The 72,089-nt window shown below is 43.2% G+C and overlaps 1 protein-coding gene and 1 pseudogene across 1 annotated transcript; one reads left to right on the top strand and one right to left on the bottom strand.

Moving 5' to 3' along the window:
- Nucleotides 1-15,675: 15,675 nt before the first annotated feature.
- On the bottom strand, nt 15,676-31,726 carry LOC119511502 (annotated as a pseudogene).
- Nucleotides 31,727-40,516: 8,790 nt separating this feature from the next.
- ATF3 (activating transcription factor 3) lies at nt 40,517-55,441 on the top strand. The gene is made up of 4 exons (XM_037824293.1): nt 40,517-40,771; nt 48,771-49,014; nt 52,674-52,781; nt 54,002-55,441. The coding sequence occupies exons 1-4, from the start codon at nt 40,572-40,574 to the stop codon at nt 54,197-54,199; spliced, it is 750 nt and encodes a 249-aa protein (XP_037680221.1). The 5' UTR covers nt 40,517-40,571; the 3' UTR covers nt 54,200-55,441.
- Nucleotides 55,442-72,089: the final 16,648 nt, after the last annotated feature.

Raw genomic sequence — 72,089 nt, 5'->3', positions numbered from 1 at the left:
CACCTGTGTAACCTAAACCCCTATCAAGATATAGAACTTAACCATCACTCCAGAACATGCCCTACTGTCCCTTCCCAGTCAATCCCCACTCCCACTCTGCCCCCAGAGGCAATCACTGTTTTGTGTTTTCTCATCATAGATCAATTGTGCCTGTTTTATGCAGCCTGAATTCTTGTGTAAGGATTCTTTAACTCAGCATAATGTTTTTTGAGATTCATCTGTGTATGGTGTGTTTCTAGAGTTTCTTTCTTTTTGTTGCTACCAGTATTGTTCCACTGTGTGTCCATTCCTCTGCTGATAAACACCTAGGCTGTTTCCAGTTTGGAGCTATTGTGAATGAAGCTGCTATAAATATTCTTGTTCATGTCTTTTCTGTGGACATATTGTTTTCATTTCTCTTGGGTAAATGCCTAGGAGTAGAATTGCTTGGACATAGGGTAGGTGCATGCTTATTTTATAAGAAACTGCCAAACTTTGTCCAAAATGGTTGTAACTCTTTTATGCTCACATCAACACTGCGTAAGAGTTCCTGTTGCTCTATATCCTCGTAAGCGTTTGGTGTTGTCAGACTTTTTTATTTTAGCCATTTTGTTGGGTGTGCAGTGGTAGCTTCTTGTGGTTTAAATTTGCATTTCTTTGATGACAAAAGTTATTGAACATTTTTTCATGTTTTTCTAGCTTTATTATGTTTTTTAGTTTTATTCTGATCATTTTGTATTTCACATCTGTTTATCCATCTAAGAGCTGTTTTGATGTATGCTTTGAGGGAAAGCTCTAAGATTATTTTTTCCCAAATAATCAATTATCCCAGCACAATTTTTTTAAATAATAATTTTATTCCCTGCTGATTTGTGATGATTTCTTTATCATTGATTAAATTCTTATGGTTAATGTGGTCTCAGAATATGTATTCTCTGCTACTGATTTGTACCTTTGTTCATTTGTGATTTCTCGGTGTTTTATTGATATTTGATTTTAAAAAATTGCTTTTATACCTGTCAGGACCACTGTCCCATTATTTCTTTTCATATTCAATATTTTCTTTACTGTTCAAACCTAATTATTCTTTCAGTGAACACTAGAATTGTTCTGTCAAATTCTGAAAAGAATCCTGTTGAGATTTTTATTGAAATTATATTGAGCTTACAAATTAATTTTAAAAGTCCTGATACGGTTTTGATAGAATTTAATATTCAAGTCTTCTTTAACATTTTTCAGGAACATTTTGTAGTCTTTGTTTATAGGTCCTTCACACCCTTATTAAAGTTATTCCCAGACATTTATTAGAGGTTTTCAGTGTTCTAAACAGTCTAAATTATGTTTGAGTTTTGCTATTATAATCTGATTTCTTTTTTCCAACAGTAACTAGATAATATTGGTATATGGGAAAACCAATACCTTTTGTGACTCTTGTATATTTAGCACTTTTATTAAATTTCATCTTAATTCTAATCATTTTTACTTGACTTGTTCTTTTGAATTTCCATGTATGTAATTATATCATCTACAAAAATTATAAAACTGTTCTCTCTCTTCCAATATTTATGAATTCTGTTTTTATCTGTGTCCTATTTCATTGGTCAGAACCTGCAGATCAAAATTAAATAAGAATGGCAATAAACATTATCCCTGTTTTGTTCCTGATTTTAACAGTATTGCCTTATATTTCATTCTTAGGGGTGATTTTGACTGTTTGAAATAAGTATTTTTATTATGTTAAGAAGGAATTCTTAAATTTGTAAGCATTTTAAAAATAAGGACTAGCTGTTGAATTTTAATATCTTCTCTGCATCTATCGAGACTATCATTTGGGTTTTCTTTTTTAAAATGTGGATTGGATATATTATATTATTGGATTTTTCTACTATTAAAATAGAAAACCTTTCCCTTCTAGGTTAAACTCTATTTGGAATATTCTTTTGATACTCAAGTTTTCTGTGTGTAGATTTTCTTCTCTGTGTTCAAAACGTAGGTTTACATCCCTTCCTTCTTCCTGTCCTTTTCAGGTTTTGACGGCAAGATTAGCTTGGTAAAGAAAATGAGATAAACTTTCCATACTTCTCAATCTTTTGAAATAATTATTGAAGCATGGTAATTACCTCTTCCTTAAGGGTTGAAAGATTTTCCCTATAAAATTTTCAGGCGTAGAAACTTTTTGGGGGGGGGGAATTCTTTTCCTCTTCTTTTCCAACCATGATTGGTATATTTAGGTTTTATGCTTTTCATTTTGGTGATGTCTATATTTCCAGGAAGTAGTCCATTTTATCTAGGTTTTCAAATTTACAAGATAAAATTTTGCAAAGTATTGTCTTATACTTAAAATATCTGTTCCTTATCTGGTGTTGAATCCCTCCCCCCTGTTAATTTTAGTGTTATCATAAGGTTCTTTTTTGTTATTTTTTATATTCTCTGAAGGTTTGTCTATTTTATTTTTTTAAGTAGCTCTTGAATTAATTTATTCTATAATTTTCCTATATTCTAATTCACTGTTTTCCTTTTGCCTTTATACTTTTCTTTCTCCGATTTTTTAAAAGGAATTTTGTTTTTCTTTTTTAAAGTCCTTGGGTTTTATACAGTTTTTCTTTCCTTAAAAAAAGTGAAATCATCAAGCTTGTAACTTTTGCTTTCAGTTTAACTTTGATAACATTTCATAACTTTTGAAATGGAGTGTTTTTATTTTAATTATTTTCTAACTGCTCTATTCTTATCCTTTAATGTTTGTTTTGTTTAATTTTTGTTCTGTCCTTATAATTTAATTGTTTTGTTTTAATTTCTGTTATTAATAGCTGGTTTTATTGCTCTGTGATCAAAGAATGAAGCTTGTGCCATTTCTGCTTTTAAAAATTTCTCCCGTTTTTGGTTATATGCATTGCAAATACCTTCTCCTATTCTATAATTTGTATTTTCACTTTGTTTATAGTTACAGTCTTTTTTTGGTGCACAAGTTTTTGGTTGTAATATAATCAAATTATCTTTTATTGTTTGTTATCTTGTATAAGAAATCTTTCCCTACTTGATGATAGTAAATATATGTATTTCTTATATTTTCTTCTAAAAGTTGCATAGTTTGGCCTTTTCACATTTAGGTCTTTAATCTTTATACTAGTTGCTAGTAGGAACGTAATTTCACTTTTTTTCCGTATAGATAACCAGTTGTCACAGTCTGACCATTCTTTCCCAGTTGCTTTTTGATGTTACTACAGTCATGTATAGGTTATTTCTGGGCTTTTGTTCTGTTCCATTCATCTTGATCTCTGTCCCCTATGCCAGTACCACCACGGTCTTGTAAAATAAGTCTAAATATCTAATAAGACAAGTCCTACTACCCTCTTCTTCAAAATTGTCTTGACTTTTCCTGGCCCTTTCACATGAATTTTAGAATTAGTTTGTTAAGAATCACACACATGCATTTGGGGGATTTTTTAAAAATTAAAATTGTATCAAGTCTGTAGATCAATAGGAGGTAATTGACACTTTTATGTTATTAAGTACTTTGAATCAGTAAACATGGTTTATCTTTCTGTTTATTTAGGCCTTCCTTTAAATTGTTCAATAATACTTTCACAGTTTTCTTCATAGAGGTTTTGCATATCTTTTAACAAATTAATTCCTAGGTACTACTTAATTTCTGTCTCTATTGTCAAAAGAATTCTTTTTTTCTATTATATTTTTAAATTAGTTATTACTGCTAGGGATGCTATTGATTTTTGTATATTTTTGTATACAGCACCTTTTTCAACTCTTCTTAGTTCTAAAGGTTTCTCTGTGAATTTTCTTGAGTTCTTTATGTAGACAATCAAATTTTCTGCAAACAAGAACAGTTTTTTCTCACTTTCTTCTCAATTTCTCTCTCTCCTTTCTTTTATATTACATTGGTTAAAACCTCCAGTACAATGTTGAATAGAAGCTTATAACTGGCATCCTTATATTATTCCTAACTTTAATGGCAATGTTCTAAGATATCACCAGTAAGTATAATTTTTCCTTGTAGAGTTTTGATCTATGGCCTTTGTCAGGTAAAGAAAATTTCTTTCTATACCTAGTTTGCTAATTAAAAAAAAAAAAAACATGAATGAATGCTGTGTTCTGTCAAATGTCTTCTGCATTTATCATGATGATGGTATGGCTTTTCTCCTTTAATATGTTAACATCAGTAGGTTCTCTGATCTGTAATTGTCCTTTCATTTCTGAGGTTAAATCTGCTTGGTCATGATGTACACTTTAAGATTTTTCATCCACACTGAAAGTGAGATTAACTTATAATTTCCTTTATGTGTACTGCCCTTGTCTGGCTTTAGTGTCTCAAAAAATAAGTTGGGTATTCCTCTTTTTCCATCCATTTTCTGAAACAACTAAAAAACAAAACAAGATTTATCTGTTTTTTTGAAAATCTTGTAAAATCATTTGGGCATGCTGTTTTTGGAGGTGGGAGACCATTTGACTAACAATTTAATTTGTTTAATGGCTAAAAGCTTTATTCTGGTTTTATTTGTATAAATTACCCAAAATTTATGTTTTTCTTGAAAAGTATTCCTTTCTTCTAAGTGTCCATATATATTGGCATAAAATTGTAAATATTCTAGTATTCTTTTATGAATTTTAAAATTTCCACTGTATCTATTTCTATCTCTTTTTATTACTATTTTCTGTTTTTCTCCTTTTTCTTCATCAATTTGACTTGGAACCTGTCTGTTTGTATCAGTTATTTTGAAAACACAACTTTAGGTCTTATTTGTCTTCCCTAAGTACTATTTCTTTTTTTTTCCCCTATTTTTCTATTCATTATTTTTTATTTCTAGCTTAGATTTTTCTGTTGCTCTGTCCTAGTTTCTTAAGTCAGTTTATTTACTTAGTGTCTTGTTTTTGCTTGGTTTTTCATTTTGTTATCACTGAATATATATTTTAGAGTTTTAAGTACTTTCATTGTCCTCTTGCTCACAAGGACCCCAGCACTTTTTAGTTACCCATTGAACTCTGCTCCCCATCTTATTTTTGATCTAGAGTTGTAGTTTTACCCTTTTTAAATATTAAAAAGTAGTAATTGTTAAATCAATAATTCCATTTACCAAAATATACTATCCTTTAGAGTTTTTTTAGTGACAGTCTATAGTCGGTAAACTCTCTTGGTCTTTGTATCCCTGAACTGTCTTTATTTAGCAGGGCGTAGATTTCTAGATTGACAGTTATTTTCCCTCTGCACTTTGGATATATTGCCCTTATTGTATTCTAGAATCTGTTGTTATCTATGAGAAGGCTACTGTCAGACTAGTTCTCCTTTCTCCACAGGTAACCAGTCTTTTATCTGCTAACTTTCTGAATGTATCTTTATCCTTACTGTTCTACAGTTACACCACATTATGTCTAAGTATGGATTTATTCTTATTTCTATGCTTGGTACTCAAATGTACTTTTGATTTGAAATCTTCAATTCTGGAAAATTCTCAGAAATTGTATCTTTAAATATTGCTTTGCTGTCATTTACTCCATTTACTCTTCTTTTTGAACTCCTTTTAGATGATGGATCCTCCAGTGTCCCTTAGCACTTTGTCTCCTTTGCCTGTATCCTGGGTGTGTTCCTCAGCACCCTCTCCCACTTCACTGAAACTCTCTTAAACTTGATCCAGTCCAGGAATTTTTTCATCTCCTGCATTTCTAATTTACTGATTAGATTATTCACTTCTGCGAATTCTAGTTGGCTCTTTTTCATGCCACCTGGTATTGTTTCTACCAATTTTGCTTTATAATTCCTCACACATTTCTTTTTCCTTCTTTCATTAATCTCTTTAGACACCTCAACTATGCTTATTCTACATTCTTTGTTAGGTGGGGCTATGAAATAGATTTTAATCTGGAGTAAAATCCTGTTCTGTTTATTGATTTTATTGGTTGCCTTTCTCAGTATTAGATTTTTTTCCATGTATTTTGGAATTTTGGTTTGTGGGCTCGTTTAAGATGAAGTTGTTTTGTTTTGTTTATGTTTTTATTTTTGTTTTTTCTCTCTCTTCTTCTCTCCGAGCTCTCCCCTCCCTGTTCTCCCGCTATTTCAGTTGTTCCACCCAGCCCTCCAGCTCCCCAATTTAGAACCTGCGTTTCTGGTGACAGTTCAGGGTTACCTCTGCATGGAAATGATAGGGACATAGCACATCCAGTTACTGACTCATTCCCAATCACCAGACTACTTCTGTCCTCCTATGCCCCTATGCCTGCCACTTCTAGGAGTTAGAGCCCCAGGCGACTCTCTGGAGCAGTTTTTTAGTCTCCCTTCTCAAGCTTGGGAGACCCAGTTCCATGTTCCTTCCCCTCCGCAAGACCATAAGCTCCACAAGGAAAGGGACTGTATATATTTTGATCACCATCATATACCCAGTGCATACTCCACCTTTGGAGTTTAAGTTGGAGCTTTATTTACTCCCAGTCACCCTGCAGAGTGGGCAGCCTAATACATAGCATAGGTTATATCTATAGGAGAGAAGAAACACTGATCTAAGAGTTAAAAGGCCTTGGTTTCAGGCCTGACTCTGCCCCCTCACCTAATTAAGTCACCTAATCATCCTAACACCAGAATTCCTCTTCTGTAAAATGAACACCCTCTGGCGAGACGGCATGTTCTATCCAGATGGTGGCTGTGCCATCAGCCAGGGTTCCAGGATGAGAATAACAAAGCAGATCCCTAGCCGACCCACGATGGAGATGTAGTGTGGATGAGAAGTAAACTTCACCGTTTTAAGGCACCAGAGATTTTGTTACTACAGCATAGCCTAGGCTAGCTGACTGATATGCTTATTTACTTGTATCTCCTCCCCCCACTTTCCACTCCCCCTCCCCAGATTCTAATCTCAGTTTAGGGAGGGATTATCTCTTTTTCACTATTGTTTCCCAGTTTCTAATATTGTATGTTAGGATATGATCATTATTCTTCATTCTGCTTTTACTACCAAGAATGAATATATTAAAAGGAAATAACTACCCCACATTTCCATTATTTTTCTGAGAAAATTGTGCTATTGTTAGAATTTTTGAAACTATAATAGACAGGGTTGACCAAGATGGTGGCATCTCCACTGCAGAATCTTTGAATAACTAGCAAAAACTTGCAGAGCCCTCTTCCTCAGAACTCCAGAAAACAGTTAAAAGGTTATAGTAACTGGGCAAGTGCTGAATCAAGAAAACACAGCTTAAAAAATGGTTGGAGAAGCTAGTGATGCCCTTGCTAACCCTCTCTCACCCCCTACCCTGCTCGCTATGGAGCCAGCCTGCGCTTCCATTGTGGATACCTGGCCCTGGTCTAGAGGGAGCAGAGGAACCCCGTTGCATGTACTGGGATGCTTGTGTGTCAGTGCCAATCTATCAGGTGGCCATCTAAAGACTGAACCAGGAAACTTGTCTCTGGCTTGGCTCACCCTCCCAGAAATTGCCCTGCAGGCAGAAGCAGCTTGGGATAGCTAAAGCAGAGTAAGTCTAAGTGGTCTGGAGTAAAGGCTTACTTGCTTTAACTCATACAATAGAGCACCCAAGAGGGGGATAAAGCCTATTTCACAGGGAGTAGAGTAGACATTAGAATTCTGTGAGTGGGGGAGTTCCTAAGGCCATGAGCAGGCACAGCCCATGAAAAGACAAGGGCTCGGAAAAGGCACAGAGGACCTTGCACTTCACATATGCCTTAGGCTGATCTTCTTGATGGGGGGCTGAACTCTGAAGGAGCCCACCAGCCAAAGCAGAGCCAATTTGCAAACTGTGAAAAGTGCCTTTTGGGTTTGTTTTTGTTAGTTCCTGGCACTCAAGGAAATCTGTCTTAGCACAAACTTGAGGAACAGACAACTCAGGGACTAAATCTCAGAAAACACACTTTAAAATATTTAAATGTGCAATGTCCAACAAAAGATTTCAAGATAATTGAACATACAGGAAATGATTTTTATCTTAGTAACAAGATAAAAATTCAGAAACCATCAACAAGAAGACCAGACTTTGGACATACCAGACAAAGACTTAAAAAAATGATCCTCAGTATGTTCAAGGAGATGAAGAAAAACACACAGAGAGAACTAGAGGATATCAGGAAAACAATGAATGAATAACAGAAATACTAGAGTTGAAGACCACAATAACTGAAATGAAAAATTCCCTAGAGAGTTTCAACAGCAGATTGGAGCTGGCAGAAGAAAGAATCAGTGATTTTGAAGATAAGACAATTGCAATGATTCAGGCTGAGAAACAGAAAGAAAAAAAATAATAATAAAGTGAACAGGGCCTAAGAGAACTGTGGGACACCAATAATATATGCTTTGTGGGAGTCTGAGAAGAAGAAAGAGAGAAAGGGGCAGAGGAATTGTCAAAGAAATAATGGCAAAAAGCTTCCTAAATTTAACAAAATATATGAATATGCACATTCAAGAACTTTATCTAAACAGGATAAACTCGAAAAGGACCACGCCCAGACACATATTAGTCAAACTGTCAAATGCTGAGGACAAGGAGAGAGTTCTGAAAGCTGCAAGAGAAAAGCAACATGTTATGTACAATGGTGTTCTGGTAGAATTAAGTGTTGATTTCCCATTAGAAACCATGAAGACGAGAAGCCAGTTGGACAAAATATTTAAAGTACTGAAAGAAAACAATTACCATCCAAGAATTTTATATCTGGTGAGACTGACTTTCAAAAATGAGGGAGAGATTAAGATATTTCAAGATAAACAAAAGCTGTGGAAGTTTATCACCACTAGCAATGCTAAAAGGAGTTCTCCAGACTGAAAGGAAATGAGACTAGATATTGGATCAACATGGCCTACAGAAATAAAGATCTCTGGTAAAGGTAACCATATGGGTAATTATAAATGCCAGTACTACTGTATTGTATTTTTGGTATCTAACTCCACATTTTACTTCTTAAATGTACTAAAATGCAAATGCATAAAATTAATGATAAATTTATGATTTGGGAATACCATAAATGAAGATATAATTTGTGACAAGTAAAAGAAAAATGTGGGGGGACAGAGGAATATAGGAACAGTGTACATGTATGCTACTGAAGTGAAGTTGTATCAAATCAAACATGATTGTTAAGATGTTAAATTTAAGCCCCATGATTACCACAAAGAAAATAAATGAAAAATTTAAACAGAAAGAAATGAGAAGAGACTTCATAGGATACAATACTAAAAACCAAATAAATATGAAAGTAGGAAGAGTTGAGGGACAAAAAAGGTATAAGACTTACAAAGACCAAATAGCAAAATGGCAGATGAAAGTCCTACATTATCAGTAGTTACTTTAAATGTAAATGGAAAAAAAAACTCTCCAAATGGCAGAGCTTGGCAAAGTGGGTAAAACAGCATGATCCAATTTATAGTGCTTACAGGAGACTCTCCTTAAATTCAAAGACACAGGTAGGTTGAAAGTGAAAGGATGGATAAAATGTTCCATGCAAATAGTAAACAAAAGAAAGCTGAAGTAACTATACTAATATCAGGTAAAGACTTTAAATAAAAAACTGTTAAGAATGACTGAGAAGGTCACTATATACTGATAAAGCAGTCAATTCAACAAGAAGACATAACAATTATAAATATGTATACATCTAATGGCAGGGCACCAACATATATTAAATAATTATTGACAGATTTGAAGGGAGAAATAGATGGTCCTATTTTAATAGTCGGAGATTTCAGTACACCACTTTCAATAATGGATAGAACTTCTAGACAAGATCAATAAGAAAAAAGAAGACTCAAATGATACTATAAACCAACTAGACCTACAGATATATATAGAACACTTCACCCAACAGCAGCAGAATACACATTCTCCTCTAGTGCACATGGATCATTCTCCAGTGTAGACTATATATTAGATCACAAAGCAAGTCTCAATAAATTTAAAATATTGCTATCATACAATGTATCTTTTCCAACCACAATAGAATGAAGCTAGCAATAAATAGCAGAGGTTTTACAAATATGTGGAAATTAAACAAGGCATTCTTAAGCAAGCAGTGGTTCAAAGAAGAAATAAATAGGGAAATTAGTAAATATCTTGAGGCAAATTAAAATGAAAACACAACTTACCAAAACTTATGGGATGTAGCAAAGGTAGTGCTGAGAGGGAAATTTATAGTTCTAAATGCTTTCATTAACAAAGAAGAAAAATCTCGATTCAGAGACCTGACCTCACCACTGATAGTTGTAGAAAAATTAGAGCAGAGATAAATGACATAGTGAATAAGAAACAACAAAGGAAGACAATGAAGTCAAACACTGGTTCTTTGAAAAGATCAATAAAATCAACCAACCTTTAGCTAGACTGATAAAAATAGAGAGAGGAAGCAAATAACTGGAATCAGAAATGAAATGGGGGACATTACTCTTGACCCCACAGAAATACAAAGAATCTAAGAGGATACTATGAACAACTGTGTGCCAACAAATTAGATAACCTACATGAGATGAAAAAATTCCTAGAAACCTACACTGACTCAAGTGGGAAAAGAAGGTATCAACAGAACAATAACAAGAGATTGAATCAATAATCAAAACCCTCCCAACAGTGTAAAGCCCAGGAGCAGATGGCTTCACTGGAGAATTTTACCAAACATTTAAAAAAGAATAAACACCAATCCTGCCCAAATGCTTCCAAAAAATTGAATAGGTGACAACACTTCCTAACTCATGCTGTGAGGCCAGCATCACCATAAAACCAAAGCCTTATAAAGATATCAAATGAAAATAAAATTACAGACCAATGTCCCTTATGAATACAGATGCAATGAGGACTCTTGCTAGTTAACTGTGTCCAATAAAATATTAAAAGAATTATATACCATGATCAAGATGGGTTTAATCCCAGGAATGCAAGGGCAGTTCAACATTAAAAAATTGGTTAATGTTATATACTGCATTAATAGAATGAAGGAAAAAGACCACGTGATTATCTCAAGTAACACAGAAAAAGCATTTGATAAAATCTACAACACCTTCTTGATGAAAATACCCAGAAAACTAGGAATAGAAGTAAACTTCTTCAATATGATAAAGGACATAGATAAAAAAAAACCCACAGCTAACACCACACTCAACAGTTAAAGACTAAAAGCTTTCCCCTGTTCCAGTTTGCCAGTGCTGCCATTATGCAAAATACCAGAAATGGATTGTCTTTTATAAAGGGGACTTACTAGGTTACAAATTTATAGTTCTAAGGCCATAAAAGTGTCCAAACAAAGGCATTAACAAGAGAATACCTTCACTGAGGAATGGCTGATGGTGTCTGGAAAACCTCTGTTAGCTGGGAAGGCATGTGGCTGGTGTCTTTTGATCCTTTGATCCTGGGTTGCATTTCAAAATGGATTCCTCCAAAAATGTTTCTGGGCTTGTCTCTCTTAGCTTCTTCAGTTCCTGTGCATCTAAGCATTGGGGTTCTCTCTTAGCTTCTCCAGAGCAAACTCTGGGCTACCATCTCCAAACATCTCCAAGCATCTCAAAGCGTCAGCAAGCATCTCTCCAAAAGTCTCTCTCAGCTGCTCTAAGCTCCTTCTGTCTGTGAGCTCTCTTATATGACTCCCGTGATCCAATTTAGACCCACCTTGAATGGACAGGGTAACACCTCCATGGAAATACCTAATCAAAATGTTTCACCTACAGTTGGGTGAGTCACATCTCCATGGAAACAACCTAATCCAAATATCCCACAAGATTGGATTAAAACATGGCTTTTGGGGGAACTTAATATATCCAAACCGGCATACCCCCTAAGATCAGGAACAACACAAGGATGCCTGCTATCACCATTGCTATATAAAATTATACTGGAAATGCCAACTAGAGCAGTAAGGCAAGAAAAAGTAATAATAGTATCCAAACTGGGAAGAAAAAAGTAAAACTTCCCTACTTTCAGATTACATGGTCATACATATAAAAAGTTCTGAAAAATCCACAACAAAGCTACTAGAGCTAATAAAGGAATTCAGAAAGGGGCAGGGTACAAGATCAACACACAAAATCAGTTGTTTTTCTATACACTAGTAGTGATTGCCAAACTGAAGAGGAAACCAAGAAAAAATTTCCACTTACTATAGTAACTCAAAGAATCAAATATCTATGAATAAATTTGACCAAGGATGTAAGGGGCTTATACATGGAAAAACTATAAAACATTGCTAATAAAAATCAAAGAATTTCCATCCTAAATGAATGGAAGGATATCCATGGCTTGGAAGACTAAATATTGTTAAGATGTCCATTTTACCAAAAGCAATTTACAGATTGAACACAATCCCAATCAAAATTCCACCCACTTTCTTTGCAGAGATGGAAAAACCAGTCATCCAATTTATATGGTAGGGTGAGGGTCCTGAATGGCTAAAACCTTCTTGAAAAAGAACAAAGTTGGAGGACTCAACTTTCCCACTTTTAAAACTTACCACAAAACTACCATAATCAAAACAGCATGGTATTGGCAGAAGGACAGATGTATAGGCCAATGGAATCAAATTGAGAGTTCAGAAATAAACCCCCACATTTATGGCCAACTGATTTGTGACAGGGTACCAAGTTCACTCAACTGGGAAAGAATAGTCTCCAAAAAATGGTTCTGGGAAAACTGGATATCCACATGGAAAAGAATGAAGGTGGGCCCCTACCTCATACCATATACAAAAATTAACTCATAATGAATCAAAGGCCTAAATATAAGAACTGAAGCTATAAAACTCCTGGAAGAAAACATAGGGAAGCATCTTCAGGACCATATGTTAGGCAATGATTTCTTAGACTTCACACCAAAATCATGAGCAACAAAAGAAAAATTAGATAAGTGGGACTTCATCAAAATGAAAAACTTTTGTGTGCCAAAGGATTTCATCATGAAAGTAAAAATACAACCTACAGAATGGAAGAAAATATTTGGAAACCACTTATCTGATAAGGGTTTAATATACAGAAGATAAAAAGAAATCCTACAACTCAACACAAAAACAAACAACCCAAATTTTTAAAAATGGGCAAAATACCACAAAGAAGATATACAAATGGACAGAAGGCACATTAAAAGATGCTCAATATCATTGACAACTAAGGAAATGCAAATCAAAACCACAATGAGTACCACTGCATGCTCACTAGATTGGTTACTATTAAAAATGGAAAATTCTAAGAGTTGGAGAGGATGTGGAGAAATAGGAATGCACATTCCTTGCTGATGGGAATGTAAAATGGCACAACTGCTGTGGAAGACACTTTGGTAGTTCCTCAGAAAATTAAGTATAAAATTACCATGTGACCTGGCAATCACACTTCTAGGTATATACCCAAAAGAATTGAAAGCAGGGAATTAAACATATATTTGCACACTGATGTTCACAGCAGCATTATTCACAGTTGCCAAAAGATAGAAGCAATTTAAGTGTCCATCAACCAAGTCATTGCTTTTCTGTTACTCATTCTGCTTTCTGCTCTTAGTATGTTTGTCTCTAGTAGAACCCCAGCCACCTTCCTGGTTTGCTCTTCCCCTACTCCCTTGCGGTGGAAAGCCTGAAAATCAAAAGCCCAGTGGAGTTCTGACTAGAAAATCAGTTTTGAATAGCTATCTAAGAAAGGTTCAGCAGTGCACTGAGTTAAGTTCATGGACCCCAAGTAATCTTTTATGGGTTCATAGGAGGTGATTTTTTACTTTTTTTTTTTTTTTGCCAATGGGAGCATGTATTACTGAATTTACAATGCAATAATATTTGTGGTTCCTTAGACTTTTGCACTGCTATAAAAATTATACTTTATGGTATATTTACTTATAGTTTGACAAGAAATAAAGAGCATAAGCAAAATATGGCCTACACTATGAAAATGCAAACCTTAGAAATCAAGATCATAAATCAATTACTCAGTACTCAAAGGCATACTTAATATATACAAATCTTACTCTCATAAAATAAAAACTTTGCTGTGTTTTGATGTTTGAAGTTGCCAGATACATGGCCTCTTCATAAGGAATGTAGTTGAATATTCTTAAGAAAATACAGTTTTATTTTCTAGAACTTAGACATTAGAACTCAGCTAACAAAATGTTATTTAGAGCCTTCTTGTAATGAATATGAAAAGGCAGTTTATTAAAAGCACATTGGTTTCTGAATAACGGAGCTTCTAAAATGTGTAAGGGATGCCTGAAAAAAAAAGTTCTCTTAAGCCAGTGAAACATATTTCCTTTCCCCTGCCTATAGGGTTGCTAGATTTAGCAAATAAAAATGTGAATTTCAGATAAAAACAAGTAATTTTTAGTCCAAGTATATTCCGAATATTGCCTTGACATACTTATTCTAAAAAATCATCTGTGTTCTCTGAAATTCAAATCTACTTGGGCAGGGTTCTCTGAAACTCAAATTTACTTGGATTAGGTTCACCAACCAATGACTCTCAAATTCATTGCACCCTTATAATGCAGCCTTCAGAACTTCTCCAAACAGAGGGCTGTGTGGGCTGTCCCCCAGAAAGCCCTATTTTAGTCACAGTCATTAGCGCTGGATCAAAACCACGCTGGTCATGAGATTCACCTTTTGCCATGTCACAAGAGACTTGGTAAAACTGAATGCCCGAAAAAAGCTTGGGAGAAAAGATCCACCCTCTGAGCTGAGGACCTTGGACACCTTCTGAAACATGCTCACATTTTTTTTTAAAGCAATCAAAACCCCTGATATCTCCCACTGCACAGAGAGCAGCATTTTTTAAAGAATAGAGACAGTGATTTCAGGCAGGTGTTCAGGCATTCTTAGGAGAAAAGGGAGGGAACACCAACATCACTGAGCTCTTGCTGTAAATACAGTGGTTTATTTAACCCTCACTACCACGTGCTGTAGCATGAGCCCCATTTTCTAAACCAGGAAACTGAGGCCCAGAGAAATCAAGCCCCTTGCTCAGTCACACAGTTCGTGGCAGAGCTGGGATTTAAATCCAGGTCTCTTGGGCCACAGACAACTGAACCCTGTTTCTCTACTAGCACTCTTTGTCTCTGGGAGGTAGTGAATGTTCTAGAAGAGCTCACAGGATCTCATGGGGTAGGCTCACTTCTAATTAGTTTCTGAGAGAAGAGAAGAGGTCTTGAGGTGGAGCAAAATGAACATGGGCTTCAAAGCCAGACACACCTGAGTTTGAATCCTGCCTCCACCTCTTTTTGGCTGTGTGACTGTGTTAATTTATCAATCAAGGTCCCAGTGGGCACAAGGGTTTAACTGATGACAGTTTAATACAAGGGACTATTAACTGAGGATTGGGCAGGATTTAGAGAACCAACAAGGGTTGGTGAGGCACTAAAGGACAAGTAATAGTAGAAAGCCTTCACCACCTTAAGCATGAAATGCAAGAGGAGGGACGGGATCCTGTTGAAAGCTGGAGCATGGCAGTGGAGCCACCCGACAGGAGCTGTGGCCGTGGTAGAACACAGCACTGTCACAGCCATGCCCTGGCACAGGGTCCTCACCCTGACCTCTCACTTCTCTCTGCTCAGGAGCCCAGGCGATACGCTCGGCTGTGGTCAGCCTCACAGGGCAGAGCCCGGCCAAGATGGGTGGAAGTGGGGTGGGGCATGGTAAACAGAGAATACAACACTCAAGCTGCACCTCAGTTTTGATTTTTTTTTTTAAACCTAAATGGAGCCATTTATTACAGGCTAGAGATGTTTCAAATTGTGGCGCTTCTACTGGTCTTTCAATTCCTTCAGGCTCCTGATGCAGATGTTACTGTGACTGCAGAGGTGGCGTTGTAGGTCCAGGCACGACCAGCTGCTGTTTTCATGCAGGAACCACAGTGCCAGATCCCCACAGCTCTTCTCTTCATTTTGGTTTTGCCACAGAAGGAGCAAGTGTCCTTGGTGAGCTGGCCGATTTCAATTTTCTTCACCGTTTTCCTGAGGGAGGTGCCATAACGAGTCCCATACTTACCCACAGTTCCGGCCCTCTTGTTATGTTGTATTGCAGCGAACTAACTTTGAGCCCTCAGAGAGTTTTGGGAATTACAGTACTTATCATGTGGTGAAATTTTGGGAAGATTGGAAACAGACTGACTCACTCAACAAGTATTTATCAAGCACCTGCCTTGTGCCAGACTTGTATCAGCTACACATACAGAGGCCACCCAATCATACAGTGTTACATTTGCAAGAAAGCCAGATGTTACGTAAGTATTTATAAGGGAGATGAGAGAAAATATCATCTCTCACACAGATGGTATTCATAAATAGTAGCTATTATTTTTAAAAGTCTCCCCAAGAGTAGGAACATGTTGGAAGTTAAGCAGTTATCTTAGGTTAGTTGTCTTTTTCTTACTCCCTTGTTATGGTCTCTTTGAAATGTTCTTTTATTGTATGTTTGTTTTCTTTTTAACTTTTTTTTTCATACAGTTGATTTAAAAAAGAAGGGAAAGTTAAAAGAAAAAAGACAAACAAGGAAAAAAAAAAAAAGATGTAGTGCCCCCTTGAGGAGCCTGTGGAGAATGCAGGGGTATTCGCCTACCCCACCTCCATGGTTGCTAACATGACCACAGACATAGGGGACTGGTGGTTTGATGGGTTGAGCCCTCTACCATAAGTTTTACCCTTGGGAAGACGGTTGCTGCAAAGGAGAGGCTAGGCCTCCCTGTATTTGTGCCTAAGAGTCTCCTCCTGAATGCCTCTTTGTTGCTCAGATGTGGCCCTCTCTCTCTGGCTAAGCCAACTTGAAAGGTGAAATCACTGCCCTCCCCCCTACGTGGGATCAGACACCCAGGGAAGTGAATCTCCCTGGCAACGTGGAATATGACTCCCGGGGAGGAATGTAGACCCGGCATCGTGGGATGGAGAACATCTTCTTGACCAAAAGGGGGATGTGAAAGGAAATGAAATAAGCTTCAGTGGCAGAGAGATTCCAAAACGAGCCGAGAGATCACTCTGGTGGGCACTCTTACGCATACTTTAGACAACCTTTTTTAGGTTCTAAAGAATTGGGGTAGCTGGTGGTGGATACCTGAAACTATTAAACTACAACCCAGAACCCATGAATCTCGAAGACAGTTGTATAAAAATGTAGCTTATGAGGGGTGACAGTGGGATTGGGAATGCCATAAGGACCAAACTCCACTTTGTCTAGTTTATGGATGGATGTGTAGAAAAGTAGGGGAAGCAAACAAACAGACAAAGGTACCCAGTGTTCTTTTTTACTTCAATTGCTCTTTTTCACTCTAATTATTATTCTTGTTATTTTTGTGTGTGTGCTAATGAAGGTGTCAGGGATTGATTTAGGTGATGAATGTACAACTATGTAATGGTACTGTAAACAATCGAAAGTACAATTTGTTTTGTATGACTGCGTGGTATGTGAATATATCTCAATAAAATGATGATTAAAAAAAAAAAAAGTCTCCCCAAGAGACCCATGTCACATTCAACTTCTTGATTTCTTACATCAATATTTATTAGCAACCTTTAATATCAGGACAGTTTTCTCCCCTGTACTTCAAAGTTCTGAGCTCCCTAGAGAGAAAACAGCTATGACTATCCTAGAGTTAAAACTCTTCACTGCCCCTCTCTTTCCCCATCCCGTTTAAATATGACCTCTCCCTGTAATCTGTGTGGCTCCCAGACCATATGCATGGAAATCCTGCAGAAGCTTGTTCACCATGCAGCTTGCAGGGCCCCACCCAGGCCTGCTCATGAATGCTGGGGAGTGGGACCCAGGAACTGCAAGGTGAACATGGCCCCAGGGCTGTCCTTTTTCAAACGCTTTGAACATCTTATGGTTGCTGCCCCACCCTGCCCGTTATCAACAGGAGGAGGTAAAGAGAAACTGTACAAGAAGGATCTGGTCTGAGGTCCAGGGAGGCCTCCAAAGGCACAAGGGAGAAGGGCCTCCACAGTGAGCCAGAATCACAAGCACCATTTAGCAGACAGGAAGATTTATTAGAGCCAGGGGTAGAAGAAGCAGGAGTAGTCCTACTGGGGCAGGTTTGGGGCTATTGACCACTGAAGGACTCCAAAGGCCCTCCTGGATCTCCCTGCCCATCTACCTCTCCAAACTCACCTGTGCTCCCTCTCCATTCCTCACTGTGGCTGGTCACACTGAACCTTCCTCAGTTTCTCAACCAGCTGAGCTCTTTCCTGCCTCCGGCCTTGGCTCTTGCTGCTCCTGCTTCCTAGACTCTTCTTATGACTTTGGCTGGCTCCTGTCATCCTTCAGGCTTTAGTTTAGGAGGCCCCCCTCAAACCGTCCATCCAAAGTAGATCCTCCTTCTCATCCTCTATTTCACCACCTGTTTGTTTTCCCAGAAAATTTATGAGGATGTGTGCTGCTTTAAATTATTTTTTTTGTGAAGCAGGAGCAAACTTCATAGGATACATACTCGTATGTGCAAAATGTAGTAGATTACATTTTGTGATTCTTAATTTCTGAACCCTCCTTCTATCACAGGGATAAACACAGCCAAATTAATGATTACAGAGTTATTGCAGGTTTATCAACTCAGACCAACTCAGCATTCTGCCCTTGGGTCTCCTCCCTTTCTTCCTGGAGGGGCCCTCAGTCCTGGGAGTGCAATGGGAGGAAGTTACATTTTTCCTGGTGCCAAGATGGTTATTTGTCTGTGAGGGCTTTGCTGAGGTGTGGATATAGGATCCTGTTGACTTCTGTGCATTGGCATCCATTCCCCTGGCTTCTTTCTGGATGACCCCAGTCCTGCCATGGCCTCCAATACCCCCTGTATTCTCCTTCTCCCAATCCCATTGGGTCTTCCAGCCTCTCCTGGCTCTCCCGTGTCCTGCCTCTGGACAGGGCAGGTCTTGGCTGCTCTTTCTACACCACACTCTGAGGCTGCCCCAGACTCCTTCCCTTGAATGGCCCACTCAGCCATGCCTCTCTCCCCTCACACTTAGGCTTCTCTTGGAAGTCATCTGTGGAAGGGGGTGCAAGCTTCTTCTGATTTGGGGATCCCCAATTTTTCCTGGAGTTTCCATTGTTTTTTAGCCCCAGAGTTTGGCTAGTTGTAGAGGGAGGAACCCCACAGACATTTCCTCCTTTTACTCCTCCTCCCCATTCTCCCTTCTCTCACAAGGAGCTAGAGCTTTACTTGGTGGTGGTGGTGGGGTCCAGGGAAGGGACTTACTTTTCTAAAGCCATCATGATTCTCCTTCTCCACTGCACAAAGTGCAGAGTTGATGGTAATTCCGTGAGAGCATCCTTAGCACCACGCACAGTGCCTGGTACATGGAAAGCATTACGTAAGTGAATGATGAATGAACATATTAGTATGAATGTGCCACCTTGGTTGATACTCCTGCTCATAATAACCTCGAAGAAATTGCGAAAGGACCTAATTTCGCAAGAGTTTAAAATCTCCACCACCAAATAGTTGTTCTCTTTTCAGGAGCAAATGCATCCTCTTGCAAGCCAGGCACAAATCGATGGAGAAGAAAATAAACACGTGAAGTGCTGACCTTGTGACAAGCTCCAGTCACCTTTGAATTTTATGGGAAGGCAAAAAATAACCAACAGTTATTAGTTTTAAGCCTTAAAAAGTGACTTTTTGTTCATGTCAGTGCTGAACGCAGGAATTCCAAATGTAGTTGAGCTAATTCCCAAGCTTGCCCAAGTCGCCTCACGCCCTGGGGAAAAGTGTGATGAGCAACTCCTCAGGGTGGCCCTTTGTTGGGCCGTCCACCGGCAAAGGAATCCTCTGGGTACAGAGAGGCATCTTTCGGAGCTTTTTGTCTCTGACAAATGAACATTTTCACTGGCTCTGACATAAGCTTTGCTTTTTGCTCTTTTTCTCTTAAAGTGGGGTGGGTGAGTTAAGGGGCAGGGGAGAACAAAGAGATTACATTTTGGAAAAGAGCAGGATCTTACGATAATAGCATATGCTTAAATGATACATAATTGGCATTCGATAAATATTTGGGGATGAATACATTAATAAATAAAGAATATGAGTTTTATCTGAGTTAAACAGACTTTTGAAAGATAGCCTGGGGACTAAAATATTCCTTTATTATATGATTTCTATGTGAAAATATGTTTTGCATCCAAACAACTGACTTACAACTGGGCTTCTGCGGAAGTTAGGACTGTTTCCCTCCCAGTCTCTTGGGACCAACCCACACATTTAGAAGCACATTGGCTGGGCCCAGGGAAGCAGACATTGGCCAAGGAGTAAAGTGTCGCTGGCATGTGAACTCCCTGAGAGGGTGGAAAATAACTAAAAACCAGCCTTTCTGTTTAAAATTGAACATCAGCCATTCATTTACTCAATCATTTGCTCATTCAAACACATGTGAGTTATCTCCTCTCTCTCTCTCTCTCCCCAAACTCCTCAAAAATAATTCTAAATGGGTTAAAAAATGTATTAATTATAAGCTTAGAGGATAAGAGGATAACAGCAAACAAAACATGTCAACAGAATCGTAGGAGGTGGAAAGTGTTGGTGGAGGAGTGCAATTAATTTAGCCAAACAGAGTCTGAGAGATGTGCCAGTTGTGGGCAGTAGTGGTGGTGGATGCAGCGGAGCAGGAAGCCGTTCCCTCTGCAGACGCCCGCCAGGCTCACCATCTGGGCACCGGTTGTAAGTCTAAAGCCAACCTCTACCCTTCCCACTTTGAGGGCCTTCTTTTAAGGAGAAATTGAAACCAGAGAGGCTTAGGACTGGAGGATTCCAGCAGGGTGAGGGCTGAGATGAAAGCAGGGGGGTGAAGTGAGAGCGCCATTCTGAAATTGGGATGCTCAGCACAGTCTTCCCACCTCGCTCACCATCGGCTCCTAACTAGGCACATTACCACCAGCTCCACCAAGAGCAGGAAGACAGAAAAGCCAGTCAGCTCAAGAGGAAAAAGTTAGGGGTGCTAACACTGGGCCTACCAGTGAAGAATCTAACTGGACACTGCATCACACTCCAGTATCACCACTGGGCAGCAAGACTTACCCAGACAGAGAGAGCCTCCAATCCTCTTTTAGTTCCTCACTCTTATGTCAGAATCAGTTAACAGTGATGGTCTTAAGGGGTAGGAAGAGGAAGACATTTACTCTCTCTTTGAAGTTAATTTTAGTTTATTTCAATGTAATACATGTAAAAAAATTTAAACAGTCAAAAATACGACCAGGCTCATAATGAAAACACAGCAGTCTCCCTGCCATGCAACCCCAGGCCTGGTTCCCACTCCCTGGAGGCAACTACTTTCAATTCTTTCAGCTGTTTCTTCTCCATGTTTATAAATGATATGCTTAAACAGCTATTTCCTGATTTTTCCACTCTGGACACCAACTATTGACTTTTAGCTTTGGATATTTTGGACTTAGCTGTCTTCTTCCAGCCTCCACATAATCCCTCCTTCAAATGCTCAAAATGATGCCTCATTTTAGTTGTCTTCATATTTCATATATATAGGTGATATATATGTGATTTTTTTCTGTGAATATGCAGACATACCTATATTTTTAAATGCCACTAAAATGTGGCATCACTTTGAGCATTTGAAGGAGTGTAATAAGAGAACCCATTAGCTGGTTTTGCTAAACATGTTTTCCTTCAGTGGCACCGGGCGGCCCTATAGAGGGAAGTACGGTCCCAGCATACTCCTGGGCATCTCAGTGATCCAAATTTTCATAGTCATAATAATGCAAACTCTATTAGTTTTCCACTCTTCAAATCAACATCCCCCTGAGGCAAGGAGGACTTGACTATGGTGACAGAGTTGTCTGTGGATGTTAACATTCTTGATTTGGTCTCGGAAAAGTAAAATAACGGATAATGGGAGATGGGGGAGGAGGAGCTAGAAAGAAGGGAGGTGTGATAATATCCTTGAGTAACTTAGTGGGGGAGTCAAAAGGTGTTGTGGAGATGGAAGAATAAATAAATAATTACTACATTAGATAGATATACAGAGGGAACCAATAGAAGAATTAAATTATAAATAAAAAATTGGGAGGGGTGGAGGAAAGTAGGGAGCTAAACCCTCATATTTTATGGAGGTGAATCAATACAGAATGTCTTAAACTGACCTAGAAAATTATTTAAAAAAAAAAAAACTCGCATAAGCATATGATTTAGAAATAAGAAGTTCACTACCTGAATAATTTTTTAAGAGATAATTGAAAGTAGTGGCCTCTGCAAAGTGAGATGATTATGGGTGAGCATTGTTGGTTTTCATTACAAACACTTGCCTATTATTCATTTGTGTTTCTTTATCTTGTGCATATATCATTTCCATTTTTAAAATGTAAAAAGTGGAAATGCATTTGAAAAGCACACATTTTTTAAAGTTGACCTCAACGAGAACACAAGAGCCATAACCACAAATGTTTATTTTGCAGTGACAATCTGCATTATTATTCCTTCAAGAATTACACATTTTTCAGGCACTTCTTTAAATGGTAATATAAGCTTCGTAAGTCTTCTGTAGAGACACTTACAAAGTTAGCATTGAATGTGGGCAACATAAGAGGAGCAGGATAATGGGATAGTGTATTTTCATTGCACTTACTGTTGCTACAAGGTAAGAGTGCCAACCACTTAGATAAAGAGGAGAGACTGCACAGAAGTGAGAAATGTCCTTTGATGATGTACCTGGTTTCTTGTACCAGGTCTTACTTTTAGTCTTTTTTTACTATTTCAGCAGCTCTCTCTTTCTTGTCCTGGTCCTTTCCATGTCTGCAAAGCTAGGTTTAGAGCAGAATTGGAGATTCAGGCTGTAACAGATAGCTTCCATTTTGTGCAGTTAACACATTTCCTTCATCATCCCTACTCTTGGTCAAACTTCTTAGGAGGGAGGGAAAGGGACATTGTTCCATCTTTGCAAAGAATATGGCCCTGAGTGGGCCCACAGTTTGTTGAAAGAATAACCATTTATGGCAAAACATATAAGACCATCCACAATCTGACCCCAACTAACTTTTCCAGCTTCATCTTCCCTTCTGTGTCCCTACACCGGGGACATGTGGCTACCCTCCATTTCTGGAGGGAGCCACACTCCTCTGTGCTTCAGGGCTTTGCAGAGCCTGAAGCCTCTACTTGCAATGCCTTTCCCCACCTTCCCAAGGGGATGTCTTCAAGACCCATATTCTTTAAAGAAGCCTCCCCGTCTTCTGCCTCCCGGGACTCCTCAGGCAGAGGGGACCCCCTCCTGTGTGCCCCCGGGCACCCTGCATCATCCTGTCGCTCAGTAGAGGCTCCTTAACTATAGTCAGCAGTTGCCTCCAGGTGCCTATTGCAAGGAAGAAATCTAAAGTGATATTTATTTATGCCTGTGTGAAAAATAGAATCCAGAAGCTTATCAAACTGACTGAGAAAGGCATTTGATGTTCCAGCAAGGGCAGAGGTCAGGAAAACATAGTCGCTGAGGGTGCAGCATTGAAAAGGTAAGTGCTCTTTCGACACCGGCGGCCAGCCCGTGGATTAGTCAGGAGGAATGCCTGGGAGAGGCGCTCCCAGCCCTGCTCTGAGTCCAGTGCATGTGCTGTTCCCATCAGTTGGGCTCAGCTGTGGTCAGATTTGCTCTATATTCGTTTATCTTTGATATTATGGCATTCTGTAGCCATTTTTAAACCTTTTATTATGGGAATTTTCAAGCATTCACAAAAATAAATGAAAATAGTATAATAAACCCTCATGTACCCATAACCCAGCTTAATAATTATCAACATTTCCCAGTCATATTTCACCTTCCATACACCTTCTCCTCCTCCTGCCTCCGTCCTCCTCCGTCCTCCTCTTCCTCCTCCTCCTCCTTCTTCTTCTGTGGGAATGTTTTTAAAGCAAATCACAGGCATCATATAAATTTAGCCACATCTCAGAGCATGTGTCTAATAGGTAAGTACTTTTAAAATAACAATCACAATATACCCTACAAAATTAACAGTAATTTCCTATTACAATCTGTTCCGGTTTGCTAGAGCTGGTTCATTGAAGAAGGGCCAATGGCATCCGGAACACCTCTGTCAGCTAGGAAGGCACTTGGCTGGTGCCTGATAGTCCTTTGCTCCCGGGTTCTGGTTTCAAAATGGCTTTCTCCAAAATGTCTCTGGGCTTCTGTCTCTCTTAGCTTCTGTGTCTCAGCTCCTGTGCATCCTTGCCTGTTCTCCCAGAGTGTTTCTCTGTAAGCACCTGGGGGTCCTCTCTTAGCTTCTCCAGGGCAAACTCTCAGCTTCACCTCTTAGCTTAGCATCTCCAATGTCCTTCTGTCTGCATCTCAGCTTGTTCTGTGTTGACTCTCAGCTTGTTCCGGGGTCAAACTCCAGATTACATAACTTAGGTTCTCTCCAAAATGTCTCTCTCAGCTTCTCTGAGCTCCGTGAGCTCTCTTAAAAGACTCCAATGATATAATTAAGATCTACCCAGAATGGGCAGTGTCACACCTCCATGGAAATGATTTAATTAAAAGGTCTCTCCTATAGTTGGGTGGGTCACATCTCCATGAAAACAACCTAATAAAAAAGTTCCACCCTAATCAAAAGACTAATAAATCTGCCCCCACAAGATTGCGTTAAAGAATATGGCTTTTGTGGGGGATATAATAGATTCAAACCAGCACTCCCTGTAACTAGCCAGTCTATGTTCATATTTCCAAAATTATCTCTTTAAATGTCATTTTACAATTAGTTTGATCAAATCAGGATCCAAGCAAGGTCTGCATGTTGAGTTTGGTTATGTTTCTTAAATCCTTTTCAATCTATGGGAGTTGTAATTTGTCCTGTATAATTTCTTCCATTCTGGATTTGGCTGATTTTACCCTCACAGCTTTGTTTAACCAATTCCTCTATCCCCTAAATTTCCTGAAAACTGATAGATTAAGAGGCTTGATTAGATTCAGGTTCAATTCCCTTGGTGGGGCTGTGTGCTTCCTATTGCATCACAACGATTGGTATCTGGTGGTCCCGATTATAGTGACAGAAGATAAATCAGTAGGTTCCAGTGTCGCCAGCCTGATCCGTTTACTGATAATTTGGTTGCAGGCATTCTCAAAACCTTTGTAAATGATCTTAGCATACGTATGTGTCTCTGCCTCTCTGGGTAGGTATTTATGTTATCACCAGTCTTAGCCCTAGGAGTGTCCTCTATTTGTTCTGTACTTGCTCAGAATTTCCCACTCAACCTATGATGCTGAATTGCCACTCGTGGAATTCTTGAGCTCTCAGATTTCATACTGAATGGCTCCCTATTTTCAGTTAGTCTTTGAGTTGCCTACAATTGGATGCCTGTTCAGAGCCCCATAGGTCTACTTGATAGAAATCCTGCCTTGGTAGGATTCTAATGGCTGTACTCTCACACAGAGTGGTAAGTCCTTCTTTATGCCCCCTTTCTGGAGTTGAATTCCATCTCCTATAGTTTGGGGCTCGGTCAGACAGAAGAGCAACTGGCCAGCACATCCTGCAGATGAGGACTCAGTAAATGATGCACGAGGGAGGCTGAGACAAAGCCAGGTAGTGTACATGCTTTAGTGATTCATGAAGATTGGCAAAGACCAGAATATGTTTTATTGTAACGTCTCAGCAAGGTTCTTATTTTTCTTTTAAAATTAATACAAAAAAAAATTTTTTTACGGTAGATGTCCAGAGAACATGAACTAAAAAATAACCTGGTAACTGGCCAAAGCTCAGTGGTGGTGTTGTGCTTATTTAGTGCCCTTAATATATTAGCAGAACTCTCAAGTGCCAGACTTTAAAAGCCAATCCAGCTCTTATATATTTTGTCTTATTAGAGAGGAAGGATCGAGGAGCAAGGGGAAAGCAGAGGGTACAGGGACAGTGAGAAGGACAATGGAACAGAAGAACCTCAGGCTGGAAAGGCAGGAGAGGAGAGGAGGGCTTGGGTCTGTGGATAGAAACAGAGCATGGGCCAGGCTTGCAGACCCTAGATCAGTGCTGTCCAATAGAAATATAGTTCAAGCTGCAAATGCGAGCCACATCTGTAATTTTTAATTTTCTAGTAGCCAAATTAATAAAAGTGAAACGAAACCAGTAAAATTCATTTTAGTAATATGTATTTTATTTAACCCAATATATTCAGGTTATTAACATTTCAGCATGTAATTGGTATGAAAATTATTAATGTGCTATTTTACATTCTTTTTTTCCATATTAAATCTTACACTTAGAGCACATCTCAATTTGGACTAGCCATATTTCAAGTACTCAATGGCCACATGTGGTAAGAGGCCACCATTTTGGATAGTGATGTTTTAGATCTTGCCCAAAATGCTCAGCCCCTTGATCTCAATTTCTAGTCTGTTAAACAGAGTCCTCTCTCTCTGCATTGATCCCTTCATAGCATTGTGTGAGATGCATAGGAGCTAATGGGGGTGAATGTACTTTGTTGGCTCAAGATATTGGGACTCTCACAGGCCCCCATAAGGGAAGGAAGAAAGAAAGCCTTGCCATAACCTGTGAGCAGAATTAACAGCTCAATTGCTTGCCTGACCACCTGGACTTAGCATATATTAAACTCAGTGGGAAAGTGGCTGCAGCTCCTGCACATCTCAGTTTTACAGACCAGTTAAATTTCACAACCAAAATTGGGGTGATGGAGATGAGGTGGTTAAATGTTGTTTTGCCGTCTACCATCACAATCATTCTATTTATATTTTTTAAATGGAAGGATATTTTAGTAATATCCCAAGCACTAGGGATGTTAAGATGAGTAAAACAGGTTTCTTATTCCCAAGGAGCTCATAGAAAAGTGGGAACACATAAATTAAAAAGGTATATAAAGGGCCTAATAGATATGTATCCACTAGGACTTTTTTGCATGCAAGTATCAGAATGGCTTAAGCAAAAACAGGGAATCTACTGGCTCACATAACTAAAACTTCATGGTAGATGTGGCTGCTGACCCAGCTGGGTGCAGAGCTTCTCTCCTGGCTGTGCTCTTTTTTCTGTGGCTCCATGTGGCAACCTCAGCAGCCCCAGGCTCACAGCTCCCCTCACCATCACCCCTACCCCAGGGTTCAAGTCCAGCAGGAGAGAGAGCAAGTGAGTCTGTCTCCCAGCAGCCCCAGCCACATTCTCCAGCAGCTTGTTGACTCTGATTGGTTCCAAGCCTGTTCTAGGACCCATCTCCATAGCCCCTGGGATGGTTCGCTCTCATGGGTTGCCCAACATACACAGACCAGGAATGTGAGGGAAATGGATCCCCTTAGGAAAACTGGGAAACCGGTACCCAAAATGGGGAGGATAGACGCTGGACGGCCAAGAAACAATAATATCCACCAAGAATTGTGGGAACTTAGAAAAGATACGTCCAGGGCTGGCTTCGTGGGTGTGCAACCTGTGTAGTCACCCGGGGCCCCCACCTTGGAAGGCCACCCCTCCTGGTTTGATGCTCTGCTGTCACCGATTTGATATTCTTAGTAACTTTTGAACAAGGGGCCCACATTTTCATTTTGCTCTGGGCCCCACAAATCATGTAGCTAATTCTGGATGTGACTAGCATTACCTGGACGAGAAAGTGACTTTGGAGCTGAATTACGAAAGGTAAATAGCAATTTTCTAAGTGGAGAAGGAGGGAGTGGGGCTGGGGAGGAAGAGGACATTGCAGCCAGAGGTTCCAGCATAGACAGAAATGTGGGGATGTGAAATGCTTAATGAGAACTGGAGCCACCAGTGCCTCACCAGGTTGGGGCTTAAGGGGCCTGTGGGGAGTGGCCCTGCCGAGGCTGGGAAGGCCGGGGCAGACGGGGGAGGACCTTGTGTGCAGAGATAGGTTGGTACTCAGTATATATTTCTTGAATTAATTAATAAACTCAAGTTAAATGAATTATAACATTGGAAAAGAGGATTTTCTAATACATAGATGATTCAAAAAGACCATTACAAGATAGCTGTTCAATTTCCCACCTCACTTTCCACTGCAAACTAAGGGTAATTCTCTACCGTGTAATTTTAGCGTCTACTGATTTTCTCACAAGCGTGTTGGCAAGGTCAGCATTCCACCTCTGTGACTTCAGTACCCAAATATTTATGAATCAGAGAGATGTTTCTAAGAACGTGTTTTCCGATTGTTTACTTTACAACAATAATAGTGTGCTTTAATTATAAAGATGACGTTTTAAATCCTAAATAGAACAAGCCTCAATTGTGTGGGAGTTCATTGCTTTGGTGATGAAGGAGAAACAGACAGTGAGTCAGGTGGAACATCTGTTTCATTTTCATTTTGTGTTTCCTCCAGTTCTCCATGTCGGGACATGTACCAGAGCCAGTGCAGAAGTGTGCCATGGGGAACGTGAAAGTTAAAACCAAGGCTTTGTGTGTGGGAAAGAAAGCACACGGTCCCTTCTCACCCGGCCTCTCCCCTTGTCATTGGCCAACATGAAGGGGAAAAAAAGAAGGGGGCTTGCCTCCAGCACAGGACAATGAGCTAGTAACGGCCACTATTTTCTTGCTGATGCTTTCAAGGAATCCTGGTTTTTCTGATTTGAGAATCTCTTTCCTTTCCACCACAATCTTATTTCAACTTAGATTAAACATAAGAGGAGATATTCATGTTAGGGTACGTGCTAAGTGGCAGGAGTTGAGCCTTCGTTTGCATTGTTCATTCTTGTCTTCCCGGCACCTTGAACAACGCCTGGCATGCAGCAGGCACAAAATAAACATTTGATGAATAATGAAAAGGCAAGTCACTTTTCAGATCAGGAAACAGAGGCAAAGTATTGGGAATTGAGGGGAAGGGGGGTATGTCCAGCCAGGCATGTCCGACTCAAAGCCACCTTCTCTGTGGCCAGGGACAGGCCGCTTCTGTAGAACCCTCGGCCGACAGGGAATGACGGCAGGAGAAAGGGGGCTCTTAAAGTGTGACATCGCCATCAGAGTCATCATCTTTATCATCACCATCGACTATAGACACAGAGCTGACAACCATTAACTTCAAGAACTGTAAGGAAATTCAGAGGTTATAACAATAGCAGTTCCCATTTACTGATAATTTGTTATATGCCAGGCACAAAGTTACACTCTCTCTGTATTTTTCTCATATACACCCTGCAAGGGTAGATCTTACTAGCTCCATTTTACGGATGGAGTAACTGAACCTCAGTGGGTGGAGGGAGAGGGTAAGTGAATTGTCCAATGTCCCAGGCAGGAAGTGGCAGAGCTGGGACTCTCGCTGCCTCCTGGAGCCACACCCTTAGCTCGAGCTCCTTGATTAACACAGGAGAAATCTGAGCCTCAGAGAGGGACCCGAGGTTATCAGTACAGAATCAGGATTTGAACCCAAGTCCTGTGCTATTTCCACTTGACCACAGCATTCTTGGTTCCAAATGAATACACTTTGGATTTCTTTCTGTTTTGTTTATGCCAGTCAATATCAGGTTTAGCAGAACAAAAACTATCTAAATTTACTGAGGACAAGTTAGTGATCCCATCCCCATCTTAACTCATGACTCCACTGAGGGTTTCTGGGAGTTTCTTAAGGGCAGGGACTGTTTTGCTCTTTCCTGTATTTCAACTCAGTGCTTGGCATGCAGTAGGCATTCAGTAAATGCTTGATACATGTAATTAAGGCAGGATTCTATTTCAATGGAATCTCAGTCCTTAGTATCCTTTAATGGCTGAGTTGGAAAAAAGTAGGCAGTTATATCTTCTGAAAGGCACAGAGAAATATTGGTTTTTACTGTCATAGTAATATAAAGTTACATTTTTCTCTTAAGAATTAACGTGCTCTCATTATAGGAAAATTGGAAAATTCAGAAACATATTTAGAAGAGAAAAAAGTCACCTATATTTCCACCAGCCAAAGTATAACACTTGTAATATTTTATGGAAATTTCTTTTTTTCTTTATAATGGTATTTTTTCTGCTTATTTATAATTTTTTTGTGATTATTCTGTTTACAATATATGTATCCTGCTTTTTAAAACTTACATTATCCCTAAAACCTTCTCTAGGTTATAAGCACATTATAAACATCTTTAAAAATAATGGTATAACATTAAAAACAAAACATCTCCCATTTAAATGAATGTCTATGTCAAGTCTCAGTTATCCCAGGCTTGGGATCATTAACTTCTCCTGGTACCCAAGTTTCCATTCCATTGCTCCTTACCCACTTTATCAGAAAGCTAATTGGGGTGAATATTATTTCTAAAGCCTAAGGGGAAGCACAGATCCAGCCGAGACTGGTGGGGCAGATTAACATGGCACTTGGTAATTAACAGTGAATTTCCAATAGTCCAGAGCTGGCCACATTGCACCCTAGGCCCAGCCTGGCCACCACTCTGCCCTCTCTCCCTCCCTCCTTTGAGTTCTCCCAGCTTCTGTGACATCCCCACATGCTGATGCCCAGGGGCCGCCCCCTTCTTTGACATCCTGTTGCTAAGCATTCGTGTGTCCCAAAATGAGCCCTTTAGTCTCTCTCCCACCCTAGACCCTACACTACCTAACCTGCCACCCAACTCCATACCCTATAACACCTAAGATAGGAGAGTGTTCCCATCTCTGCCTGCCTAAGACCAAGCAGTACCCAAATCCCAAGGCTTCTGTCTGGAAGTTTCCCCAAATCATCTCCGCCTTGTCACCCCTCTGCCCTGGCCTCAATTCAGTGCTGCTTCACTCAGAAGACAGAAGGCACCTGCTTAGGGCACCAGTAAAGGTGTGTGTGTGGGGGGAAGTACCCACCCACACCCCAAAGTGAGAGAAGCTCTGCTTTAGCGAGGGAAACCTGAACTTTGCAATGAAAAGATCTAGGAAAAAAAGCTGTTTTAATTGCAGCACCGATAAGAATATTGCGTTTGTGGAAAATTTTTATTTTGAATTAATGACATGGGGGGGTGCCACCATCTTCTCAGTTCATCTGGCCTTGCGTCCCATTGCCTCACCTGTCCAGTGCTGCCTTCCTGCTGCCTCCACCTGCATCTCCTTTCCCAGCCAGGCCCCCTCAGCCCTGCACCCGCAACCTTCCCGAAAAACATCTGCTCGAGTCCATTTACAGCCAAAAGACTCAGGGACTCCCTTTGTCCCTGGGGTATAATCCAAACTGATTATTACAGTCTGCTTGTCCCACTCCCCACTACACCCCCGAGCACACTCCTGCTCAGCAACTACCTCGCCACTCTCCAAGCGTGGCACGGGTGTTCCCGATTCTCTGCTGTCATCCAGTCAGCACACATTTACTGAGGGCCTACCATGTGCCCAGACAGTGCCAGGAGCTAGGAATAGGCACAGAGATGAGCAAGCCACAGCACTGGCCCCCTGGCACCCACAGCCTCTGCCTCTGCCTTCCTCCATGCCCAGAGTGCCTTCCCTCCACCTCTGCCTGGACAGTGCTCAGCCTTCAACATCCAGCTCAAAAGTCCACTCCTCCACCAGCCTTTGCCAGCTCTCATGGGCAGAGTTCTTCCTGCTCTGCTTTAGCTCTTAGTACACGGGGTGGTAATTACCCCTTGCTGAATCTGTCTCCCCACGAGCTGTGAGCACCTGGAGGCAGGGGTGCATCCCTGTGTAAGTCCCTTACACAGTACTAGCACATAGTAGGTGCTCACTAAATGTTTGCCAAATAAAGGCATATATTGAACATCTACTATGTGCTAGATACTGTTTCATGTGTATTGATTTGCCTAAACACTTTAAACTCCTCAAAGGCAAGGGATTCTCTCATATTGCCCTTGTAACCCCAAGGTGCTTAAGCCTACTGCTGAGAGAATATCTGGCTCTAAGACACATTTTGGTGAATTGACTCCATAGATATGAACTCACCGGAGTGACTCACTCTACCCTCCAACACACCGGTTTCAAGTCGAAGTTCATCATCGGATGATTCAGTTCATCATATTTTGGGAAACAGAATAAAAGTCCAAATAGCCCTATTCGGTTCACTCAGTCAATAGCAGGGTTTTTTGTTTGTGGTTAAAGCAAATTATGGAATAATGGCAAATTTGGCAGAGGGACAGTATCCCAGAGGATATGAGGATCTGGAATTTGTCAAGCAGGAATCTTCTGGGACTTCAGGAGTATGAATTTTCTATTAGGTCAAACCTAGAAGGGTCAACACATTCAACAAGACTTTGGTAAAGCAGGGTTGCCCATTTTCAACAAGGGAGGCAAGGCTGAAGAAAAATGAGCACATGTAAAGCTCTCTAAGATTTCAGGGCAGTATAACTTAATAAAAATGTTGAAATACATAAGACCTGTGTTTGAATCAAGTGCCTATGAGCAATTTTCTAGACTTTTCTGAGCCTTGCTTTCCTCACCTATAAAACAGAATAATAATACCCACCTCACAGGGTTATTACAAAGATAAAATAAGATACTGGGTATTTTTTAAAGTGCTTACCACAGTGTCTGGCATATAGTATGTGCTCAGTAAATAGTAATTGCTAAATATGACCTGGCCACGCATTGATTTTTTTAAATGTCTTTCTAAAATTGGTATATCATTATGTAAACTATGGACTATAGATAATGGTATAATTATAATAATATTGTTTCATCAATTGTAACAAAAGTACCACACTAATGCAAAATGTTAACAATAGGGAAAATTGTGTGTGGGGGAGTATATTGGAGCTCTGTACTTCTGCACGATTTTTCTGTAAACCTACAACTGCTATAATTTTTTTAAAAAGCTCCTTATCAGTAAGTCAGCCTGAGAAATGAAACTTTCCATTGGGCTCCAGATATTTCCAATACCTCAGGATTCTGGGTGACCTGTTAGCTTCGTGGGTAAGTCACGAAGAGGAAGAAAAGTAACTTTTATGGAATGCCTGCTCTGTGGGAGCCTCGAGGGTCCATTGTCCTTTAAATCCTTTAAAACCTTGTGAGAGGTTTAAGAACCTGCTCAAAGCCAAATAGGAGGTGGCAGTATGGGATTTGAGCTCAGCTCTGAGTGCAGTTTGCAGGTTCTTTCTGCCATTCCTGGCTCCTTCCCCTCTGCCCGCCACCCCCACTTTTCAACCCCAAGGATGCGATGCATGACCAGCTGTTAGTGAAGGCCCCTGAAATGTTCCTGGACCCTCTTCTTACAATCAGCTTTTCTTCACCTTGGTCCCAATCTGGGAAAATGGAGCATCTCCCTGGGCAGGGGCACAAGGAAGTTCGGTAGAGCAGGTGGCTGCTAAAGTTCCTCTCGGTGTGAGAATTTATTACTCTGAGATTGTGGAGGGCTGCTTTTTCTCTCTGAGCTCAATTCCCCCATCCAGCAGACAAGGGCACTAGACCACATCAGAGCTTCACAAGTTCCTCCATGAGCCTTTGCTGAGAGGCCTGTGTGTCGGGGTCAAGTACCCCGACTCGGGAGCCAGACTGCCTGGGCTTGGATCCTGCGCTGCCGCTCACTAGCTACGTACCTTCTGGCAAGTTATTTACCCTTTCTTTGCCTCAGTTTCCTCATCTATAAAATGGACATGTTCATAGTCCTTACCTCGGAGGGAGGTTAACAGGATTCAAGGCATTAACTACATGTGCAGGGCTCAGCACACAGAGGAAAATAACTCTGTGTGCTGTAAGGAGTTTTACACTTACAGACGGAAGAGAGAGAATTAATCCCCCTACGGTCCCAGGACTGTGGCTTTCATCTCGAGTCCAAAATGTATTTGAAATCTTCTCTTAAACATGCTTGTGACTTTTACTTTCTCATTCAAAATATCCATATTTGTTTAACACAAAACAATAATTTTTAGCACGTTTTAATTAAAACAGACACTCCAGCAAGACCCCCTCTGTTTAACTGTGGCTCTGGTGTGCAGTAGTGTACCCATGTGTATACTGGTTTGGGAAAGATGGAAGTAGATGACCTCCAGGGTCCTTTCGGCATGATGTCTTGTGGTTCTGGGAATCGTCACCAGCAGGCTCCAGGGACCTGCTCTGCTGCAGACCGCGTTGACAGCCTACGTGGCATCACCAGTGCCGTCCGTGCTGCAGGGCCAGCAGAGAGATGCCTCGGCTGGGGTGCTGCCTGAGCCGCAGTGAGCATTTTGCCTGAAGGTGCAGGCAAATTTCTGTTCCAAGGCGGAAAATCAAGGGGGGGGGGGGATGAGAAAGTAGAGGGAGGAGGGATTAAAGGTTATGTCCATGTGGAAAAGCGCTTGAAGGATTTTTTGTTTGGGATGTTTAGAAACAAGGAAAATGCCCAGGTAGTCACAGTCTTCAGGGGTCCTTCCACCCTCCACTGTACTCGGTGCTGCTTGAAGATAGAAATGAAGCCCCCTCCTCTAACCCCTGTGAAGTAACCTGGGCAATGATTGCCTCATACTCCTCCATAATAAAGATTTAAATTTGCATAGCACTCTAGCCAAATATTGGCAACACCCTAAATGCTAAAACTAAGAAAATGAGTGAGTAAATCACACGACATCCTTTGGCCACTAAAAATTTTGGTAATGAGAGTCAGAATAGTGGTCACCTCCGGGAGATGGAAAGGGGAAGATGTGATCAGGAAGGGACTCCTGGGGGTTTCTAAGTACGGGAGGTAGTGACTACTTCTTAACATGGGTGGTGGGTACTCGGTGTTTGCTTTATTATTAAACTGAATATATGTATATTTATATATTTATGTTCTATATAATTGTATGTATGTATGCTACATTTCACAATAAAATGAACCACACATTTTTAGGAAGAAAAAAATTATGGTAATAAAAACCATATATGATTGAGAGAAATAACCAAAGAACAAATTTTAAAATTGCATGTAATCTAAATCACAACTGTGTGAGTGTGTGTTTTAATCACACACATGTGAAAAAAAGACTGGAAGGAAACACACAAAAATGCTAATAGTGTTGAAATTATGGGTAATTTTTTCTCTTGCCTATTTTCCAAATTTTCATAATGGTAAAATTATGCTAAGAAAAGTTCCCCAAATGAATCTTTAAAAGTTTGTTTCTTTTAATTATTTTCAAACCACTTTCAAATCTATCATTTCATTTGATTCTTACAACTACCCTGTGGGGGCAGTCAATCTTCATTAGTTCCATTTTATAGACTGGAAAATCGAGGCAAAGGGTTCATGACTTGCACTAAGTCACTTGGTTGGTAGGAGAGAACGTTGCAGATGGGTCCCAGTTCTCCTGACTCTAGCTAATCCCCTGGCCACTGGGATTTCATCTTGGAGATGAAGAGCCCTGCTCTTAAAAGGGAATAGCTGCCACCTGGGCTGTGGTTCTGTGATCCAAGGTGGGTGCCCATGGCTGTTGATAATGGACTCACACAAGGTTCCCAAAGGTGCAGTTCCCACCCAGAGTTCTCTGCTGCCCTATATCAAGGCAGCAAGTCAATGGGGTAAAAATTCTTGGAAATGTTCAAAGAAGATAGGTTGCCATGATTATGGACTGCATTCGACAATTGTGTTGGGCAATATTTCTCAACTCTAGTGTTTGGAAGGGAAGGGGGTTATGCAAATGGATCTGTCCATGTGCTGTTCAATGCCTTGCCTCTGAAACTTTTCCCCCAGCTCTCTTAGAGACCTCCAGGAGCTTCAGCAGACGTTCTCAGGACCCTCAGAGCTCAGCCCAGAGAAGGACAGGGGTCCTCAGAAAGGGGGGTGCCTTGCTCAAGGATACCAGAGGCAGAACCAGACCAAAACCCAAATCCCCTGCTCCCAGCCGAGGGCACCTGCTTTGGGCCATGGGGGCCTGAAGCATGGGGTTGCCCAGCACTGAGGAGAGCCTCTGGTGTGTGGCTGAGTTGCTGTGGGTGGAGAACGGAGATTGCGCTCATCGTTTTCTCTCTGGGGTCTTATCCAAATGCCTCTGAAGATTGCCATTCCTAGATATTACTCAACTTTGTCCATAGTTGTTGGCCACTGACAAGGAGGACAGAGAACTCTGGGAGAGATTCTGGGGTGCCCTAGAAAGCCCTCCCGGATTCATAGTTAATGACACCACTACTGAGGGCTGACTGTGTGCCTCATTTTCAACAAATCCTCACAACAACCTTCCTAGTTAAGTGCCATTATTAAGGTCATTTTTCAGACAAGAAAACTTAAGTTCAGAAAGTGAAATGACTTATCCAAGTGACACAGCCACTAGATGCTGAATTAGCACTCCACAGCCCACATTTTTTTCAATTCAGTTTTATTGAGATATATTCACATATCATACTATCATCCATGGTGTACAATCAATTGATCACAGTATCATCTTATAGTTTCGCATTCATCACCCCAATCTATTTTTGAACATTTTCCTTACACCAGAAAGAATCAGAATCAAAATAAAAAATAAAAATAAAGAAAGAACACCCAAATCACACACACACCCCCATCCCACCCTATTTTTCATTTAGGTTTTGTCCCCATTTTTCTACTCATCCATCCATACACTGGATAAAGGATGTGTGGTCCACAAGGTTTTCACAATCGCACTGTCACCCCTTGTAATCTACATTGTTACACAATCGTCTTCAAGAGTCAAGGCTACTGGTTTGGAGTTTGGTAGTTTCAGGTATTTACTTCTAGCTATTCCAATATATTAAAACCTAAAAAGTGTTACCCATATAGTACGTAAGAGTGCCCACCAGAGTGACCTCTCAACTCCATTTGAAATCTCTCAGCCACTGAAGCTTTATTTCGTTTCCTTTCGCATCCCCCTTTGGTCAAGAAGATGTTCTCAATCCCATGATGCCAGGTCCAGATTCATCCCTGGGAGTCATATCCTGTGTTGCCAGGGAGATTTACACCCCTGGAGTCAGGTCCCACATTGGGGAGAAGGCAGCGAGATCACCTGCCAAGGTGGCTTAGTTAGAGAGAGGGCCACATCTGAGCAGCAAAGAGGCCTTCAGGGGGAGACTCTTAGGCACAATTATAAGCAGGTTTAGACTCTCCTTGCAGCAACAAGCTTCACAGGGGCCAGCCCCAAGATAGAGGGCTCAGCACATCAAGCCATCAGTCCCCAATGTTTGTGAGAACATCAGCAACAATCCAGGTGAGGAAGTCCAACACCTCTGCATCCTCCTCCAGCTTTTCAGGGGGGCCCTTAATATATATTTTTATTCTCCACCCAAATTACTTTAGGATGTGTTGCTATTTCATTCTAATCTACACAGACCTACCATAGCTCACTTCCTATTGAAAGTTCCATGTAATTGTAGTGTTTGAACAAACTGACTCCACAGCCCATTTTGCAAAATTGCCCTGCATGCCCTGAGACAACCCCAGCTGAGACTCTAAATTAGTAATCCCCACATTCAAACTGACTTTACAAGGAGTGTGGGATTTGGAGAGCAGAATAGAGAAGACAATCTACCCCACCTCAGTTCTGAGAAGATGAAGAAGTGGGTTGAGCCAGGCAGACAGGGCTGCTAGCTCCCTGCTGTTTCCCTGGCTGATTTTAACTTGTGTTTAACTTGCATTTCTAGAGCTCTGTGAGCAAATACAATCTTCCGGGTTTGGAGCACAGAGTAATAGGAGTGGGGGAGGGGGTGGGAAAGGACTCTGCACCGGGTTGAGAAGAAACTGTTAAAGCCTTTAAATACCCCTTGAAAAAAAAATTTTTTTTTAAATTTGGTTTTGGCTTCCCTGCAATGTTTTGGTGTTTAGATGTGGTTGCCACGAGTGGGCTGTTTTTAGCTGCCTGGTTTCTTCCCCTCCCCTTTTGATTTTTTCCCCTTCCTTTTGCACATGTCCCAGCATGAAGTCTCCAATTCTTATCTCATTCAGCAAAACATACCAAGACTGATCTGAATGTGGATTCCCCAGGCGGTTCTCCCGGGTAAAACCACAGCAATATTCAAGTCTCTGCTTAACCCTCTTTCACTCAGGATTAACCTCTGAAATAACTCTGGCCAGGGCTTCCTCCTAAGGCGGGGCAGGCATTCTTTGTTTTTGTGTGGAGAAGCATTTAGCTTTGAGAAGCCTTTCTTGCCCCTCCTCTAGATGATGGCACTGCCTGTGTGTGGTGAGAGCGCACTCCGGACATCGGTGGATTATAAAGTCAGTGTGACAGAAGGACGCACAAGACTCAGATATCAATCATCCCTCCTGGTAGCACAGACCTTGGGGGGAGGGGTGGGGTCTTCCCTTCTGATCTTTCCCACTTTCTCTACAATTCAGCAGGCATTTCGCAGATCTCCAGAGAACAGAGAGGAAGGAGGCAGCCAGGAGTAGCTTGTGTTTTCCCTGGATAAAAGTTTCATTTACGTGGGGGTGGACTTCTCTGTCAAGATTCTTATCGCTTTTAGGGTTTCAGGAGAAGAAGAGAAAGTCAGGCTCAGACTTCTGTGGACACTGACAGCATTTTTGTCCAGGTGTGACTAGGAGATTTAAAACCAAGAATTATTAGAATGAAACAAGATTAATAAGAGGACAGGGAGGCAACGACGGTAATAAAAATAAACTAATAGCGTGTAGAGAACTTCTCCCGTCTTAATTACCCTTGTTTTGCATCGTTTTGGGATCACTGATCTGGCTGTTTTGTATTCTCTGCCTCCTAAATTGAATCCTCCTTAAGAAAAGGACCAAATCTTCAACAGATCTGGCTTGGGGGTATTAATGGAATCATAGTTTAAACTGTAATCTGATTAAAAGATTTCTGTAATAAAATTAAAAAAGTAAGCTCTCACGTGTTCTCCCCACCTTCTCGTTTCACTTTATAATGGTCCTATTTATTCCAGGGTAGGTTGGTCTGATAAGTGGAGAATCCCAAATAACTTTCGTTGAAACGTACAAACGCTTTTCCATTTGATCTCGCTCGGCGTTCTCGGGGTTGCGCAGACACGCCCGGGGTTTACTTGCCCGCACAGCCGAGCAGGGGGTGTGAGGGGATGTGGGCGTAGGGGGAGGAGGGTGGAGCCGGGAGAGCCTTTACGCGGTCGAAAAGTCAAGCAAATACACCTGCGTTGTGCTTCGCGCGCCCCGGCTGGAAACCCGGTCAGCCCCAGGGCAGAATCCTCAAGGTTCCTGCCTGGAACCCCGGGGCTGCCGGATGCGGGAGACTGCCGAGGCCGTCCTCCGCGTTGTCCATGGGAGGAAGGGGAGATTTGGGGTGAGGCTAGTGTTTGGGGACGAGGAGTCCGGGTGCCGGGGATTCGGTTTTATCTGCAGCTCTAGGTGTGTCTGTCCCCTAGGCTGCTCCGCAATCCGCGGGGCTGAGAAGAGGGACTCCGATTCCCGGGGCTGCGGGGGCAGGTGCGTATAAGTGTGCTTGTGCGTGCGCGGCGCTGTGCCCCCGTGAGATCCGTCGCGGGATTCCCGGCTCCACCACGACCATAAAAGCCAGGGCTGCAGGTGGAGTGTGGTGGGGCCACAGGCGAGACCCAGGTTCCAAGACATCTGGAGTTCTTACTCCAAACGACCAAACCATGGCTTTCGATCGCCTCTCTCCCAAGGGACGGGTGGAAGCAGGCGTTTCTGTCCTCAGCCGTGCCCCACACCCCGCGGGCTGGATCGATGTCCCTCCCAGACACGTTGGAAGAGTCCCGGGCCGCACTCGCGCCCACATCTGGCCGTCTAGGAGCGGCTGAGAAGTCCCTGGTTCTTCCGCTCTCTGAGCCAAGAAGGCTGTGGTCGGGAAATCCGAACCGGGAAATTGTTTTAAGGTTCAAACAGTTCTGCTAAGGCCTCAGCTTGAGTGTCGGGCTACGGGATCCGGCGGCCCCGTTCTGACTGCGGTCAGCGCGTCCCTGTCCTGTCCCTGCCCAATCCGCTCTGGGCGCAGAAAACCACTAAAAAGGTGAAAATGAGATTCCGCTAAACATTGTCTTTCGCTTCTCTCCCCGGCCGCTGCCCCGTCCCGGGTTGCTTCTTATTTCTCCAGGTCTCTTTCCTTTCTATGCTCTTGTTCGTTTCACTGAGAATCTGTCAATTTCAATCGCGTTGAGGTTAAAAATCTGAACTGACGAAGACCTATTACTCGCCATCACCTCCGAGTCGGGTTCCTGATGAGCCCAGAGGTGCTGCTGCCTGTGAACCTGTGTGGGGTGTGCGGGGCCTGCGGGCGCTCGTGGGCCGTGAGCTACCTTTAGTGTTTGTGTTAACCCGCTGGCTTCTCGCGGTCCCCGCCGCGGAGGTCGCACTCGGCGGGTAACGGTGTAGGGTCACGCTGTGGTGACCATGGGCACCCAACCCACAACGGAGACCAACGCTCCTGTCCCCACCCCATCCCACCCCGCGCTCTACTTAAGAGGGAGACGGCTGGCGGGGGAGGGGGCACATTTTGGAGAAGGGTCGCGCCCCCTTCCCGGCCTCACCTAGTCTGGGCCGCTGCCCGGACATCTCCCCCACCCAGTCTTCTTAAGCACCACCCCCGCCGCCTCCCCGCCCGGGGGATCCTAGCGGAGGGAGAGATGCCAGCGCGGTGGAGTCATGCCGCTGGCTTGGGCACCATTGGCTCATGCCTGGAACACGCAGCGGCGAGTAAGCACATCTGGCGGTCGGCCCGGGCGGCTCCAGTCCTGATTTGGAGCGAGAGGGCGGGCGGGTGTGTCCGAGCGTGCTAGGCCGGGAGAACGCGCCTCGGCTGGCTCCTCCCAGGACTTGCATCATCAGTCCCGTCTCTCCACCCCACCCCGCCGTGGCCCCTCCTCCACCCCGCCTTCCTTCGCTCAGCTCAGTAATTCTGGTTCTCTAGGGGAAACTATTAATAGCATTACGTCAGCCTGGGACTCGTAACCCGGAGTAAATGGGCGTTCTGCCAGGCCAAGGGCTATAAAAGAGGTGATGCAACGCGCTCTGAGCTACAGTCGCACGCAGCGAGGCGCGCACATCTCAGCTCTCTTCCCGCGCCGCCGCCGGAGCGGACCCACCAGCCAGTCAGTGCGCAGGACGGGCGTCCTCGGCTTTCGCCCGCCGGCTGGACGGACAGCCAGCCCGCCCCCGCCCGCCTTGCGGACCCTGGCCGCCCCGAGCGGAGACTGGAGGTGAGTGAGCGCTGGAAGCTGAGTGAGTGAGCGCAGCAAGGGCAGCTCGCTTTCATTCCTTTGCGCCCTTCTCGTAACTAGTCCCCTGACCCCTGCGCCCACCCTCTGACCCGCGCCTCCAGCCTCTGGTTTCGGAGGAACTCTGGCTGACCTTCTCCCAGTCACCGCTGCTTCTCAGAGCTTCAGAAAGTTTCTCGAAAAGTGAAAGAACTTTCTGTTTTGGCTTGGGGTGCGAAAGTTCCTGGCGACGGAGAGAGCGGGTGCCGGCTCCGCAGCCGGTCTCCGAGCGCCGCTTCTTTGGACCCTTGGCGTTCTCTTAACGGGCTGGTTGCTAGCTTGGGGAGGTGGGTGTGCGGGTGTAGTCGAGGCTCCTCGGATCGCCGTCCGACTCCATCCCTCGCTTAGTGTCGGGGCGCCACCGCTCCGGAGCCAGTCCTTTCCCGGCTCAGAGAGGGGCGTGGAGGCCAGGGGTTCGCGGAAGCGCTGTCCCAGGCGCGGAACGAAATGAACGGGGAAGGGGCGAGCGCTGGGGGTCGCCGTGCGCACCTCGGAGCGCTGGGCTGCAGGACCCACTCTGGGAGCCTGGAGAGAAAGTTAGTTGGGTAAGTTTAGAGGTGGCGAGCGCTCCTGTCGCCGTCCGGCGGCGGAAGGCGGAGAGGACTCCCGGTACGGCTCGTGTCGGGCTCCTGGGTCCGGGACTTCCCATCCCAAGTCTCTCGCATGCTTTTCTCTCGTACCTCACTCTCGCTCTGGCGGATTCGCGTATTTCTCTGCTTTGTGCCCACGGAGACCAACCGTGGGGGAAAGGTGCGGAGCCAGTTATTCAGACAATTCAGGGAATGGCTTTATGGTCTAGCGGCCAGGGCCCTGAGACCGTATACTGCGCTTGATGTCCTCGAGCCTCAGTATTTCCAGCTGGGAAGTGTGGGTACATATGCACTGCCGGCCCCCTCTGCCTGTCTGCGAGACGATGTGATGTTGGGCCGGATAACTACTAAGGTCCTTTCTAGGTGAAGATTTTCAGATTCTAGAGTGGTGTAATGGAAAGAAGAGGGACAGGTGAGGGGACTAGAATTAGGGGGTCTCTATCTGATGACACTGACCAGCCTCCAAAGCACAGGGGGAAAGGGTACTTGTCTTTAGGGCATTTCTTCCCTTCTCAACTTTATTTCCATTAGATTGGTTCCCCACCCATCTCCTCCTCCCTTTCCCCATCCTCCTCCATTTCCATCTCTCATCTACTTAATTATTTTCCTCTCAACCGTTTTCTTTTCCCTAATTTCATCGCCTAGCTCACATAAGCTTCCTTTCAAATAAAGACTTACTGAATCCTTGAAGGAGCCAGAAAACGAAAACAAAACTTGGAGCTGGAAAATCTGGGTATTCTCCCAATGCACCTTATTTCAGTGTGGGTGGAAGGCACATCCTGTGTTTGGGGCCTTTGTCTCCCCAACTTAAAATGAAGGTGAAGTTGGTATTACTGTCTCCCTTGTTTTGCATTTGCTATTTGTTGTAGAACAGTGCTCCAACGTATAGGCTCTTACTTTGATGTGATCCTAGACAAAGGCAGGGCTGGGGGTGGGGGGCGGTATCGGGGAGGCTTGCAGTTGTTCTCTGGATGGTTTCACAGATAGCATGGAAGGTAGCACCCCAGGCCCACAGCAGCATAAGATACAGCACCCACCACTTGTGGCATCTGTGGGAACCTTAGGGCCTTTCCTTTCATAACCCCACTCATTGCTTCCCTTTCATCCACTATTTACTTCCCTCTCTCTCCATGGTCCCTTTTTTCTATCCACCCCCTTCCTCCACCTTAGTCCTATAAAAGTCTCCTGTGTGGTAGACACCAGGTGAGTAGGGCTGTGGACCCTTATCTACCAGGCCAGTGGATCTGTTCTCTGGTTGCCTTGTTGGTGGATCCCTTGTGGTGTTGGGTCCCTGTTAGTGGAGTGAAAAGAGAGACAGGTAGTTAGTCGGTCAGCAGCTTGGCCTGGGCTGGGCCACTCAGCAGCTTTCCATCCTGGGGCAATTCACTACCTGCCTCAGCCTCAGTTTACTCAGTTACAAACTGAGCAACTGGCCTATGTGGCTTTAATGTTGGGTGTTCTATGATTCCCACTGATGGATACCATGATCCCTTCCTTTTAAAATTGGCTGAGCATGGCACAGGGTCATTGGCTTCAAGTGTTGATCAGCCAGGGGAGGAGGAAGGCTGTAGCCAGGAGACTACAGATTTTTCAAGGGAGAAATGTTTTCCTGTGTGAGAAACGGGTTCTTTGTCAAGTACTTAACACCAGTGGAGACATGGTGTTGCCAGCAAATGGTGGGGTGGAATTAACCTGGTGTGTCAGGAACCTGGAGGACAATCATAGAGCAAAGGAGGCTATGAACTGACCTGAATTTCTTGAGGCTTCCAGTTAATTCCTGACTAATGGGACTATATTGCATTGATACCAAAAGAATGAGTTCTGAAATGGAGAATGGCTACCTGGTATGTGTATAAATTCACCTTCACAAAACTCCCATGATCTTCATGACAGCCGTGGGCGGGAATTGGGCCAGGCAGTATGGATCTGTTTTACACTTGAGGAGACCGAGGTCCAGAAAGTATGAACAGCTTGTCCTTGTCAGTGGGTACTGAGGTTGTGATAGGCCTGCAAGCATTGTCTCTGATCCTGAAGCCTACACCTACAACTTTCAAGTATCTGGGGGAAAGACCAAGTTACGAAGCATTGGTGAAAGACCAACACTGGTTTCCCAGAACTGTAAGATGTTGCGTGAGTAATGCTTAGTGAAAAGGGATGAAAATCAAAAGTGAAAATTCAGTGTGGTTGTAGTCACTAGGAAATAAAATCTGGGAGCTGAATTTCCAGTTAAAGAAATACGTGAGTAAAGTTTCACTTTCTTGAAAATGATAAAACTGCCAATGATATGATTCCATTTCTGATTGGAGATAATGAAGTGAAAGCAAAAGGCAAGTTCTTTGTAGCAGATCTGAGCAATTCTAAGTTCCATGTAGAAAGTCAGTTTAAGAGATATTCTTAAACAGCTAATTTCAATATGAAATGTGATAGTATTTTGATATATTAGCTGGTTTTCTTTTCATTCCCTGCGATTCCTTAAAAAAAAAAAAAAAGTCAATTCTGAAAATCTAAGGTTCCCAACCATTTCTTTTTTTCTTCAATGTAGGGGATGTTAGAGGGCCTCAGTTTTTGGAAAAATTGTCTGAAGACTTAACTTTATATTCCCTGTGGGATATAGCCTGGGTTTCGGTTGAATCATACTAAGAGAAAAGAAGTAACTAGAAAGTACCAAAAAGCTAAGCTTTTGCCTACTGCAGAGAAAGCCCGAATCTTAGATACAACTGCTTTATTTTCTGAAAGGCTTTTTAACATTTTTATAACCCATTTCCATCCCCAAATAAGCCCACCCAATGCTTTTCATAAAAACACTGCATACCACTGAGGTTCTTCAGTTTCCTTCATCAGGACTGCAGACTTAAAACTAAGAAGGAAAAATAAATCCCAAACACAGACCCCAAGCCTGGAGAGCACATTAGTGCACTTAGTTGGGAGAAATGGAACTATACTCAACTGCAGTGGAATTCAAACTACCCATACAGAAGGGAGCCATCCAGTCCTTACCAGCACTGTGGTAGCTCTGAATTCCGTCCCTGAACTATTTGGTTTTCAACAAAGTTGGAAGGGAAAGGAAAACATGAAAGCATAGAAGAGTCATAAGACTCTGGCTTTAAAGGCTGGTTTCTCAGAGGAGTTTATCAACTAGCAGAGAGGGATATCTTCCCAGCATCCTAAGATTACAGGATTAAGTTGATAGAAGAACTTTAGTTCTGACTCAACGCAATTCTTTTTTTTTTTTAATTCAGTTTTATTGAGATATGGTCACATACCATGCGATTATCCATGGTGTGCAATCAGCTGTTCACAATGCCATCATATAGTTGTACATTCATCACCCCAGTCAATTTTTGAGCATTTTCGTTAAACCAGAAAGAATAAAAATAAGAATACAAGATAAAAGTAAAAAAGAGATTCCAAAAGGAGCCAAGAGGTCTCTCTGGTGGGCACTGTTATGCACAATATAGATACCCCTTTTTAGGTTCTAATGACTTGTAAATACCTGAAACTATCAAATTGCAACCCAGGACCCTTGAATCTTGAGACGATTGTATAACAATGTAGCTTATGAGGGGTGACAATGTGATTGGGAAAGCCACATGGATCACACTCCCCTTTGTCCAGTGTATGTATGGATGAGTAGAAAAACGGGGGCAAAAAAAAAGCTCCCTGTGTTCTTTTTTACTTTCATTGTTCTTTTTCACTTTAATTTTTATTCTTATTACTTTTGTGTGTGTGGTAATGAAAATGTTCAAAAATTAATTTTGGTGATGGATGCACAACTATATGGTGGTACTGTGAACAACTGATTATACGCTTTGTATGACTGCATGGCATGTGAAAATATCTCAATGAAATTGAATTATTTAAAAAAAAATCACCAAAATCACCCCCCATCATCCCATCCTATTTTTCATTTGGTTTTTGTCCCCAATTTTCTACTCATCCATCCATACTCTGGATAAAGGGAGTGTGAGTCACAAGGTTTTCACGATCACACGGTCACCCCATGTAAGCTATATAGTTATACATTCGTCTTAAAGAATCACAGCTACTGGGTTGCAGTTTGATAGTTTCAGGTATTTACTTCTAGCTATTCCAATATACTAAAACCTAAAAAAGGATATCTATATAGTACATAAGAGCGTCCACCAGAGTGACCTCTCAACTCTATTTGAAATCTTTGAGCCATTGAAACTTTATTTTGTTTCATTTTGCTTACCCTTTTTGGTCAAGAAGATTTTCTCAGTCCCATGATGCTTGGTCCAGGCTCATCCCCGGGAGTCATATCCTGCGTTGCCAGGGAGATTTACACCCCTGGGAGTCAGGTCCCACGTAGGGGAGAGGGTAGTGAGTTCACCTGCCAAGTGGGCTTAGAGAGAGAGAGGGCCACATCTGAGCAACAAAGAGGCACCCAGGGGGAGACTCTTAGGCACAACCACAAGTAGGCTTAGCCTCTCTCTTGCAGCAAAAAGCTTCATAAGGGAAAGCCACAGGATCAAGGGCTTGGCACACCAAATTGTCAGTCCTCAACATTTGTGAGCATATCAGTAATAACCCAGGTGGGGACGTCCAACATTTCCTCATCTCCCCCCAGCTCCTCAGGGGGCCCTGCATGTATATTTTTATTTTCTGCCCAAATTACTTTGGGATGTATTGCTATTTCACACTAACCTGTACAAACCTACCAGATCTCACTTCCTATTCAAAGTTCTAGGTAATTGTGGTGTTTGAATAAACTGATTGTACCTGTTAAATTATTTAGTGTGCTGTAGAAGATTCATATCCTGCATCAAATAAAACTGTCTTCCCTTGGTCCCACACAGAAGTTGAAATTTTAAAACACAGTCAGTATTGTCCTTTATCCTTTGGCCTGATTTGCCTTAGTCCTAACCAGATCTGCTTCATTGGTATCTCTAATTGAAGTCTGGACTCTTTTTCAGCTTTTTTAACAGTTGCTGTATGAGGTAATACTGACATTCATAGCTGCCGAGCTATAGCTGCGAGTTTCAGAGTCATACAGATACCCAAAGTTCCGGTGACCGACCAGGTTATAGACAAAGGGATCAGCATCTCAGAATTTGGAGATAACCATTGCAATTCAGGAATAGATGTGACTGCTGTAAGAGCTTACAATCTAGGGACTGTTTCAATAAGTCTTCCCTGATAAGCTGTTCAATGCAGGGCTTTGAGAAGAGAATTACATGTATTTTCTGGGTTATTTGAATAGTCAACAGCATTCATTGGCATGGAATTCTTGTTCCATCAGTGTATTTGAAATCTTAAGGGGAGTTAGAGGTCAGGTGTTCTCTTCGGAGGCTCTGGAGATCAAAGAAGGTGACCGGCCACCCACCCACCTGGACCCCACAGAGCCTCTGTCAGGAAGCCAGCCCTGGGCTGGAGAGATCCCTGGGAGGGCCAGTCATAACGTAACTCCTACTTGCGTAATGCTTTCCAGAGCATATTCATGTATTATTTCCTCAATGCCTCACCCAACTCTATGGGAAAATCAGATGATTGCTATTAGCCTTCTTGAACAGAGAAAAAGAGAAGCCAGTGAACGGTACGCTTATGTGTCCTTGGACACATAGTGAGGAAGTGGACCTCAAATCTGGGTCTTCTAACCCCAGTCTAGGAACTCTGTGAATAAAAGACCTGCTTAAACATACTCCCAGGAGACAGGCAGCAGCCTGAGTGTGCACGCTGACAGATCAGCAATTCATTAAATAGAATTCATGTTTTCCCCAGGGATCTTTACTTAGTCTTCCCTCTCCCCTGCATGGATTCAATTACAGGCCCCCCACCCGTCCACACCTGCCCCCTAAAAATTTTTGTTTTGGCATTTTGTTTGCACAGTATAGTATAATATTCTATATTCTATAGATTAAGGGTGTGAACTTTGGAGTCAAACAAACCTAATTCCAAATCCTGGCAGTGTTTCATATTAGCTCTATGGAGTTCAGCAAATTATTTAGCACCTCTAAACCTGTTACCTCAATGTAAAATGGGGCTAGCACCTAACTCATTGGGTTCTTGTGAAGATTAAATGTGATAGTGCACATAAGGTTTCTGGTATGAAGGAGGCACTCGTTAAGTGTCAGTGATTTGCCAGAGGGGTGCCTGTCTGGCTAGATGTGGCCAAGAAATGCAGGTCCCCAGGTTCAGAAAGACATCCAGTGTACTAACTGCTCAAATGATCCCCTCACTCATGGCCCCTTGAGATGGGGGTGGGGAATGATCACTGCTGGCCTCACTTTTAAAGCACAGCTCTTCATTTTGAAGGTGTGCTTGGCAGGAGGAGATTTATGGGTGTCTCTTCCAAACTGACCCAATGGAATTGCTACTATTTCTACCCTTAGCTTCCTTTTGTTGTCCCTTTGGGTTCCTCAAGCTCTAGAATGATAGAGTTAGAAGGGAACTCAGAGCCCATTTGACTCAACCACCCCCTCTCCACTTAATCCCGTCCGGTGGACTGCAGGGTCAGGAGGCATCGTGAGCAGGGGTCGCCAGGCGATGGGCCAGGCTCTGGATAAAGCCATGCTGGAGACTCCATCTGGGATGACCACCGAGTCTCAGGGAGCTGAGGTGACTGGCCTAAGTGACACCACCCCTTAGTGGCACAACCAGCCTGGGTCTGTCCTCTGCCCCCAGCCCAAGCCTCTCCCTACCCCACAGGCTGAAAAATAACCCAAAAGATGTCAGTCCTTGGCTCCTCCTTTTTCTTTACTCTGAAGTCTTAGCTTCACCAACCTTAACCTTAAAAAGGCACTATTAGTCCCCTCATGTCCCCCAACCTCTTCCCTAGGACCATTGAGGGTGGAGGAGCACACCCTGCCACAGTTACCACCCTCATTCTCATTTATTTGGATCCAGCTTCCTAAGAGAAAAGCTTCAGAGACATATTTGCTAAATTCCTGCTCCTTATCTTTTATTTCCACTCACTGATAGATTCAACTTGATTTCAGATAACTTCCAACTTTTTTTTTTAAGAGAGTGAAAATGGGGCTACATAATGGACTCATAGATTTGGCAGGGGGAACTCTACCTCTTTTAGTTCAATTTCAGGCTACATTTGCATATATACTCACCAGCCAAAACTGACAGCCCTTGTGAGTTCTGCGTAGCCTAAAACATCAACTCTTATAAACTTCAATTAGGCCTTTTATCCATGTCACTGAATATTTTAAGAACCTGTTTCATTCAACATGAGGATGGCATGAAATGTGAAAACAAAATAGAAGCCTTGAGGGCTGACGGAACTTTCCTCTGGGGGTGGGAGCTCTGGTGTTGGAGGTTGCAGGGGGACCTGACCCCATGCCCCAGAACACCAGAAGCAGTTTCGGTTTTGATGTGTCTTTCAGCAAAATGATGCTTCAACACCCAGGCCAGGTCTCTGCCTCGGAAGTCAGTGCCTCTGCCATCGTCCCCTGCCTGTCCCCTCCTGGTTCACTGGTGTTTGAGGATTTTGCAAATCTGACACCTTTTGTCAAGGAAGAGCTGAGGTTCGCCATCCAGAGCAAGCACCTTTGCCACCGGATGTCCTCTGCACTGGAGTCGGTCACTGTTAGCGACAGGCCCCTTGAGATGGCAGTCATGAAAGCCGAGGTAGGTCTACCACCAGTGTCCATTCTCTCAGCACATGTTGACTGCCCACCTGCCATGTGCCAGGCATGTGATAGGCAGGGGGGAGTCTCATGAATAAACAAACTAAATCACCAGCCTCAGGGAGCTTACCTTCTACTGGGAGAAGGTAAGTTAATACATGATATGAGAGACCAATGCACAGGAGAAAAGTAAAGCAGGGAAGGGGGACAGGGAGAGTGGGGTAGGGGTGGGGCTGCTAGTTGAAATTAGGAGGTCAGGGAAGGATTCACTGCTAGGGTGACCTTTGATCTAAGCAGAGAGAGGGAAGGAGCTAGGTGGGTTTTTGGCATAAGATCAAAAACAGAGGCACTGAGGTAGGGGTGTGGTTGGTGCACATGAAGGGCAGCAGGTGGGCTGGTGAGCCATGTGGCCAGGGTGCGGTTTGGGGTGGGCAGCCAAGTAAGAGTGAGGTCCTGGGTGGGTAGGATCAGATCATGCTGGGTCTTATAGACTTGTAAAGATGCAACCCTTTACTCAGGGTGGGACAGGAAGCCAGTGGAGGATTGTGGAGCAGAACAGTGTATTTTTACCTTGTATTTTTAACAGATTGACCTGGCTGGCATGTTGAAAGTGTACAGAGAGACCACCGCAGTGACCCAAGTGGGAGACAAGAGGGCTTTGAATCAGGGTGGGAGCAGTGGGGGTGCTGAGAAGGGACTGGATTCTGATCTTTTTCTAGCTGGTTTACCGATAGATTGGATGTGGGGTATGAGAGAAAGAGAGGACTCAAGGGTGACTCCAGAGTTTTTGCCTGAGCAGCTATAAGGATGGAGTGCCCATTTGCAGCTGAGGTTGGAGAGACTATCAGAGGTTGGATGGGGGCAGGTGCAGGAATTCCATCCTACTCCATTCATTCAACACCTCAGTAGAGGTGACCAGGAGGCAGCTAGGAGATGTGAGTTTGGAGTTTGGAGGAGAGTCATGGCTGGAGATAGAAAGTTGGAAGTCATCAGTGTGTCTTTAAAGCCAGGAGACTGGATGAGGTCACCTTCTGTGTGTAGTTCTGAAAAGGCATGGAGTGTGGTGATGATTTTTGTCAATACAAGGACCCAGGTGCCCACAGTGGAGCAAAGACCAGCCAGCCAGCTCTACTATCCCTGTAGCACTGCTCACTGCCTCGGTACCAGGTGTCTGCTCCACGTTCCAGTCTGTGTCCAGCACTTGTACTGTTCCCCACTCAGCAATCTTTTATAAGATGCCTGGAGTAACAAAGAGGGTGAGAGGTCAAGGAGGCATTTGCTATGTTGGCTGAAGGATGGCAAGAGCTGAGATCTCAGTCATTTTGTCGGACTTTCCTTCATAGTTTCAAGTTGAAGACCCATGGAAGATGGTTCAAAGACAGAGAGAGGTGTTTTTGGTAAGGAGTAGTGCAATGGCAAAAGAACTAAGCTTAAAAGGAGACTGGTTAAGAACATTTACGATTCTATAAAAGTGGGGATGTAATGACTCCTGCGTAGAATTGGTCTGAGGGTTGAATGAGATGACATTTCTTAAGTCTAGCTGGTAGTTAGCACTCAGTGAATGGTGGCTGGGGTGGCCTGTATGATGCTGTATCCATAAGGCTTCATTATGGGTGTTAGCTGTGTCCCAGTGAACCTCGGAGGAGATCATGGACGGAGGCAGAATTCCCCACAAATGCCTAGTGGTGGACAGTGCATGGCAGGTGTTTTGTTTTGTTTTGTTTTAAGTGTTCTAATTAGATATCTTGAGATAACAGGACACATTGGAAATAGTAGGATTCCCATAGAGGGGAAGCATTCTGGAAGGACAATTGGAGGGTTCTCCAAAGGAAGAAGCAGTTAGCTTGCTGCATGGAAACACTCCTCAAAGCCATCCAACTCATAGGCTCTGATTCTGTGTTCACCAAGTGATCATGTGATCTTAAATGAGTTTAATAAGTAGATTTTCCTATGAATCAGTTTCCCAGATTCCAGCCACCTGTATGAAGCTGACTGGGTGGAGGGAGGTAGCTGTGGTGGGGAGTAGGTGGGAATGGGGGAGTGGGGGTGTGGCATGTGGAGACAATGCAGGATGAAGAGCCAAAGGCCTGGCTTTACCTCCTGGTTTTGTAGCCTTCTGGCCTGGTGACCACGGGCTGGTGATTGCTGGGGCTTCCCTGGGCTCATTACTGCGGCCCACTCTGAGCCTCAGTCTCCTCCTCCATGGGCCATTACTGCTGCCCACTCTGAGTCTTAGTCTCCTCATCTGCAAAATGAAGGCACCAAACTAGATGGTCTTCAGAAAGCCTTTTCCAAATCTGACTGTCACTCTGAGATTTGCTCTACTTTCAAGTACTTTCTTAGGTGAGAAAACCCTGTGTCCTCTCCCTCCTATCCTAAACTGTCAGGTTGCAAAGGAAATGCTAGAGAGTTGCTGAATTCTTATGACGATGTTGATAGTGATGTTAATAATTAAGTAAAACTCACAGAGCACTTGCTCTAAGCTAGACACGGTTCAAAGCATATTAATGAATTTGATCCTCAACAGAGGTAAATAATATTATTGATCCTGTTTTGCAAATGAGGAAACTGAGACTCAGAAGTGTATGACCTGCCAAGGCCAATTAGCCTCCCAAGGTCGCATGGCTAATAAGTGGTGAAGCTGAGATTCAAAGCTAGTTGAGTCTAAATCCCAGATATAGGCCTTGTTTGGTTCTGGATCCAAACGTAAAAGGTAGAAATTCTTCTCACCACGTCTCCCCCTAGAGCTCTCTTTGAATTGTAAGGCCTTCCATCTCAGTCCAAGCAAACACAGCACCACCCGATTCCAAAGAACAGTGAAAAGTCAGACAGGAGGTGATGGCGGTGTCTGATTCCCTGTCAGTCCGCAGGGGAGGTCAGGACCTGAGTGCACGTCCACAGAGGACCTGATCCTAAAGCAGGACGGGTTTGTTCTCCGAGAATCCCCAGGACCCGGCTCAGGCCAGGACACAGGGGAGGGGATCAGAATTTGTTAGATGAGTCAGTGGATGGTTGTGCTTCATGGCCACAGCTGGCACACAGGCCATGGGCTGCTAATGCCACCTTGGTTGGGAACGGGCTTGGGTTCCTCTTCCCCAAGAGCTCCACGGGCTTCACGAGAACTGGGGGAGGATGTGCTGTGACTCACCAGGCGAAGATGGACATGAATGGGGTTGTCCTTGGGTCCCGAGCAGAAACCTGAATTGAAGAGGAGGCAGGGAGAGGGTGGCTGGGGGATGATCCTGAGGTCATTCCTGGTTGTGGGGGCAAAGACATATTTACAAACAGATTGTTTCCTGCTCTAAATGATTATTTCCTGCTCTAAATGATTGCAGTTAGTACCAGCAGTCATCAATGTGGATTACCAAACTCATTTCAAAAATCCAAATGTATTTTTAAAATAAGCTGAATTTGGATTTACTAATATTGCCAATGAAATTTTAACTAACAGCTCTTTGATATTTTCATTATTCATTCTCAAGTGCATATGTGCATGAGGAAGGGTTTCACACAAAAGCCTAGGGCATTCCCCGCCCCCCAAGTCCCTTAGCATTAGGGCTGCCCTGATTTGCTGGCAGGAGAAGGCTGTGTGTTTGAGGTGGCCTTGAATAGGTGGTGGTCCTTGCCTCCCATTAAGTGGGCACCTTTTGGATTTTATAGGTAGCCCCTGAAGAAGATGAAAGGAAAAAGAGGCGACGGGAAAGGAATAAGATTGCAGCCGCCAAGTGCCGAAACAAGAAGAAGGAGAAGACGGAGTGCCTGCAGAAAGTGAGTGCTTCTGGCCTGGCCTCTTCAGCTTGCTCAAGGCTGGGGTTGTCATCATGTCCCCACCCCACCCAGCCCAACCGCATGTCCCTACCAGAAAGGGACCCAAAAGTGGGGTCTCTAGGGAGGACTTTGGAGTTGGTAGTAGAAATGTCATTTGCAGAATGAGGAGGTCACAACGCCATGAGCACAATGAATGTTAATGACTCTGGATATGCAGAAGGCAGGTGTGGGAATTAAAAACCACAGGGTGTCTGATGCCCAGACCCTCAGCCACCCCGGCCTGGCCCACCCGTCCATACACATCCAGCAGCTTCCAGGCTGCAGGATACATCAGCCGGGTTAAAGAGGCATCCCTCACCCATTTTCCCGAGAAAAGGAAGCTGCCGGCTCTGATTTGGCTCACTATGAAAAGCCTTTTATTAATCTCTTCAAACAAGTTATTTCCTTAATCCACAAGCAGTGGTCATGCTTTCATCATGCGCCTGTCTAGCTCTTAGCTCCTCAGACCATCTCCCTGCTCACCCGACTGTCTGAGACTCCCACTAAGCTCAGCCAGCTCCCCTTCCTGAAGGAGAATGAGAATGCACTAGGGGAGACAGCATCTGCGGGCAGGTGGGGCAGGTCATGATGCAGCTACCAGGCAGGCTTTCTAATACCCGTGCCCCTTCCTCTGATTGTGGGCAGGCCGGGGCAGAGTCTTCACCCAGGTTCCATAGATCCTCCAACGGTTCTGCCCATTGCTTCAGGAGTCAGTGAAAATGATGAAAATTGTGAGTGTCACATGTACATTTTTCTGGAAAGCTTCTCAAGTTAGATCAGTGACTCACAAAAGACTAAGGACCATGAGCCTGGGTTTCTTTCCAGCCCCCAAGGCCGCTGCAGGTCCAGAAGACCTGCATGGGGGCTGCTGACGCAATGCAGAGATCTCCGAGCCCTTGACTGTACCGCAGCTACTTTACTAGGAGGGTCACAACCTGCTTCTGTGGTGGAGACACAAGGGCATCTCTGAAGAAGCCCCCAAGTTCAAAGGCTCTTTCAGGGTCTGGGTCCTCCCAAACCTAGGGCTGCTCTCCCAGCTTTATGGGGCATTGTCTCAGGGAGCCAGTGACATCCCCTCTGCAGCTTGACAAGCCCCAAGGTGCCCCCGGTGCCCCCTCAGGCCACCCCCTCCTCACTGGCCATTGGCTCCATTCCTGATGCCTCTGTTGCGTGTTCCCCAGGAATCAGAGAAGCTGGAGAGTGTGAATGCTGAGCTGAAGGCCCAGATTGAGGAGCTCAAGAATGAGAAGCAGCATTTGATATACATGCTCAACCTTCATCGGCCAACGTGTATTGTCCGGGCTCAGAATGGGCGGACTCCGGAAGATGAGAGAAACCTCTTTATCCAACAGATAAAAGAAGGAACGTTGCAGAGCTAAGCAGCTGTAGTATGGGGGAACTGGAGAGTCCTCACTGAATTCTCCTTTTACACCCCAAACTCTGAAGCCATTGGAGATCTGACTTCCTGTCCACCTCTAGGATCCCAGCAGTAGAGAACCACTGAGGCAAGAGGGCCCGTGGTGACTCAGCTGGGCCTTTCTGCTCTGCCCCAGAGCGGACTCTGGACCTGGAAAAGTGCATCCTTTGCCTCAGCTCCGGGTTTTAGGCCTTACCATGCTGGCCGTGCTTCCATGCTCCACTGGCCACTGGTTAGGGTCCTGCCCGCCTTTCTTCTGGATTCTGCAAACACCAGGACTCCCACCACTAGGATCATGCAGAAGTGTCTGTACCTTGGGTGGATGGGGTGGGGCCACTTCCTCCATTGCTGCTGCCACCCCTTCTCAAAGGGGGAATGGAATGAGAATGGCATTTAGTGAAGTTGTGCATTGGCTTTCTAGCAAAGATGCTATTATGTAGAGGAATTATGCGTGCAAGGCCTTCATTTTAAAACCAGGCATTGTGCTCTTTTGATGTTTAGTGCAACACTGGTGTGACATTTCTGTGATTGTTCTCAGATATCGTTTCTGAGAGTCGAGGGTGGGGGGCTGTCACCATGTGCAGTGTCTTACAGAATGTTCAGATGCCCGGAAGGGCTTGTCGGCCCTGGCGGAGCAGAGTCCTCCTGCTGGTGAGCAGTGCAGCATGGTGCCAACAGAGAAGGCCTCGTTTCCCTTGGCACCCAGGCATTAATTCAAAACCCGCAGGTATGACTGCAGGTCCTTTGCTGCACACTCAGTTATAATATCGCAGGAAGAAAGCAGTAAGAAAAATCCAGCTTCCAAGGGGTTCGAACTCTCTGCTTAGTGACTTAGGTCAGAAGTTATTTCTAAGCTGGAAGAGCCAAAGAATTCCATTTTCCTTTTCTTGTGGTCAAAAACCACAGTCCATGGAGACACATGTTTGAAGCCAGGTGATGCCTGGGCTTTAGCATTATTGGATACTAACAGCCTTGTTTTTGTCATTTAGATATTTTTTAAAAATCTGGCCCAGGGCATTTGCAGCAGTGAGAAGATGCCCTGGTCACAAGTGCTCTGGCCACTATCTGGTTAAATTCTGATGTTTCTGTGAAATCCTCAGAGTGTTCAGCCTATTCAATATTATCATTACAATTTTCTGTAAGAGAAAATATTACTTATTTATCCTAATGTCCTTAACCTGTCAATATAATAAATATCAGAACCAAGATATCATAAACCTAAGTGTTGTGCTGGTTTCTGTTCTTTTGTATCTGTTGGTTGTTGAGATCTAGTCATTCTCCCCTCCTCCCCCATTCATTTTGGGGGCTGTTTATCCTCAACGTGCCATCCTTTGTTCTTTGGGGTACCATTAGGTGGGCTAGTTGACCCTGAATCCTGTTCCTCGGTCTCTGGCCCTGAACTGCTCAATTTCTCATGGACTAACCCTGAAACACAGCACCAAGTATATATATATTTTACATTTAGTTTCAAAAATTTTGTTTTATTATAGATGTTGCCCCATCCCTTCCAAGGGGAGTGTTATATAGCAAAATATAGGTACTTGTTACCTTTCTAGAATCAGAAATTCTGAATTCTGAAATACAGCTGACCCCATGGGTTCCATTTTTTTAAAAACAGTTTTATTGAGCTACATTCACATACCTTACAATCATCCACAGTGTACAATTATTCACAGTACTGTCATATAGTTGTGCATTCATCACCAATGCAATTTTTGAACATTTTCCTCAGTCCAAAAGAAATAAAAATAAATGTAAAAAAGAACACCTAAAACATTCCATCCCCCCATCCCACCCTATTTGTCGTTTAGTTTTTGTCCCCATTTTTCTACTAATCTGTCCGAACACTGGATAAAGGGAGTGTGAGCCAGCAGGGTCTTCACAGTCACACAGTCACGCCATGTGAGCTACGTAGTTATGCAATCGCCTTTAAGAAACAAAGATACTGGGTTGCAGTTCGACAGTTTCAGGTATTTCCTTTTAGCTACTCCAGTACACTAAAAACTGAAGAGGGATATCTATATAGCACATAAGAATGCCCTCCAGAGTGACCTTTCAACTCCATTTGAAATCTCTTAGCCACTGAAACTTTATTTGGTTTCATGTCGTTTCTTCCTTTTGGTCAAGAAGATTTTCTCAGTCCGACGTTGCCGGGTCCAGGCTCATCCTCAGGAGTCATATCCTGAGGGAGTCAGGTCCCACATAGTGGGGAGGGCAGTGAGTTTACCTGCCGCGTGGGCTTAGGGAGAGAGAGAGAGGCCACATCTAAGCAACAAAGAGATTCTCTGGGGGAGACTCTTAGGCACATTTATAAGTGGCTTAGCCTTTCCTTTGCAGTAACGAGCTTCATAAGGACAAGCCCCAAGATTGAGGGCTCATCCTGCTAAATTGTTAGGTCTTGAAGTTTCTGAGAATATCAGTAATAACCCAGGTGGAGGAAATCCAACATTTCTGCAATTTTCCCCAGTTCCTCAGGGGGGCCCTGCAAATATATTTTTTATTCTCTGACAAAATTACTTTGGGATGTATTGGGATGTCACACTAACCCATACAAACCTACCAGATCTCACTTCCTATTCAAAGTTCTGTGTAATTATTCTGTTTGAATAAACTGTCTTTGCAAGTTAAATTATTTAGTGTGGTGCAAAAAATATAGATCCTGCACCAAATAAACCTCTCTTCCCTTGGTCTCACACAGAAGTTGAAGTTTTAAAACACAGTATCATCCTTTACCCTTTGGCCTGATTTGCCTTAGTCCTAACCAGATCCGCTTCATTCATATCTTTAATTGAAGTCTGAACTCTTTTTCAGCTTTTTTAATAGTTGCTATATGAGGTAACACTGACATTCATAGCTGCCGAGAGCTCCAGCTCCAAGTTTCAGATGTCACACAGATACCCAAAGTTCCAGTGACCGACCAGGTTATACACAAAGAGTTAGGCATCTCAGAATTTGGAGATAACCATCACAACTCAGGAATAGATGTGAGTGCTGTAAGAACTTACAATCTAGGGACCATTACAATAAGCGTTCCCCTAATAAGCTGTGTTCTGAGATCCACTTCTCAGAGTTTTCACATTATAGCTAGTCCATGTTAGTGAGACATTATATGTTTATCTCTTTATTTTTGGCATACTTCACTCAAAATGCTGTCCTCAAGATCCATTCATCTAGTTGCGTGTCTCACAGCTTCATTTCTTCTTGCAGCTCCTCAATAGTCTTTTGTATGCATGCACCACAGTTCACCATTCTGTTCATCAATTAATGTACCCTTAGGCCACCTCCATCCATTGCAAATTGTGAATACTGCCAACATAAACACCAGTGTGCAATGTCCATTCGTCTCCCTGCTCTCAGATCTTCCAAGTGTATACCCCTATAATGAGGTTGCAGGACCTTATGGCACCCACATACTTAGCTTCTTGTGGAACCACCACACTGATCTCCACATAGGGTACACCATTCTCCTTCCCCACCAACAGAAAATTGGTACATCCCTCTCTCCATGTTTTCTCTAGCACTTGTATCCCTGCTTGTATTTTTTCCTGCAATTTCATGGAGATATATTCACATACCATACAATCATTCACAGTGTACAATCAATTGTTCACAGTATCATCATGTAGTTGTGCATTCATCACCACAATCAGCACTTGAACATAATTATTACTCCAAAAAAATTTTTTTAAATATTTTAAAATATTTTAAAAAATTAAAATACTATTCAAAACAATATAATAAGGTCTGACAACACCACCATTACGAAGAATCCCATATCCCTCCCTTATAGCCCCCTCTCATAGACATTTGGCATTGGTATATTGCCTTTGTTTCATTTAATGGAAGCATATTACAATGTTACTGTTAACCACAGACTCCAGTTTGCTTTGATTATATTTTTCCCCAATACCATCCCTTTTCATCACCTTGCAAGGTTTATGTTCATTTGTTCTCCCACCTGAAAAAAAAATTTTATATTTGTACATTTAGTCATAAACCTTGACCATACTAAGTTTCACTAAGTTATACAGTCCCAGTCTTTATTGCCTATCTTTCCTTCTGGTGTCATACATTGTACTAGCCCTCCTTTTTCAGCTTTACTCACAGACATCTTTGTTCAGTGTTCTTACAATATTGTGCTACCGTCACACGGTATTATGCTATCCATTTCTCGGTCTATACAATCAATCCTGTTCAACATTCTGTAGTCCTTCACCATCGAATGCCAAATTTCTACCCTTTTGCTATCTCCTGATAACCTGTGTTCTCAGCTTTTAACTCTCAATGTTTGCTCGTTAATGTTAGTTCATATTCATGAGACCATACAGTATTTGTTCTTTTGTTTCTGGCTAACATCACTCAACATAATGTCCTCAAGGTTCATCTATATTATTGTATGATCCGTGTTTTTGTTCTGTCTTACAGCTGCATAATATTCCGTCTTGTGTATATACCACAGTTTGTCTATCCACTTGTCCATTGATGGACATTTGGGCTGTTTCCATCTCTTGGCAATCATGAATAATGCCGCTATAAACATCAGTTTATAAATGTCCGTTCATGTCTTACCTTTCAGTTCCTCTGAGTATATACCTAGTAATGGAATTGCTGGATCACATGGCAAATCTATACTTAGCTTCCTGAGGAACCTCCACACTGCCTTCCAGAGTGGCTGCACCATTCTACACTCCCACCAACAGTGAATAAGTGTGCCTCTTTCTCCACATCCTCTCCAGCACTTGTAGTTTTCTGTTTTTTGGATAATGGCCATTCTGGTAAGTGTGAGATGATATCTCATTGTGGTTTTGATTTGCATTTCCCAGTAGCCAGTGAAGTAGAGCATCTTTTCATATGTTTTGGAACCATTTGTATTTCCTCTTCAGAAAAGTGTCTGTCCATGTCTTTTGCCTATTTTTTAATTGGGTTGTTTGTCTTTCTGTTATTGAGTTGTAGGATCACTTTATATATTCTGGATATTAAAACCTTATCTGATATGTGGTTTCCAAATATTGTCTCCCATTGTGTAGGCTGCCTTTTTACTTTTCTGACAAAGTCCTTTGGTGTGCTAAAGTGTTTGATTTTGAGGAGATCCCATTTATTTATTTCTTCTTTGATTGCTTGTCCTTTGGGTGCAAGGTCTAGGAAGCCACCTCCTATCACAAGATCTTTAAGACATTGCCCTACATTTTCTTCTAAAAGTCTTATGGTCTTAGCACTAATTTTTAGGTCTTTGATCCATTTTGAGTTAATTTTTGTATAAGGTGTGAGCTAGGAGTCCTCTTTCATTCTTTTGGATATGGATATCCAGTTTTCCAAGCACCATGTATTGAAGAGGCTGCTCTGTCCCAGTTGCTTTGGCTTGACTGCCTTAACAAAGATCAATCGTCTGTAGATGAGAGAGTCTACTTCTGAACAATCAATTTGATTCCATTGGTCGGTATGTCTATCTTTATGCCAGTACCTTGCTGTTTTGACCACTATAGCTTTGTAGTATGCTTCAAAGTCAGGTAGTGTGAGACCTCCCACTTCGTTCCTCTTTCTCAAGTTATTTTTGGATATTTGGGGCACCTTGCTCTTCCAAATAAATTTGGCTATTGGTTTTTCTATTTCTGCAAAGTAAGTTGTTGGGATTTCAATTGGTATTGCATTGAATCTATAAATCAGTTTAGGTAGAACTGACATCTTTATATTTAGTCCTCCAATCCAAGAACATGGTATGGTCTTCCATTTTTTCTTTAGGTTCTTTTTGATTTCTTTTAGAAATTTCTTCTAGCTTTCTCTGTATAGGTCTTTTGTGGCCTTGGTTAAGTTTATTCGTAAATACTTGATTCTCTTGGTTGCTATTGTAAATGGAATTTTTTTCTTGATTTCTGCTTCCTGTTGCTTATTACTTGTGTATTGGAAACTACTGATTTTTGCACGTTGATCTTGTAGCCTGCCACTTTGCTGGATTCATTTATTAGCTCTAGTAGCTTTGCTGTAGATTTTTCTGGATTTTCCACATATAGTATCATGTTCATCTGCAAACAGTGGAAGTTTTACTACTTCCTCTCCCATTTGGATGCCTTTTATTTCTTTTTCTTGCCTAATTGCTCTAGCTAAAACTTCCACCCCAATGTTGAATAACAATGGTGGCACTGGACATCCCTGTCTTGTTCCTGATCTTAGAGGAAAAGCTTTCAGTCTCTCCCTATTTCATAGGATGTTAGCTGTGGGTTTTTCTTAGATTGCCCTTATCATATTGAGAAAGTTCCCTTCTATTTCTATCCTATGAAGTGTTTTCATCAAGAAAGGATGTTGAATTTTGTCAAATGCCATTGACACCATGGACATGAACCATCTTCACACTTGCAACAGTACAGTGAACCTCCCCTAGTGTTGAGGGAAAGAATACTGATGCAAAAAAGACCACTGCTTTTCAGTAAGTTGAACATGGAGTTACCCGGCAATCCCACTCCTAGTTATATGCCCCAAAAAATTGATAACAGGGATGCAAACAGATATATGTGCATGTATTTCTGTAGCAGCATTTTCCACAATAGCCAAACAGTGGAAACAATCCAACAGTCCATCGGCAGATGAATGGATAAACAAAATGTAGTATATTCCTACAATGAAATTGTTCAATCATAAAAAAGCAATGAAGAGAGATCTAAGATGGTGGCATAGAGAGGAGTGGAAGCTAGTTAGTCCCCCTGGAACAATTAGTAAACAACCAGGAATGACTAGTAAATAATCCAGAATAACTGAGGGGGGACAAACGTGACCGTCCACTCATCATACACTAACCTGAATTGGGAGGAATGCCAAAGATCGCAGCATAAAATCTGTAAGTAACAACTGTGGATCCAAGCAGGGATACCCCTCCCCCCACAGCCCGAGCTACAAAGACTCATGGTGCTAGAGAGCAGCTCTCTCCCAGCAAGTGAATATAGCTCAGCTGAGCTCCAACTGGGGTTTTAATTAATAAACATGGACTGCTTGATACAAGCTATGAATCCCCAACAAGCATACAGAGACTTTGGGTGATAACCGACCTCAGAGAGCTTGAGGGTGGCCGTGGACTGGCCCTGAAGGGGGCTTTCTGTCCTGTTTCAGCTCAGTGGAGAAAGCTTCAGCCATTTTCAGTTCCCAGCATTCTTACCCAGACAAGGGTGGAGATAGCACAGGCAGAGAGAGACCATTCAAATGCTAATGATCTCTCCCTAAGGGGTCTATCTACCCAAAGAGGAAAGAGGTGGGGCCCAGCTCTACTACCCGCCTTCCACTCAGAACCAGACCCCAGAGCCTGGGGGAAAACAGCCACTGGCTAAACCTCCTTATACCAGTCTGGAGTTACAGGCTGACAGGAGCCACCTGCTGGGCAGAAAAGCACAGTGACCTGAGGCCTCACAGGGTGTACCAATTTTCTAAGACACCCTCAGGGAAGCCAGATACTGAATAGTTCTTCCTTCAGGGACCAGAGCATGTTTTACTCTGGGAAAACCTGATTGAGGTAACCAAGGAAACCATGCCTAGACAACAGAAAACTACAACCTATACGAAAAAAAAAATGAAGTTATGGCCCAGTCAAAGGAACAAACTTTCACTTCAACTGAGATACAGGAAATTAAACAACTAATACTAGGTCAATTCAAAAAGGTTAGGGAAGATATGGCAAAAGAGATGAACCATATAATGAAAACACTGGGTGTACATAAGGTAGAAATCAAAAGTTTGAAAAACCAACTGGCAGAATCTATGGAAATGAAAGGCACAACACAAGAGATGAAAGACACAATAGAAACATACAACAGCAGATTTCAAGAGGCAGAAGAAAACACTCAGGAACTGGAGAACCAGGCACCTGAAAGCCTACACACAAAAGAACAGATAAAGAATGGAAAAATATGAGCAACATCTCTGGGAACTTAAGGACAAAACAAAAAACAGGAATGTAGGTGTCATTGGTGTCCCAGAAGGAGAAGAGAAGGGAAAAGGGGCAGAAGCAATAACAGAGGAAATAATCAATGAAAATTTCCCATCTCTTATGAAAGCCATAAAATTACAGATCCAAGAAGCACAGCAAACCACAAACAGAATAGATTTGAATAGGCCTACACCATGACACTTAATAATCAGATTATCAAACATCAAAGATAAAGAGAGAATCCTGAAAGCAGCAAGAGAAAAGTGATCCATCACATGCAAAGGAAGCTTGATAAGACTATATGCAGATTTCTCAATAGAAACTATGGAGGCAAGAAGGAAGTGGGGTGATATATTTAAGATACTGAAAGAGAAAAACCACCAACCAAGAATCCTGTATCTGGCAAAACTGTCCTTCAAATACGAGGGAAAGCTTAAAATATTCTCAAACAGACAATGACAGAGTTTGTGAACAAGTTACCTGCTCTACAGGAAACACTAAAGGAAGCACTGCAGACAGAAAGGAAAAGACAGGAGCAAAAGGTTTGGAAAACAATTTGGGGAGATAGTAGCACAGCAATGTAAGTACACTGAACAAAGATGACTGTGGATATGGTTGAAAGAGGAAGGCTGGGATCATGTGGGACACCAGAACAAAAGATGAAGGATAAAGACTGGGACTGTGTAACTCAGGGAAACCTAGGGTGCTCAACAATTGTAACAAAAGGTACAAATATGTATTTACATGACTGTTCTAGTTTGCCAATGCTGCTGCAATGAAAAACACCAGAAATGGATTGGCTTTTATTAAAGGGGGTTTATTTGGTTACACAGTTACAGTCTTAAGGCCACAAAGTGTCCAAGGTAATGCATCAACAACTGGGTATCTTAACCAGAGGATAGCCAACGGTGTCCAGAAAACCTCAGCTGGGAAGGCATGTGGCTGGCGTCTGCTCCAAGATCTGGTTTCAAAATGGCTTTCTTCCAGGACATTCCTCTCTAGGCTTCAGCTTCTCAAATATGTCGCTCTTAGTTGCTCTTGGGGCATTTGTCCTCTCTTAGCTTTTCTGGGGCAAAAGTCTGCTTTCAACGGCCGTCTTCAAGCTGTCTCTCATCTGTAGCTCCTCTTTCAGCTTCTGTGCTTTCTTCAAAGTGTCCCTCTTGACTGTAGCAAGCTTTCTCCATCTGTCTGAGCTTATATAGTGCTCCAGTAATTTAATTCAGACCCACCCTGAATGGGTGGGGCAACACCTCCATGGAAACTATCCAACCAAAGGTTTTGTCCACAGTTGATTGAGTCACATCTCCATGGAGACACCCAAAGGATTCCAAAATCTAATCAACACTAATATGTCTGCCCACACAAGATTGCATCAAAGAAAATGGCATTTTGGGGGACATAATACATTGAACTGACACAATGAGGTAGAACAAATGAATGTCAACATTGCAAGGTGTTAAAAATAGGGTGGGATTGGGGGGAAAATACAATCAATGCAAACTAGAGACTATAATTAATGGAAACATTGTATTATGCTTCCTTTAATATAACAAAGGCAATATACCAAAGCTAAATGCTTATGGGGGGGACTAGGGGAAGGGTATGGGACTCCTGGCATTGGTGATGTTGTTTGACTCTTTATTCTACTTTAGGTTAATTCTATCTTTCCTTTTGTTGCTTTCTAGCTGTGATGCATTTTGTTTTTTTTTTTTTTCTCTCTCTCTCTTTTCCTTTTGTCTCTCTGCCTTCTTTGACTCTTCCTCCTTCTTTGTGGAAAAAATGGAGACGTCCTTTTATAGGTAGTGGCAATTGTGCTGAATACATAAATACATGACTATACAGGGAACCAATGATTGTTTACTTAGGATGGAATGTATGGTGTGTGAACAAAACCATCTTAAAAGAAATGGGTTGATGAAGAAACCTTGAGGACACTATATTGAGTGAAATAAGACAGACACATAAAGGCAAATATTGCAGGGTCTCACTGATATGAACTAATTATAATATGTAAACTCATAGACATGAACTATAAGTTACCAGGATACAGAATGAGGCTAAAGCAGAATGTTCAACTAGGATGAACTTAAACTTAAACATTTGGAAATGGACAGGGGTGATGGTAGCACAATGTGAGAATAAATAACAGTGGTGAATGGTGTGTGAAGGCGGTGGAAAGGGGAAGCTCAGAGTCACGTATGTCACCAGAAGGAAAGTTGCAGGTTAAAAGATGGGAATGTATAAAACAGTGAATCCTGTGGTGGACAATGTCCATGATTATACAAATATTAGAAAACTCTCCCATGAAATAAACAAATGTATGACACTATAACTAGAAGTAAATAATAAAGAGGCACATAGGAAAAATATATATACCTATTGCAATCTATATACTATAGTTAGTAGTATTTTAACATTCTTTCATCAACAGTTAACAAATGTACTATATCAAAACTGTGAATCAATAATGGAGGGGGGTGGTTAGGGGTATGGGAGAATTTGAATTTCCTTTTTTTGTCTTTCTTTCTTTTCTGGAGTAATGAAAATGTTCTAAAAATTGAAAAAAAATTAATTGTGGTGATGGATGCACAGCTGTGTGATGGTACCATGGACAGTTGATTGTATACTTTGGATCTTTGGATAGTTGTATGCTATCTCAATAAAATATAAATAAATAAATAAACAAATAAATAAATAAAATAATACAAGCAATGAAGTTCTGATACATGTGGAAATATGGATGAACTTTGAAAATGTCATACTCAGTGAAAGAAGCCAGACACTTTAAAAGGCCACAAATTGTATGATCCCTTTTATAAGAAATATCCACAACAGGAAAATATACAGAGATAGGGGATGGGGATGAGAGGGTTGGAGAGTTACTATTTAATGGATATGGGGTTTTCTGCTTGGGTGATGAAAATGTTCTGGAACTGGGTAGTAGTGACCATTGCACTACATTATGAATATAATTAATACCACTGAATTATACACTTTTAAATGGTTAACATAGTGAATGTGGGATATGTGAATTTTACCACACTAAAAAAATTTTAAATACCACTTACACACACACACACAGACCAAAGTTCTAGGGTCAGGTTCTTCCCCTTTGCCCAAGGAGGCCTTAACACAGAGCACAGTCTAGCCAGGCCTGAGTGAAAATAAAACCTGCTTTGGCGCCAGCCCCATCCATCCTTAGACCTCACCCTCTTTGGGAGACAGAGGGGTTCCGTGGCCTAGAGGATTCAAAAGGCCACAGGTCTCACCACTCAAAGCTGGCAGGCCCTGACCCCCAGCAGAGAACAGAGGGGACGCTCAGCAATTACACCAGCCATTCTATGTAGGAACCCACCACCTGAGAGATGAGATGGAGGCAGAATTGTGGCTAGAGGCTGTGGTTTGGGGCGGCCATCGTGGCTCACTCTAGTTACTCTACTCCTGGCGATGGCCTGTGCTGGGTGCTTCTGAGCATAGATTCATATAAGGCACAGTCCTCGGGCAGCCTGACATCCTTTATGAGAATTCAGCCAAGAATACCAGGCTGCCTTCATCGAATGTCAATGGCTGGCGCACACACTAAATGTTAGGTTACTCCATAGAGGAAAAGAAATAATAATGGTAACATTTCTTGGGCACTTACTATGTGTCAAAGCATTATTCTAAATGCTTTATATGTTACTTAATTTTTCCCACAACCCCCAAAAGGGGGTGCTACTATTATTATTCCCATTTAATAGATGAGAAATGTGAGGCTCAAGGAAGTTAAAGAACTTGCTCAGTGTCAAACAGTTTTTAACTGGTAGACACAGGAGTTGAACTAAAAATTCTGCCTCTCCAAACACACACACACACACACACACACACACACACACATTGTTTTAACTGATGGGAGGAAGAGGTGACAAATAGGAATGGGACTCTACCTCCTTTTGTATCATTTTTTAAAATTCATTTTAAAAATTGTGGTAACATATATATACCATAAAATTTGCCATTTTTACTGTTTTAAGTATACAATTCAGTGGCATTAGTTGCATTTGCAATGTTGTGCTACCATTACCTCTGTCCATTGCCAAAACTTTTTCATTGCCCAAAACAGAAGCACTGTACCCACGAAGCAGTAACTCCCCATTCCCACAACTCCCCAGTACCCAGTATCCTGTAATCTACTTTCCGTCTCTATGACTTTGCGTATAACAGGTGTTTCATGTAAGTGGAATCATACAATATTTGTCCTTTCCGGTCTGGATTATTCCACTTAGCATAATGTGTAGTTTATTTTTAACACAAGGAGGGCACGGCGAGGACGGATTTTTAAAGCGCGAGCATGCCTTAGCGCCAAGAGTTCATTTCTGGCGTCCAGTTTTGCAACATTTAAACTCCTCAGGTCGTGAGCGTGCTGAATCATACCGTGGAGAGCAGTGGGCTGGGAATGGCTGACTGGGTTGGGGAGGGACCGAGGGGAACGCGGAAGGGGAGGGGGAGCGGGGCAAAGACGTTCCCTTGGGCGCAGTCCAGGGGTGGCGGGGAGTTCCCGCCCGCGGCCGGCGAGCGCTCCCCGATGCAGCCTCCACCTCCGCGGGGCCGCAGGGCGAGCGAGGAGAGGGAGCGCGGGGGGTGCCGGTGGGGAGGGGGAGAGCGCTCTTGAGTCCTTGGCGGGGCAGCTCTGTCCTCGGGGATCCCGTCCTTCAAGGGTCGCGGTCCCAGGTCCTCGGTCCGAGAGGGTGTCCCCCAGCACGCAGGAGTCTCCTGAATCGCAGCGCCATCTTGTGGCCGCTGTAGGTCTACCTGGGGCTCCCCTGGCTCAGATGAGCCCAGGCGCTCTCCCCCTGGCGATCTTCCCAAAGCCCGCCTGCCTGCTCGCTGGGTTCGAGTTGACCTTCGCCTAGGGCAGGGAGCCAAGAGGGGAAGTGGGCATAAGTGCCGGGTGCCGAAGCCAGGGCCAGATTTGCCCAGGCTCTGAGAACTGTGCTCCCCCCACCTTCCTGGCTTCTCAAAGCGTCACACAATGGAAGGAATAACCTGATAGGGCTGGGCAGGCCAGAACCATGCATCCTTGCTGTTCTAGTTCGCTAATGCTGCAGAATGCAAAACACCAGAGATGGATAGGCTTTTATAAAACGGGGTTTTATTTCGCTACACAGTTACAGTCTTAAGGCCACAAAGCATCCAAGGTAACACATCAGCAATCAGGTACCTTCACCGGAGGATGGCCAATGGCGTCCGGAAAACCTCTGCTAGCTAGGAAGGCAGCCGGCGTCCGCTCCAAAGCTCTGGCCTCAAAATGGCTTTCTCCCAGGACGTTCCTCTCTAGCAAGCTTGCTCCTCTTCAAAACATCACTCACAGCTGCACTCAGTTCCCTCTCTCTGAGTCAGCTCATTTATATGGCTCCACTGGTCAAGGCCCACCCCGAATGGGCGGGGCCACGCCTCCATGGGACTATCTCATCAAAATCATCACCCGCAGCTGGGTGGGGCACATTCCAAGCAAATCCAACCAGCACCAAAACATCTGCCCCACAAGACCACAAAGACAATGGCATTTGGGGAACACAACACATTCAAACCGGCACAATTACTTTCGAGCTTTTGCCTCTAGGCCTCAGTTTTCTCATCTGATAAAAGGCATAATGGTTCCAGGTGGAGAATATATTGCAAAGCTGCTGGAACAATGCCTTTTACTTAGTATGAACTCAGTTCATCCTTCTTGGTGTTGTCACCACCATCACAACAGGTCTCAAGGTGGCTGAAACCCGTGCTTGGCAGATGGCAGCTGCTCTGGGCACGTTGCAAACTGGTAGTGAGGTCTTCTTAGCTTCAGCTAAATCGGAGGACAATCCTAGTGCTAAACATTTGCCTATTTTTGCAAATGATAACAGTCCACCCAGTCTTGCAAACCATATAAAACTATCCAGTTATTCCTTTCATCAGCCCAGGAGAATGCGCTATCTTTGCCAGCTACTCCTGCCTCCCACATGTACCCGGAGGAAGCTTCTTGGAACACGCTGGTCCGCTTCCAAACAGCATCAAAATATGAGAGGAAAGGGAGAATGGGGGAGATATGGGAAAATATTAGCCAACCAAGTAGAAGTAGCAAACTCAATAGTTAGCTGGTAATGAGAAGGGTTCACATTCATGAATCTTAACTAAGGTCGTCTCCATTTCTTCCATACTCTTGGTTGGGTCATGCTTCACTTACATGCACCATCTCATTCAATGTTCTTGACATCTGTGAGGTATATAATGATCATTCCCATTTTACAAATGAGGAAGGGGTTCTACGAAAGGTTGAGTGACTTGCTCAAGGGCACAGAGCTCATGAAAGCACAGCACAGACTCATTTGGACTCAACTCTGATTGTGGCCATTTCCATCTCAGCAAGCTGCCTCTCAGACACTTCAGCACATTTTTGCAGTGCTGGGAGGGCAGATGGCAGATGTAAATCAGCAGATGTAAATCAGCCTTGGGCCCTGCCCTCCAAGGGCTTTGGTCTTGACTGAATTGCCTGCCAGGTACACTCTTAACCAGCTCACAATAATTTGGAGACAACTGCTGAATGGTCTGCCCTTGCTGGGCTCCTGGCACACCCCTGGCACACTTGGTCCTTCCAGACCATAGGTTGTATCCTGACCTCTGGCTGTTTGCTCTGGGTCCTGAGACTCCAGCAAAGCAGGAGGCCCACCCTTAGGGACCGGACCTCCCAGGCCCTCCAGCCTCAGAAGGCGATTCCTTGTCCTGGGTGGCTCAGAGGCTACAGAGACCCAGACTGAGCAGAGTCTCAGAATTGAGCCCCCACCCCCACCCCCACCCTTGACCAAAGGGCTCCCTCCCCCACTCAGTGCTGCCCTCTGTCTCTTCCCCACTTCACCCCTGGCTTGAGCGGGAGAGATCAGGAGCACCAACTCCTTCCTCCAGGCCCCAAGTCCATTTCCGTTTTTATAGTTAACATGGCCTTTAGAGTAAAACAACCTAATTTAAACTCTGGGTCTCTATTACCAATAGCTTGTGGTTTTTTAGACATCTCTCAAACTTTTTCATGTTAGTTTCCTCAACTGAAAAAATAGGCAGAGGAGGACCCACCGCCCAGAGCTGTGCAGACTGAATGACACCTTGTGTGTTAGGATTCTGTCATCTAAGGAGCAGTTAGTAACTCCACTTTCCTTCTTTTGACATTTCCCACCTGCCTTCTGGCAAGCCCATCCCTGGGGGTACATAGGTGGGTGAGCCAAAGTCAGTGGCTACTGGGAGTCTCCACCCCATACCCTTGCTCTGCTTGGACAAGGGCAGAAGGCCTGAGACAGGATCTAGCTGGGAGAGTGGGGAACGGCAGGCGAGGCTGCCGGTCCAATGGGTGGGTGCCCGGTATGTGAACTCTGCAGCCAGGTTCTGGAAAACCTGCTCCATGCCAGCTGGGCTGGAGTTGGAGCTAATGGCTTGCTAACGGTTTTCACAGTGAAGCCGTGGAGGTGTGGACAGCTTTGTGACTCATTGTGGTGCTAGCCAGGGAGACAGGAGGCTCCTCCATCCAGCATCTTCTGCTCTTAGCACATTTGGGCCAGATTCATTCACTTGTTCATTCATTCATTCAACAAACACTTGTTAGGAGTCCAGAGTGTGCTGGGCCCTGGGAATACAGGCCTGGGGTGAGGGAGATGGATTTGAAGTTGGAAGGTCTGGAGCTGGATTCCCTTCCTCCCATCTCCATCTCTCCCCACACAGCCCTAAGGGAAGGAGGGAGCTTTCCTCCAGGTTCCTCCAAGGCTCATAACCTTTCTCCTGGGGTCGGGGCATCACATCGAAGGCCTGATGGGAAGCAGTCTGGGAGGTTAATTGGCAGGCACGTGGCACCTGGAGAGATGTGGGATGAAGAAGGAGGACGCATGGAGGGCAGGGCCTGGGATACTCAGAGATAGGAGCTACTGACAGAGACTGGCCCAGGGATGGCTTGGAAGGTGAGATGCTAGATCTGGCTTTCGCTGAAGTGTTTTCTTGAGTTTTTTTTCTTTTAGTAATGTAAAGGGAGTCACAAAGTGCAGGAGTGGGGATTGGTATCTACCAACAGATCGATACTAACTGGTATCTATCCCAGCAGATGCCTCTGTGGCCCCAGCTCTCCAGGCCCCATGCCCTTCCTTCCCTGTTTTTCAGTCTTCTGCCATCTCCCACCCTCTCCCTGCCATCCTCCCCTCTCTCTTGGCCCTTCAATGTCTCCACCCTGCAGACTATCTCTGAAGCTCCCAAAGAATCATTGAAAAGAACCATGCCCCCGCTAAAGTGCCCCCCTCCCCGGGCCCCATCTCTGCATCTGCTGTCCAGGATTTGCTTCTGAGTTCAGCCCCATGACTTATCACCAGAAAAGCAGTCCTGAATGCAAAAAAAAAGAAGTTTGGGACTTGAGTTAGAAGGTAGAAGGCAGAAGGGCCCTCCTTCACACTCAGCTTGAGCTGTCAGTGGGTCCTTAACACCAATTCAAACCCCAGGCAAATCCTGCAGAACAGGGAAATTGCTCTCAGAGCTCTGACTAGAAGATGGTAACAGTCAAGTGAGTTGGTCAAGGGCACTCAGTGAAGATTAGTGCTCCTCTCCCCTTCCTCTCTATACACATTTCCTTCTGGGTCTCAGCCATTCCTAAAACTTCCCCTGTCGTTTCTGTGGAATGCACCAGGCTTCTGACCTCTTTCCCAGGTGCCAGGAGCTACGAGCTTTGGAGTCAGGGTCCTAGGTTCCCATTCCACTGCTGCCACTTACTAGATGAAGAAACTTGGGTAGTGCTTAACCTCTCAGTGCCTCCATTTCCTTGTCTGTAAAATGGGGATATAATGATACCCACCCATTTGGATGCTGTGTGGGTTAAATGAGACGATGCTCCTGAAGGGTTTTGCATAGTGCCCAGTAGAGAGTAAGCTCTCAAAACTTGTCAGCCAGTAGTAATCTCAATAATAAGTCTTCTCTTGGCTGACCTATAAGTACGTTAGACTCAGTATTTCCTCCCTCCAAACCAGCTCCCCTCGCCTCAATTTTAGTTCCCTTAAACAAGGCAGCATTCCTTGTGGACCCGGCCCCCTGGGTTCTCCTTTGTTCCTTTCCCGTGACCTTTTCACTGCCCCTCGTGCCCATGTTCAGGCCTTCACTGGGTCTTCCCTGGGCTCCCGACATCAGTCCCCCCATCCAATCGCCGCCCCCACCACACACGCGGCTACCACACTTGACTTCTGGATTATGTCACTCTCCTTAAGAGAAGAGATACTTCAGAAATGGTATTGAAGTACTGCAGAAATGACATTCCTTGCAATAATAAAAAGACAAACAGCCCAATTTAAAAATGGGCGAGAGGCTTGAATAGACATTTCTCCAAAGTAGATGTAAAAATGGCCAAAAGGCACAGGAACAGATGCTCAACATCATTATCCACTAGAGAAATCCAAATCAAATGAGGTACCACCTCCTACCCACTAGAATGACTATTATTAAAAACAAAGAAAGAAGCTTTAGAGAGGATGTGGAGAAACAAGGAAACTCCTTCAATGCTGATGGGAATGTAAAGTGGTGTAGCTGCTGTGGGAGACACTTTGGCAGTTCCTCAGAAAGTTAAGTGTGGAATTACCGTAGGACCTGGCCATCCTGCTTCTAGGGATATACCCAACACAACTGAAAGCAGAGACCCAGATTTTCAAACCATATTCATAATGGGACCGTTCACAGTTGCCAGCAGATGGAAGCAACCCAGGTGTCTGTCAACTAATGAATGGATAAAACAAAATGTGGTGTATACATGCAATGGACTATTATTCAGCTGTAAATACAAATGAAGTTCTGATGAATTCAAAAACATGGATGAAACTTGAAGACCTCATGCTGAGTGAAATAAGCCAGACACAAAAGGACAAGTATTGTATGATCTCAGTGATATGAAATAATTAGAATAAACAAACTCATAGAG

This window comes from Choloepus didactylus, chromosome 2 (assembly GCF_015220235.1).
Source record: "Choloepus didactylus isolate mChoDid1 chromosome 2, mChoDid1.pri, whole genome shotgun sequence".
In the NCBI taxonomy this organism is placed as follows: domain Eukaryota; kingdom Metazoa; phylum Chordata; class Mammalia; order Pilosa; family Megalonychidae; genus Choloepus; species Choloepus didactylus.
This window is presented reverse-complemented; position numbering and strand designations above follow the sequence as displayed.

Coding starts and splice junctions, on each gene's coding strand:
- ATF3 (XM_037824293.1), top strand. CDS start 40,572: ATGCAACGCGCTCTGAGCTACAGTCGCACGCAGCGAGGCGCGCACATC. Junction 49,015..52,673: donor TGGCAGTCATGAAAGCCGAG/GTAGGTCTACCA, acceptor TGGATTTTATAG/GTAGCCCCTGAAGAAGATGA. Junction 52,782..54,001: donor AGACGGAGTGCCTGCAGAAA/GTGAGTGCTTCT, acceptor CGTGTTCCCCAG/GAATCAGAGAAGCTGGAGAG.